Raw genomic sequence first — 70,313 nt, forward strand, 5'->3', positions numbered from 1 at the left:
TCAGGGTCCAGCACCCTCCCCTTGCGCCCACACAACCCGCCCCATGTTCCTCGCAAGGCGACACTGTCCACACTGGGGTGTGGGGAATATTGGGGGCTGTGTGGGTGAAAGAGAGCCAGTGAGGCGATGGGGTGGGAGGGGTATCCAGAGACAGCATAGCAGAGGTGGACATTGGTTTGGTGGGTCAAGGGAAGGGGGGATAAAGACACCGGATCTGACGGTCTCCAGTGTGGGATCTTGCTGTGCGAGGCTGAGGGCAATATTGACGTGGGGCGGTGGGGCTGGAGAATCACTCTCCACTTGGGAGAGGCGAGCTTTGATCAGGAATAGTCAGCGTGGCAGAGGGAGGCCGTGCTGAACCAATGGGACTGAATTATTGGAGGAGGTGACCAGATGAGGGTGGTGCAGTTGATGTAGTTTATCTGGGTTGCAGCCAAGCCTCTGACAAGGCCCCACATGGGAGACTGACAAAGAAGTCAAATGCACATGGGAGATGGGGTAACTTGGAAGCAGAACTGAGTTAGTGATAGGAGACAGAGGGCGGTGGGAGAAGCCTGTTTGTGCGACTGGAGGCCAGTCACAGAGTGAAAGATGTTTACAGCATGGAAACGGTCCCTTCGGCCCCAGCTTGTCCGTGCCGCCCAGTTTCTATCACTAAGCTAGTCCCACTTGCCCGCATTTGCCCCATATCCCTCTGTACCCACCCTGCCCACGGATACCACATTGCAGTGTGTGTGTGGGATCCTGCTGTGCGAGGATGAGGGACATATTGAAGTGGAGTAAGAGGGGGTAGTTTGTTTGGAGAGAGGTAAATGTTCTAGGGAGTTTGTGGATCGGACTGTGCGCTGCCACTGTACCATGGAACATACTGACTTCCGAGTGTTTGTGAGAGAGGGAGAGGTGACTGATGGAAGGGGAAGCGTCAGGATTAATACTGAATGAGGAAACAGCGGCAATCCTGGAGCCATTGGCTCGGGAGACATTATCTTTGACTTTAATGAGTTTTTGACAGTAAAATTCTCTCGTCCCACATTGTTGTAATGAAGTAAAGATGCTCCATCTGTGCTGTAATTGAGTAGCAGGAGCTAAATCGGTGTTGTAATTAATAATTGTGCTCCCTCAGTGTTGTAATTGGGTATCGGGTGCTCCGTCCATGTTGTAATTGGATATCGGGTGCTCCCTCAGTGTTGTAATTGGGTATCGGGTGCTCCCTCAGTGTTGTAATTGGGTATCGGGTGCTCAGTCAGTGTTGTAATTGGGTATCGGGTGCTCAGTCAGTGTTGTAATTGGGTATCGGGTGCTCCCTCAGTGTTGTAATCGGGTATCGGGTGCTCCGTCAGTGTTGTAATTGGGTATCGGGTGCTCAGTCAGTGTTTGTAATTGGGTATCGGGTGCTCCGTCAGTGTTGTAATTGGGTATCGGGTGCTCCGTCAGTGTTGTAATTGGGTATCGGGTGCTCCCTCAGTGTTGTAATTGGATATCGGGTGCTCCCTCAGTGTTGTAATTGGGTATCGGGTGCTCCCTCAGTGTTGTAATTGGGTATCGGGTGCTCCCTCAGTGTTGTAATTGGGTATCGGGTGCTCCCTCAGTGTTGTAATTGGGTATCGGGTGCTCAGTCAGTGTTGTAATTGGGTATCGGGTGCTCCCTCTGTGTTGCAATTGGGTATCGGGTGCTCAGTCAGTGTTGTAATTGGGTATCGGGTGCTCCCTCAGTGTTGTAATTGGGTATCGGGTGCTCCCTCAGTGTTGTAATTGGGTATCGGGTGCTCAGTCAGTGTTGTAATTGGGTATCGGGTGCTCCCTCAGTGTTGTAATTGGGTATCGGGTGCTCCCTCAGTGTTGTAATTGGGTATTGGGTGCTCCCTCAGTGTTGTAATTGGGTATCGGGTGCTCCGTCCATGTTGTAATTGGATATCGGGTGCTCCCTCAGTGTTGTAATTGGGTATCGGGTGCTCCGTCAGTGTTGTAATTGGGTATCAGGTGCTCCCTCAGTGTTGTAATTGGGTATTGGGTGCTCCCTCAGTGTTGTAATTGGGTATTGGGTGCTCAGTCAGTGTTGTAATTGGGTATCGGGTGCTCCCTCAGTGTTGTAATTGGGTATCGGGTGCTCCCTCAGTGTTGTAATTGGGTATTGGGTGCTCCCTCAGTGTTGTAATTGGGTATTGGGTGCTCCGTCAGTGTTGTAATTGGGTATCGGGTGCTCCCTCAGTGTTGTAATTGGGTATCGGGTGCTCCCTCAGTGTTGTAATTGGGTATCGGGTGCTCCCTCAGTGTTGTAATTGGGTATCGGGTGCTCCCTCAGTGTTGTAAGTGGGTATCGGGTGCTCCGTCAGTGTTGTAATTGGGTATCGAGTGCTGCCTCAGTGTTGTAATTGGGTATCGGGTGCTCCCTCAGTATTGTAATTGGGTATCGGGTGCTCCCTCAGTGTTGTAATTGGGTATTGAGTGCTCCCTCAGTGTTGTAATTGGGTATCGGGTGCTCCCTCAGTGTTGTAATTGGGAATCGGGTGCTCCGTCAGTTTTGTAATTAGGCTTCGGGTGCTCAGTCAGTGTTGTAATTGGGTATCGGGTGCTCAGTCAGTGTTGTAATTGGGTATCGGGTGCTCCCTCAGTGTTGTAATTGAGTATCGGGTGCTCAGTCAGTGTTGTAATTGGGTATCGGGTGCTCAGTCAGGTTTGTAATTGGGTATCGGGTGCTCAGTCAGTGTTGTAATCGGTATCGGGTGCTCCGTCAGTGTTGTAATTGGGTATCGGGTGCTCAGTCAGTGTTGTAATTGGGTATCGGGTGCTCCGTCAGTGTTGTAATTGGGTATCGGGTGCTCCGTCAGTGTTGTAATTGGGTATCGGGTGCTCCCTCAGTGTTGTAATTGGATATCGGGTGCTCCCTCAGTGTTGTAATTGGGTATCGGGTGCTCCCTCAGTGTTGTAATTGGGTATCGGGTGCTCCCTCAGTGTTGTAATTGGGTATCGGGTGCTCCTCAGTGTTGTAATTGGGTATCGGGTGCTCAGTCAGTGTTGTAATTGGGTATCGGGTGCTCCCTCTGTGTTGCAATTGGGTATCGGGTGCTCAGTCAGTGTTGTAATTGGGTATCGGGTGCTCCCTCAGTGTTGTAATTGGGTATCGGGTGCTCCCTCAGTGTTGTAATTGGGTATCGGGTGCTCAGTCAGTGTTGTAATTGGGTATCGGGTGCTCCCTCAGTGTTGTAATTGGGTATCGGGTGCTCCCTCAGTGTTGTAATTGGGTATTGGGTGCTCCCTCAGTGTTGTAATTGGGTATCGGGTGCTCCGTCCCATGTTGTAATTGGATATCGGGTGCTCCCTCAGTGTTGTAATTGGGTATCGGGTGCTCCGTCAGTGTTGTAATTGGGTATCAGGTGCTCCCTCAGTGTTGTAATTGGGTATTGGGTGCTCCCTCAGTGTTGTAATTGGGTATTGGGTGCTCAGTCAGTGTTGTAATTGGGTATCGGGTGCTCCCTCAGTGTTGTAATTGGGTATCGGGTGCTCCCTCAGTGTTGTAATTGGGTATTGGGTGCTCCCTCAGTGTTGTAATTGGGTATTGGGTGCTCCGTCAGTGTTGTAATTGGGTATCGGGTGCTCCCTCAGTGTTGTAATTGGGTATCGGGTGCTCCCTCAGTGTTGTAATTGGGTATCGGGTGCTCCCTCAGTGTTGTAATTGGGTATCGGGTGCTCCCTCAGTGTTGTAAGTGGGTATCGGGTGCTCCGTCAGTGTTGTAATTGGGTATCGAGTGCTGCCTCAGTGTTGTAATTGGGTATCGGGTGCTCCCTCAGTATTGTAATTGGGTATCGGGTGCTCCCTCAGTGTTGTAATTGGGTATTGAGTGCTCCCTCAGTGTTGTAATTGGGTATCGGGTGCTCCCTCAGTGTTGTAATTGGGAATCGGGTGCTCCGTCAGTTTTGTAATTAGGCTTCGGGTGCTCAGTCAGTGTTGTAATTGGGTATCGGGTGCTCAGTCAGTGTTGTAATTGGGTATCGGGTGCTCCCTCAGTGTTGTAATTGAGTATCGGGTGCTCAGTCAGTGTTGTAATTGGGTATCGGGTGCTCAGTCAGGTTTGTAATTGGTATCGGGTGCACCCTCAGTGTTGTAATTGGGTATCGGGTGCTCCCTCAGTGTTGTAATTGGGTATCGGGTGCTCCCTCTGTGTTGTAATTGGGTATCGGGTGCTCCCTCAGTGTTGTAATTGGGTATCGGGTGCTCCCTCAGTGTTGTAATTGTGTATCGGGTGCTCCCTCAGTGTTGTAATTGGGTATCGGGTGCTCCCTCAGTGTTGTAATTGGGTATCGGGTGCTCCCTCAGTGTTGTAATTGGGTATCGGGTGCTCAGTCAGTGTTGTAATTGGGTATCGGGTGCTCCCTCAGTGTTGTAATAGGGTATCGGGTGCTCCCTCAGTGTTGTAATTGGGTATCGGGTGCTCCCTCAGTGTTGTAATTGGGTATCGGGTGCTCCCTCAGTGTTGTAATTAGGCATCGCGTGCTCCCTCAGTGTTGTAATTGGGTATCGGGTGCTCCCTCAGCGTTGTAATTGGGTATCGGGTGCTCCCTCTGTGTTGTAATTGGGTATCGGGTGCTCCCTCAGTGTTGTAATTGGGCATCGGGTGCTCCCTCAGTGTTGTAATTGGGTATCGGGTGCTCCCTCTGTGTTGTAATTGGGTATCGGGTGCTCCCTCAGTGTTGTAATTGGGTATCGGGTGCTCCCTCAGTGTTGTAATTGTGTATCGGGTGCTCCCTCAGTGTTGTAATTGGGTATCGGGTGCTCCCTCAGTGTTGTAATTGGGTATCGGGTGCTCCCTCAGTGTTGTAATTGGGTATCGGGTGCTCAGTCAGTGTTGTAATTGGGTATCGGGTGCTCCCCCAGTGTTGTAATTGGGTATCGGGTGATCGCTCAGTGTTGTAATTGGGTATCGGGTGCTCCCTCAGTGTTGTAATTGGGTATCGGGTGCTCCCTCAGTGTTGTAATTGGGTATCGAGTGCTCCCTCAGTGTTGTAATTGGGTATCGGGTGCTCCCTCAGTGTTGTAATTGGGTATCGGGTGCTCCCTCAGTGTTGTAATTGGGTATCGGGTGCTCCCTCAGTGTTGTAATTGGGTATCGAGTGCTCCCTCAGTGTTGTAATTGGGTATCGGGTGCTCCCTCAGTGTTGTAATTGGGTATCGGGTGCTCCCTCAGTGTTGTAATTGGGTATCGGGTGCTCCCTCAGTGTTGTAATTGGTTATCGGGTGCTCCCTCAGTGTTGTAATTGGGTATCGGGTGCTCCCTCAGTGTTGTAATTGGGTATCGGGTGCTCCCTCAGTGTTGTAATTGGGTATCGGGTGCTCCCTCAGTGTTGTAATTGGGTATCGGGTGCTCCCTCAGTGTTGTAATTGGGTATCGGGTGCTCCCTCAGTGTTGTAATTGGGTATCGGGTGCTCCCTCAGTGTTGTAATTGGGTATCGGGTGCTCCCTCAGTGTTGTAATTGGGTATCGGGTGCTCCCTCAGTGTTGTAATTGGGTATCGGGTGCTCCCTCAGTGTTGTAATTGGGTATCGGGTGCTCCCTCAGTGTTGTAATTGGGTATCGGGTGCTCCCCTCAGTGTTGTGATTGGGTATCGGGTGCTCCGTCAGTGTTGTAATTGGGTCGGGTGCTCCCTCAGTGTTGTAATTGGGTATCGGGTGCTCCCTCAGTGTTGTAATTGGGTATTGAGTGCTCCCTCAGTGTTGTAATTGGTTGTCGGGTGCTCCCTCAGTGTTGTAATTGGGTATCGGGTGCTCCCTCAGTGTTGTAATTGGGTATCGGGTGCTCCCTCAGTGTTGTAATTGGGTATCGGGTGCTCCCTCAGTGTTGTAATTGGGTATCGGGTGCTCCGTCAGTGTTGTAATTGGGTATCGGGTGCTCCCTCAGTGTTGTAATTGGGTATCGGGTGCTCCCTCAGTGTTGTAATTGGGTATCGGGTGCTCCGTCAGTGTTGTAATTGGGTATCGGGTGCTCCCTCAGTGTTGTAATTGGGTATCGGGTGCTCCCTCAGTGTTGTAATTGGGTATCGGGTGCTCAGTCAGTGTTGTAATTGGGTATCGGGTGCTCCCTCAGTGTTGTAATTGGGTATCGGGTGCTCCCTCAGTGTTGTAATTGGGTATTGGGTGCTCCCTCAGTGATGTAATTGGGTATTGGGTGCTCCCTCAGTGTTGTAATTGGGTATCGGGTGCTCCCTCAGTGTTGTAATTGGGTATCGGGTGCTCCCTCAGTGTTGTAATTGGGTATCGGGTGCTCAGTCAGTGTTGTAATTGGGTATCGGGTGCTCCCTCAGTGTTGTAATTGGGTATCGGGTGCTCCCTCAGTGTTGTAATTGTAAAGCAGAGCGGCTGAAAGGGTCGCAGTCCTCAGCAATGGCAGAGAGCTGGATAGACACGATAGGTACAGGTGCTCCAGGAGGGACAGAGGTGCAGGAAAGGGGAGTTGCCTTTTTCAGTAAGGGGAGCGTCACGGCAGCAGTCAAAGATGAAATAACCGAGGAATCATCCAGCGATGTTTTGTGGGTGGAACCAAGGATGGGATGGTGACCTCATTGGGATTGTACCCAAACAGTCAACAGAATTAGAAGCTGAAATATGCAGGGAGATTGGGGAAACTTGCAGGGTAGGGGAGTCTGAGGGGGGGACAGAGGGGGAGATATTGGGGGGGAGACAGAGGGGGGAGAGGGATACAGAGGGGGTAGAGGGTGGGAGGGGGGAGACAGAGGGGGAAGAGGGTGGGGGGGGGGAAGACAGAGGGGGAGAGGGTAAACACCAGTCCTGGAGTGAGCAGGGAGAGTGGGGGAGGGGAAAGTGTCGGATATCTATCAGGATTTGTTGGAGGCGGAGGAGACCCCGGTGGAGGAACTGAAGGGCAAGTGGGAGGAGTTAGGTGGGGAGTTAGAGGCGGGTCTGTGGGCGGATGCCCGCAGGGTTAATTCCTCCTCATCATGTGCCAGGCTCAGCCTAGTACAGTTTAAGGTGGTACACCGGGCACACATGAAGGTGGCGAGGATGAGCAAGTTTTTCGGGGTAGACGATAGATGTGCGAGAAGCCCAGCAAACCACGTCCACATGTTTTGGGCATGCCCGAAGCTTAGAGGGTTTTGCTCGAGCAATGTCCAAGGTGCTCGACACCCGGGCGGTGCCGAGTCCGGAGGTGGCGATCTTTGGAGTGTCAGAAGAACCCGGAGTACAGGGAGTGAAATAGGCCGACGTTCTGGCCTTTGCCTCCCTGGTAGCCCGGAGACGGATCCTTTTAATGTGGAGGCACTCGGAGCCCCCGAGCGTGGAGACTTGGCTCAGTGACATGGCTGGGTTCCTCAAGCTGGAGAAAATAAAGTTTGCCTTGAGGGGGTCAATGCTGGGGTTCTCTCGGAGGACGCAGCCGTTCGTCGACTTTCTGGGGGCGAATTAAAGTGTCGGCAGAAGCAGCACTCTGAAGGGGGGGGGGGGAAAGTGCAATATGGTTAAGGGATGTACAGGAGGGGTTGGGTGGGAAATATCTCCTTTACTATGTTGATGGTTATGTTGTTATTGCTTTTGTTATTGTTATCAATAAAAATATATTTTTTTGAAACAACTAAACTGTTGCAGCGTTCGGCCGTGTTTATAAAATGGGTTTATAAAACAGATTGGGGGCAGTCCCAGGATGTTGCTGTGCCTTTATTATTTCAATAATGCTTTGCTGTAATCAATTTCCAGCTTTCTCTTCCCGAGGAGAGTTGATTTTGAAGCTTGGACGACGCAAAGAGAATCCTTCCTCGGCGAGGAATCCTCAGACAGGAGTTCGAACCTGAGAGAAACAGAATAAATGTCAATGTGTCTTTGTCCGTCATTATTGGGGTTTCATTATTCTGATGGCTACTCAAGTGTTGGGCTCTTTTGTTTTTTTGGAAGCGGGGGGGGGTGTGGGTGCAGGAGTCTCAGTGTCTCTGGGGGGGCGGGGGTGGGGGGGAGAGGCAGGAGTCTCAGTGTCTCTGGGGGGGCGGGGGTGGGGGGGAGAGGCAGGAGTCAGTGTCTCTGGGGGGAGTGGGAGACCGGTGACATTTTCACACTGAGGGTTGGGTGAGTTATTCCAGTGAACAAGATGGAGTGTGGGAGCAGGAGGGAGCGCAGCCTCAGGTGATTAAGGAGGTGGAGTGTGGGAGCAGGAGGGAACGCAGCCTCAGGTGATTAAGGAGGTGGAGTGTGGGAGCAGGAGGGAGCGCAGCCTCAGGTGATTAAGGAGGTGGAGTGTGGGAGCAGGAGGGAACGCAGCCTCAGGTGATTAAGGAGGTGGAGTGTGGGAGCAGGAGGGAGCGCAGCCTCAGGTGATTAAGGAGGTGGAGTGTGGGAACAGGAGGGAGCGCAGCCTCAGGTGATTAAGGAGGTGGAGTGTGGGAACAGGAGGGAGCGCAGCCTCAGGTGATTAAGGAGGTGGAGTGTGGGAGCAGGAGGGAGCGCAGCCTCAGGTGATTAAGGAGGTGGAGTGTGGGAACAGGAGGGAGCGCAGCCTCAGGTGATTAAGGAGGTGGAGTGTGGGAGCAGGAGGGAGCGCAGCCTCAGGTGATTAAGGAGGTGGAGTGTGGGAGCAGGAGGGAGCGCAGCCTCAGGTGATTAAGGAGGTGGAGTGTGGGAGCAGGAGGGAGCGCAGCCTCAGGTGATTAAGGAGGTGGAGTGTGGGAACAGGAGGGAGCGCAGCCTCAGGTGATTAAGGAGGTGGAGTGTGTGGAGCAGGAGGGAGCGCAGCCTCAGGTGATTAAGGAGGTGGAGTGTGGGAGCAGGAGGGAGCGCAGCCTCAGGTGATTAAGGAGGTGGAGTGTGGGAGCAGGAGGGAACGCAGCCTCAGGTGATTAAGGAGGTGGAGTGTGGGAGCAGGAGGGAACGCAGCCTCAGGTGATTAAGGAGGTGGAGTGTGGGAGCAGGAGGGAGCGCAGCCTCAGGTGATTAAGGAGGTGGAGTGTGGGAACAGGAGGGAGCGCAGCCTCAGGTGATTAAGGAGGTGGAGTGTGGGAACAGGAGGGAGCGCAGCCTCAGGTGATTAAGGAGGTGGAGTGTGGGAGCAGGAGGGAGCGCAGCCTCAGGTGATTAAGGAGGTGGAGTGTGGGAACAGGAGGGAGCGCAGCCTCAGGTGATTAAGGAGGTGGAGTGTGGGAGCAGGAGGGAGCGCAGCCTCAGGTGATTAAGGAGGTGGAGTGTGGGAGCAGGAGGGAGCGCAGCCTCAGGTGATTAAGGAGGTGGAGTGTGGGAGCAGGAGGGAGCGCAGCCTCAGGTGATTAAGGAGGTGGAGTGTGGGAGCAGGAGGGAGCGCAGCCTCAGGTGATTAAGGAGGTGGAGTGTGGGAGCAGGAGGGAGCGCAGCCTCAGGTGATTAAGGAGGTGGAGTGTGGGAGCAGGAGGGAGCGCAGCCTCAGGTGATTAAGGAGGTGGAGTGTGGGAACAGGAGGGAGCGCAGCCTCAGGTGATTAAGGAGGTGGAGTGTGGGAGCAGGAGGGAGCGCAGCCTCAGGTGATTAAGGAGGTGGAGTGTGGGAACAGGAGGGAGCGCAGCCTCAGGTGATTAAGGAGGTGGAGTGTGGGAACAGGAGGGAACGCAGCCTCAGGTGATTAAGGAGGTGGAGTGTGGGAGCAGGAGGGAGCGCAGCCTCAGGTGATTAAGGAGGTGGAGTGTGGGAGCAGGAGGGAGCGCAGCTCAGGTGATTAAGGAGGTGGAGTGTGGGAGCAGGAGGGAACGCAGCCTCAGGTGATTAAGGAGGTGGAGTGTGGGAGCAGGAGGGAGCGCAGCCTCAGGTGATTAAGGAGGTGGAGTGTGGGAGCAGGAGGGAACGCAGCCTCAGGTGATTAAGGAGGTGGAGTGTGGGAGCAGGAGGGGAGCGCAGCCTCAGGTGATTAAGGAGGTGGAGTGTGGGAACAGGAGGGAGCGCAGCCTCAGGTGATTAAGGAGGTGGAGTGTGGGAACAGGAGGGAGCGCAGCCTCAGGTGATTAAGGAGGTGGAGTGTGGGAGCAGGAGGGAGCGCAGCCTCAGGTGATTAAGGAGGTGGAGTGTGGGAACAGGAGGGAGCGCAGCCTCAGGTGATTAAGGAGGTGGAGTGTGGGAGCAGGAGGGAGCGCAGCCTCAGGTGATTAAGGAGGTGGAGTGTGGGAGCAGGAGGGAGCGCAGCCTCAGGTGATTAAGGAGGTGGAGTGTGGGAGCAGGAGGGAGCGCAGCCTCAGGTGATTAAGGAGGTGGAGTGTGGGAACAGGAGGGAGCGCAGCCTCAGGTGATTAAGGAGGTGGAGTGTGGGAGCAGGAGGGAGCGCAGCCTCAGGTGATTAAGGAGGTGGAGTGTGGGAGCAGGAGGGGAGCGCAGCCTCAGGTGATTAAGGAGGTGGAGTGTGGGAGCAGGAGGGAACGCAGCCTCAGGTGATTAAGGAGGTGGAGTGTGGGAGCAGGAGGGAACGCAGCCTCAGGTGATTAAGGAGGTGGAGTGTGGGAGCAGGAGGGAGCGCAGCCTCAGGTGATTAAGGAGGTGGAGTGTGGGAACAGGAGGGAGCGCAGCCTCAGGTGATTAAGGAGGTGGAGTGTGGGAACAGGAGGGAGCGCAGCCTCAGGTGATTAAGGAGGTGGAGTGTGGGAGCAGGAGGGAGCGCAGCCTCAGGTGATTAAGGAGGTGGAGTGTGGGAACAGGAGGGAGCGCAGCCTCAGGTGATTAAGGAGGTGGAGTGTGGGAGCAGGAGGGAGCGCAGCCTCAGGTGATTAAGGAGGTGGAGTGTGGGAGCAGGAGGGAGCGCAGCCTCAGGTGATTAAGGAGGTGGAGTGTGGGAGCAGGAGGGAGCGCAGCCTCAGGTGATTAAGGAGGTGGAGTGTGGGAGCAGGAGGGAGCGCAGCCTCAGGTGATTAAGGAGGTGGAGTGTGGGAGCAGGAGGGAGCGCAGCCTCAGGTGATTAAGGAGGTGGAGTGTGGGAGCAGGAGGGAGCGCAGCCTCAGGTGATTAAGGAGGTGGAGTGTGGGAACAGGAGGGAGCGCAGCCTCAGGTGATTAAGGAGGTGGAGTGTGGGAGCAGGAGGGAGCGCAGCCTCAGGTGATTAAGGAGGTGGAGTGTGGGAGCAGGAGGGAGCGCAGCCTCAGGTGGTTAAGGAGGTGGAGTGTGGGAACAGGAGGGAGCGCAGCCTCAGGTGATTAAGGAGGTGGAGTGTGGGAACAGGAGGGAGCGCAGCCTCAGGTGATTAAGGAGGTGGAGTGTGGGAACAGGAGGGAGCGCAGCCTCAGGTGATTAAGGAGGTGGAGTGTGGGAACAGGAGGGAGCGCAGCCTCAGGTGATTAAGGAGGTTGGAGTGTGGGAGCAGGAGGGAGCGCAGCCTCAGGTGATTAAGGAGGTGGAGTGTGGGAGCAGGAGGGAGCGCAGCCTCAGGTGATTAAGGAGGTGGAGTGTGGGAGCAGGAGGGAGCGCAGCCTCAGGTGATTAAGGAGGTGGAGTGTGGGAGCAGGAGGGAGCGCAGCCTCAGGTGGTTAAGGAGGTGGAGTGTGGGAGCAGGAGGGAGCGCAGCCTCAGGTGATTAGGAGGTGGAGTGTGGGAACAGGAGGGAGCGCAGCCTCAGGTGATTAAGGAGGTGGAGTGTGGGAGCAGGAGGGAGCGCAGCCTCAGGTGATTAAGGAGGTGGAGTGTGGGAACAGGAGGGAGCGCAGCCTCAGGTGGTTAAGGAGGTGGAGTGTGGGAGCAGGAGGGAGCGCAGCCTCAGGTGATTAAGGAGGTGGAGTGTGGGAGCAGGAGGGAGCGCAGCCTCAGGTGATTAAGGAGGTGGAGTGTGGGAGCAGGAGGGAGCGCAGCCTCAGGTGATTAAGGAGGTGGAGTGTGGGAGCAGGAGGGAGCGCAGCCTCAGGTGATTAAGGAGGTGGGGAGCAGGAGGGAACACCCCCTCAGGAAGGGATTAAGGAGGTGGGGCAGGAGGGGAACGTAGCCTCAGGTGATTAAGGGGCAGGAGGAGAACGCAGCCTCAGGAAGGGATTAAGGAGAAGTGGGGAGCAGGAGGGGTCTGGTGTGTTTAATAAATTAAATAGTGGATTTGCACCTTCATTTCATTTAAACTCTCCCCATGTGGGTCAGGGTTTTGTAAGGGGGCGAACGGAACCCCCCCCCCCCCAGCTCTATCTATATTGGCAATAAAATGTGTAAACAACCAACCTGACCCGAGGATTATGTATTTTATCCAGGGGGGATATTTTTGGGGAAGAATGTGTGGGGGGAGGGGAGTATAATAGGGTTGAAAATATTTGGGGGGGAATATTTGTAGAAAAAAAAAATAACGGGGGGGGGCAATTTGAGGGGTGTATAAAATTGGGGGGGGGGAAATAATTTTTGCCGGGGGGCAAATTTGAGGGGGGTAATTTGAAGGGGGGGCAATTTGAGGGGGGCAAATTTGAGGTGGCATAAAATTGGCGGGGAAATAATTTTGGCTGGGGGGCAATTTGAGGGGGCATAAAATTGGGGGGGAAATAATTTTGGCCGGGGGGCAAATTTGAGGGGGGGGGCAATTTGAGGGGGGCAAATTTGAGGGGGGCAAATTTGAGGGGGGCAAATTTGAGGGGGGCAAATTTGAGGGGGGCAAATTTGAGGGGGGGCAAATTTGAGGGGGGGCAAATTTGAGGGGGGGGCAATTTGAGGGGGGGGGCAATTTGAGGGGGGCAAATTTGAGGGGGGCAAATTTGAGGGGGGCAAATTTGAGGGGGGGGCAATTTGAGGGGGGCAAATTTGAGGGGGGGCAATTTGAGGGGGGCAAATTTGAGGGGGGCAAATTTGAGGGGGGCAAATTTGAGGGGGGGGCAAATTTGAGGGGGGGGGCAATTTGAGGGGGCATAAAATTGGGGGGGAAATAATTTTGGCCGGGGGGCAAATTTGAGGGGGGGATAAAATTGGCGGGAGGGGGGGATAAAATTGGCGGGGGGGGGAACAGAACCCAGCAGGAGGGGCAGAATCCAGCAAGGGGGCGGGGGGGGCCGAACCCAGCCGGGGGGGGGGGGGGCAGAGAAAGACAGAGAGAGAGAAAGGACAGAGAGAGAAAGAAAGACAGAGAGAGAGAGAAAGAAAGACAGAGAGAGAGAGAGAGAAAGAAAGACAGAGAGAGAGAGAGAAAGAGAAAGAAAGACAGAGAGAGAGAAAGAGAAAGAAAGACAGAGAGAGAGAGAGAGAGAAAGAAAGACAGAGAGAGAGAGAGAGAGAAAGACAGAGAGAGAGAGAGAGAGAAAGAAAGACAGAGAGAGAGAGAAAGAAAGACAGAGAGAGAGAGAGAAGAAAGACAGAGAGTGAGAGAGAGAAAAAGAAAGACAGAGAGAGAGAGAGAGAAGGAAAGACAGAGAGAGAGAGAGAGAGAAAGACAGAGAGAGAGAGAGAGAAAGAAAGACAGAGAGAGAGAGAAAGAAAGACAGAGAGAGAGAGAGAAAGAAAGACAGAGAGAGAGAGAGAGAAAAAGAAAGACAGAGAGAGAGAGAGAGAAGGAAAGACAGAGAGAGAGAGAGAAGGAAAGACAGAGAGAGAGAGAAAGAAAGACAGAGAGAGAGAGAGAAAGAAAGACAGAGAGAGAGAGAGAGAAAAAGAAAGACAGAGAGAGAGAGAGAGAGAAGGAAAGACAGAGAGAGAGAGAGAAGGAAAGACAGAGAGAGAGAGAAGGAAAGACAGAGAGAGAGAGAAAGAAAGACAGAGAGAGAGAGAGAGAAAGAAAGACAGAGGGAGAGAGAGAGAAAGAAAGACAGAGAGAGAGAGAGAGAGAAAGACAGAGAGAGAGAGAGAGAGAGAAAGAAAGACAGAGAGAGAGAGAGAAAGAAAGACAGAGAGAGAGAGAGAGAAAGACAGAGAGAGAGAGAGAGAGAGAAAGAAAGACAGAGAGAGAGAGAGAGAGAGAAAGAAAGACAGAGAGAGAGAGAGAGAGAGAAAGAAAGACAGAGAGAGAGAGAGAGAAAGAAAGACAGAGAGAGAGAGAGAGAGAAAGAAAGACAGAGAGAGAGAGAGAGAAAGAAAGACAGAGAGAGAGAGAGAGAAAGAAAGACAGAGAGAGAGAGAGAAAGAAAGACAGAGAGAGAGAGAGAGAAAAAGAAAGACAGAGAGAGAGAGAGAGAGAAGGAAAGACAGAGAGAGAGAGAGAGAAGGAAAGACAGAGAGAGAGAGAAAGAAAGACAGAGAGAGAGAGAGAAAGAAAGACAGAGAGAGAGAGAGAGAAAAAGAAAGACAGAGAGAGAGAGAGAGAGAAGGAAAGACAGAGAGAGAGAGAGAAGGAAAGACAGAGAGAGAGAGAAGGAAAGACAGAGAGAGAGAGAAAGAAAGACAGAGAGAGAGAGAGAGAAAGACAGAGGGAGAGAGAGAGAAAGAAAGACAGAGAGAGAGAGAGAGAGAAAGACAGAGAGAGAGAGAGAGAGAGAAAGAAAGACAGAGAGAGAGAGAGAGAAAGAAAGACAGAGAGAGAGAGAGAGAAAGACAGAGAGAGAGAGAGAGAGAGAAAGAAAGACAGAGAGAGAGAGAGAGAGAGAAAGAAAGACAGAGAGAGAGAGAGAGAGAGAAAGAAAGACAGAGAGAGAGAGAGAGAAAGAAAGACAGAGAGAGAGAGAGAGAGAAAGAAAGACAGAGAGAGAGAGAGAGAAAGAAAGACAGAGAGAGAGAGAGAGAAAGAAAGACAGAGAGAGAGAGAGAAAGAAAGACAGAGAGAGAGAGAAGGAAAGACAGAGAGAGAGAGAAGGAAAGACAGAGAGAGAGAGAAGGAAAGACAGAGAGAGAAGGAAAGACAGAGAGAGAAGGAAAGACAGAGAGAGAAGGAAAGACAGAGAGAGAAGGACAGAGAGAGAGAAAGGCAGAGAGAGAAAGACAGAGAGAGAAAGACAGAGAGAGAGAAAGGCAGAGAGAGAGAAAGGCAGAGAGAGAGAAAGGCAGAGAGAGAGAAAGACAGAGAGAGAGAAAGGCAGAGAGAGAAAGACAGAGAGAGAAAGACAGAGAGAGAAAGACAGAGAGAGAAAGACAGAGAGAGAGAAAGAAGGACAGAGAGAAAGACAGAGAGAGAGAAAGAAGGACAGAGAGAGAGAAAGACAGAGAGAAAGGACAGAGAGAGAGAAAGGACAGAGAGAGAGAAAGGACAGAGAGAGAGAAAGAAGGACAGAGAGAGACAGAGAGAAAAAGGAGAGAGAGAGAGAGAGAGAAAGACAGAGAGAGAAAGACAGAGAGAGAAAGAAGGACAGAGAGAGAAAGAAGGACAGAGAGAGAGAAAGGAGGACAGAGAGAGAGAAAGAAGGACAGAGAGAGAGAAAGAAGGACAGAGAGAGAGAAAGAAGGACAGAGAGAGAGAAAGAAGGACAGAGAGAGAGAAAGAAGGACAGAGAGAGAGAAAGGACAGAGAGAGAGAAAGAAGGATAGAGAGAGAGAAAGAAGGACAGAGAGAGAGAAAGGACAGAGAGAGAGAAAGAAGGACAGAGAGAGAGACAGAGACAAAGACACAGAGAGAGAGACAGAGACAAAGACAGAGAGAGAGAGAGAGACAGAGACGGTGAGAAAGTCAGCGTGGAGAAAAGCTGGATCGTACATCATAATGCAATTAAAGACAGAGATTGAAACAGGAAAAAGTCAGGGAGAGAGAGAGATTGGGTGGAATGCAGTGAGAGAGAGAGAGTGGATTGAAAAGAGACAGAGTCAATAGCAGAATGAGGCAGGAATCAAAGAGACAGAAATTGGAGTTTCATACTCACCTTTCCACGTGATCTCCATGGCTTGATTCACCCTCAGCTCAGCCTCGGTGGTGGGGAGAGAGATCTCAGTCAGGAGTGTACTGTGGGGTGTAAAATATCAGAGCTGGGACTCCATGCTCACACACACATTCACACACACAGAGCGAAGACACCTATACTTACCAAGTCCACATGGTGAAGAGAGAGAAAATGGATCCCTACTCTTTAAATACCCCAAATGAGTCACAAAAAGAATCCCCACCTCCCCACTAATGATACCCAACCAGCTCACGGTTACCCTCACCTGAACACACCTCCTCCAGCTCTGGGCCAGACCAAGAGAAACCTCAGAGATTGGGAGGGTGTGTTGTCAACCCCTGCTCAATGGATTATCCCAGGGCTGTCTCTCTCTCTCTCTTGCCCCTCACCTCAGCACCTCAGCCACAATGCAGATTCCAATGAACACCATCTACAACTGGCCATTGCAGCTTGATCATCTTCGACTACAGAAGGTACAGCCAATCCTGATTTGCTGCTTTATGTTAAGTTTCCACAGACATCCATTTCTTCCAAACACTCTTGCTGCTTTTACAGCGGGAGCTCACGTGTGTCTGTGTGTGTGTGTCCCCGTGTGTGTGTCCCTGTGTGTGTGCATTTAGGCAATCGCTACAGTTTAGAGCTGGAAAATGTTACACATTTCAGAATCTCAGCACTCGCTGAGCAACAGGGAGAGATCTGATGCTTAAACAAGTAGCCTCAGAGAGAGACAGGAGGCTCAGCTCTCTGTAAACTGTACCTCACACACACAGCTCCTGTGTCACAGGCAATCCAGGCTCAGCTCTCTGTAAACTGTACCCCCCACACACTCAGCTCCTGTGTCACAAGCAATCCAGGCTCAGCTCTCTGTAAACTGTATCCCGCACTCACACTCAGCTACACAACAACTCCTGTCACAGGCAATCCAGGCCCAGCTCTCTGTAAACTGTACCCCACACACACACAGCTCCTGTGTCACAGGCAATCCAGGCCCAGCTCTCTGTAAACTGTAAACTGTACCCCACACACACTCAGCTCCTGTGTCACAGGCAATCCAGGCTCAGCTCTCTGTAAACTGTACCTCACACACACAGCTCCTGTGTCACAGGCAATCCAGGCTCAGCTCTCTGTAAACTGTACCCCACACACACTCAGCTCCTGTGTCACAAGCAATCCAGGCTCAGCTCTCTGTAAACTGTATCCCGCACTCACACTCAGCTACACAACAACTCCTGTCACAGGCAATCCAGGCCCAGCTCTCTGTAAACTGTACCCCACACACACACAGCTCCTGTGTCACAGGCAATCCAGGCCCAGCTCTCTGTAAACTGTAAACTGTACCCCACACACACTCAGCTCCTGTGTCACAGGCAATCCAGGCTCAGCTCTCTGTAAACTGTACCTCACACACACAGCTCCTGTGTCACAGGCAATCCAGGCTCAGCTCTCTGTAAACTGTACCCCACACACACTCAGCTCCTGTGTCACAAGCAATCCAGGCTCAGCTCTCTGTAAACTGTATCCCACACTCACACTCAGCTACACAACAACTCCTGTCACAGGCAATCCAGGCCCAGCTCTCTGTAAACTGTACCCCACACACACACAGCTCCTGTGTCACAGGCAATCCAGGCCCAGCTCTCTGTAAACTGTAAACTGTACCCCACACACACTCAGCTCCTGTGTCACAGGCAATCCAGGCTCAGCTCTCTGTAAACTGTACCTCACACACACAGCTCCTGTGTCACAGGCAATCCAGGCTCAGCTCTCTGTAAACTGTACCCCACACACACTCAGCTCCTGTGTCACAAGCAATCCAGGCTCAGCTCTCTGTAAACTGTATCCCGCACTCACACTCAGCTACACAACAACTCCTGTGTCACAGGCAATCCAGGCTCAGCTCTCTATAAACTGTACCCCCCACACACACTCAGCTACACAACAGCTCCTGTGTCACAGGCAATCCAGGCTCAGCTCTCTGTAAACTGTACCCCACACTCACACTCAGCTACACAACAACTCCTGTGTCACAGGCAATCCAGGCTCAGCTCTCTGTAAACTGTATCCCACACACACACTCAGCTACACAACAACTCCTGTGTCACAGGCAATCCAGGCCCAGCTCTCTATAAACTGTAACCCACTCACACTCAGCTCCTGTGTCACAGGCAATCCAGGCCCAGCTCTCTGTAAACTGTACCCCCCACACACACTCAGCTACACAACAACTCCTGTGTCCATCGCAATCCAGGCGCAGCTCTCTGTAAACTGTACCCCACTCACACTCAGCTCCTGTGTCACAGGCAATCCAGGCCCAGCTCTCTGTAAACTGTACCCCACACACACTCAGCTACACAACAACTCCTGTGTCACAGGCAATCCAGGCCCAGCTCTCTGTAAACTGTACCCCACACACACTCAGCTACACAACACCTCCTGTGTCACAGGCAATCCAGGCCCAGCTCTCTATAAACTGTACCCCACACACACTCAGCTACACAACAACTCCTGTGTCACAGGCAATCCAGGCCCAGCTCTCTGTAAACTACCCCACACGCACACTCAGCTACACAACAGCTCCTGTGTGACTCGCAATCCAGGCGACTCATTTGAAAAGTAAAAATGAAAATCGCTTACTGAAACAAGTAGGCTTCAATGTCCTGTTTGGGGAGGCTGGTACGGGAATTGAACCGTGCTGCTGGCCTGCCTTGGTCTGCATTCTAAGCCAGCGATTTAGCCCTGAAATCTGTGAGGCTTTATTCCATGACGATCACATTGCCCCGAAAGTTCGCTCCATGTGAATATACTGTGTGCGGCACTGCAAGGGACTCCAATACACTGACCCATTGGTTCGGTTAACAACCTTCATTTACTACCCAACATTCTCCCATGTGTGCTGTGTGACACACAGACTGACAGCTCTCCGTCCACAGCAACTTGCAGCCACCTCCCGGAGACTTTGGCAGCGAGTGAACGAGTGTCAGCTCCACTCAGCTTCTGGTGTCTTTGGAGTTTGATTTGAAAATGTTATATCCCTCACTTCCCTGCCTCCCAGACTGTGTGCTGACAGCTCGGATATGTGTGGACCCCTGTCACTGTGGCAAAGTCACTCTGCTGGACTCTCCCTGTGGGAGAGTCATCCTCACTCATTTCCATTTAAACATGCTGCTGCGAACATAACTCAGTAGAAACAGAGTCTTCAGCCCTCTGCTCAGGAGCTGGGCTGGTCACACACACCCTCAATATACTCAACAGACACCGCAGCAGGAGACAGGACTCTAACCTGCCTTTTATTGGAAGAAGTCTTACAACACCTCTTCATCCACCTGAGGAAGGAGCAGCGCTCCGAAAGCTAGTGAATCAAAACAAACCTGTTGGACTTTAACCTGGTGTTGTTAGACTTCTCACTGAGCCCAGGACAGTCCCAAACCGGCATCTCCACATCAGGGCTGCTTTCTATTATTCATTGTTCCACAGGTTGCAGTCCCCTCTGTTTGGGACAGGGACAGCATTTTATAATCCATCCCGACTTGCTGCTGGCTATGGTTAGAATATCACACTCACAGATCTTCATCGACACCCAGTCACACAAACATATTCACACACAGACACACACACAGCCACACACAAGCACTCACACACACATACATACGCTCACGTGCACTGCTCACGTGCTGGCCAGGCACATACATTTTCACACACACATGCAGTCATATCCTCGCATACGCAGATGGACACAAGCTCTCGCACACTCACTTACACACACTCACATCAATCTTCACACACAAGCGCTCACACACAGACTTACACACTCGCACATTCTCACGTACCTTACCCACATTTGCTGATTACTATTACATTAAAGCTGACTTTCACTTGAATCAATTTCTTCCAAAAGTTCTGATTGCTTTTACAAATGGAGCTAACATTTGCAAGCCGACCTATTTGTTGTGTGTGGGGGCGAGTGTGTGTGTCTGGGTTACATGTTTAGTCCGTCCACAGACATTACCGGCAGAAACCTTTACACATTTCACAATCATAAACAACTCGGTGGCAAGAGATTCCGAAGATCAAATGCTGCATTTTTCTGCCTCTGACAAGCAGCTCTGCAGAGGCACAGAGAGAGAGAGAGAGAGAGACCGTCTGGTGGGGAATGTCTGAATCACACACACACCTTTACCAAACTCCACCTAGTGGGGAATGTCTGAATCACACACACCTTTACCAATCTCCACCTAGTGGGGAATGTCTGAATCACACACACACCTTTACCAATCTCCACCTAGTGGGGAATGTCTGAAGCACACACACACCTTTACCAATCTCCACCTAGTGGGGAATGTCTGAATCACACACACACCTTTACCAATCTCCACCTAGTGGGGAATGTCTGAATCACACACACACCTTTACCAATCTCCACCTAGTGGGGAATGTCTGAATCACACACACACCTTTACCAATCTCCACCTAGTGGGGAATGTCTGAATCACACACACACCTTTACCAATCTCCACCTAGTGGGGAATGTCTGAATCACACACACACCTTTACCAAACTCCACCTAGTGGGGAATATCTGAATCACACACACACCTTTACCAAACTCCACCTAGTGGGGAATGTCTGAATCACACACACACCTTTACCAATCTCCACCTAGTGGGGAATGTCTGAATCACACACACACCTTTACCAATCTCCACCTAGTGGGGAATGTCTGAATCACACACACACCTTTACCAAACTCCACCTAGTGGGGAATGTCTGAATCACACACACACCTTTACCAATCTCCACCTAGTGGGGAATGTCTGAATCACACACACACCTTTACCAAACTCCACCTAGTGGGGAATGTCTGAATCACACACACACCTTTACCAATCTCCACCTAGTGGGGAATGTCTGAATCACACACACACCTTTACCAATCTCCACCTAGTGGGGAATGTCTGAATCACACACACACCTTTACCAAACTCCACCTAGTGGGGAATGTCTGAATCACACACACACCTTTACCAATCTCCACCTAGTGGGGAATGTCTGAATCACACACACCTTTACCAATCTCCACCTAGTGGGGAAATGTCTGAATCACACACACACACCTTTACCAATCTCCACCTAGTGGGGAATGTCTGAATCACACACACACCTTTACCAAACTCCACCTAGTGGGGAATGTCTGAATCACACACACACCTTTACCAAACTCCACCTAGTGGGGAATGTCTGAATCACACACACACCTTTACCAATCTCCACCTAGTGGGGAATGTCTGAATCACACACACCTTTACCAATCTCCACCTAGTGGGGAATGTCTGAATCACACACACACCTTTACCAAACTCCACCTAGTGGGGAATGTCTGAATCACACACACACACCTTTACAAAACTCCCCCTAGTGGGGAATGTCTGAATCACACACACACCTTTACCAATCTCCACCTAGTGGGGAATGTCTGAATCACACACACACCTTTACCAATCTCCACCTAGTGGGGAAATGTCTGAATCACACACACACACCTTTACCAATCTCCACCTAGTGGGGAAATGTCTGAATCACACACACACACCTTTACCAATCTCCACCTAGTGGGGAAATGTCTGAATCACACACACACACCTTTACCAATCTCCACCTAGTGGGAAATGTCTGAATCACACACACCTTTACCAAACTCCACCTAGTGGGGAATGTCTGAATCACACACACACACCTTTACCAATCTCCACCTAGTGGGGAATGTCTGAATCACACACACACCTTTACCAAACTCCACCTAGTGGGGAATGTCTGAATCACACACACACACCTTTACCAAACTCCACCTAGTGGGGAATGTCTGAATCACCTGCTGCCCAAGAAGGGGGATCTCCAACCCCTCTGCCTGAGGTGGGAGTGGGACCATCCAGGTCTGCAGGCCCGGCCTCCTGCCCTCCGACCCCTCTGCCTGAGGTGGGAGTGGGACCATCGACGGCTGCAGGCCCTGCCTCCTGTCCTCCCACCCCTCTGCCTGAGGTTGGACTGGGACCATCCAGGGCTGCAGGCCCAGCCTCCTGTCCTCCCACCCCTCTTCCAGTGGTGGGAGTGGGACAATCCAGGGCTGCAGGCCCAGCCACCTGTCCTCCCACCCCACTGCCTGAGGTGGGAGTGGGACCATCCAGGGCTGCAGGCCTAGCCTCCTGTCCTCCCACCCCTCTGCCTGAGGTGGGACCATCCAGGGATGCAGGCCCAGTCTCCTGTCCTCCCACCCCTCTGCCTGAGGTGGGAGTGGGACCATCCAGGGGTGCAGGCCAAGTCTCCTGTCCTCCCACCCCTCTGCCTGAGGTGGGACCATCCAGGGCTGCAGGCCCGGCCTCCTGTCCTCCCACCCCTCTGCCTGAGGTGGGAGTGTGACCATCCAGGGCTGCAGGCCCGCCCTCCTGCCCTCCCACCCCTCTGCCTGAGGTGGGAGTGGGACCATCCCGGGCTGCAGGACCAGTCTCCTGTCCTCCCACCCTTCTTCCTGAGGTGGGAGTGGGACAATCCAGGGCTGCAGGCCCAGCCTCCTGTCCTCCCACCCCACTGCCTGAGGTGGGAGTGGGACCATCCAGGGCTGCAGGCCCAGCCTCCTGTCCTCCCACCCCTCTGCCTGAGGTGGGACCATCCAGGGATGCAGGCCCAGTCTCCTGTCCTCCCACCCCTCTGCCTGAGGTGGGAGTGGGACCACCCAGGGGTGCAGGCCAAGTCTCCTGTCCTCCCACCCCTCTGCCTGAGGTGGGACCATCCAGGGCTGCAGGCCCGGCCTCCTGTCCTCCCACCCCTCTGCCTGAGGTGGGAGTGTGACCATCCAGGGCTGCAGGCCCGGCCTCCTGCCCTCCCACCCCTCTGCCTGAGGTGGGAGTGGGACCATCCCCGGCTGCAGGACCAGTCTCCTGTCCTCCCACCCCTCTGCCTGAGGTGGGAGTGGGACCACCCAGGCTGCAGGCCAGGCCTCCTGGCCTCCCACCCCTCTGCCTGAGGTGGGACTGGGACCATCCAGGGCTGCAGGCCCAGCCTCCTGTCCTCCCACCCCTCTGCCTGAGGTGGGAGTGGGACCATCCAGGGCTGCAGGCCCAGCCTCCTGTCCTCCCACCCCTCTGCCTGAGGTGGGAGTGTGACCATCCAGGGCTGCAGGCCCGGCCTCCTGTCCTCCCACCCCTCTGCCTGAGGTGGGAGTGGGACCTTCCAGGGCTGCAGTCCCGGCCTCCTGCCCTCCCACCCCTCTGCCTGAGTGGGAGTGGGACCATCGAGGGCTGCAGGACCAGCCTCCTGTCCTCCCACCCCTCTGCCTGAGGTGGGAGTGGGGCCATCCAGGGCTGCAGGCCCAGCCTCCTGTCCTCCCACCCCTCTGCCTGAGGTGGGACTGGGACCATCCAGGGCTGCAGGCCCAGCCTCCTGTCCTCCCACCCCTCTGCCTGAGGTGGGAGTGGGACCATCCAGGGCTGCAGGCCCAGCCTCCTGTCTTCCCACCCCTCTGCCTGAGGTGGGACCATCCACGGCTGCCGGCCCAGTCTCCTGTCCTCCCACCCCTCTGCCTGAGGTGGGAGTGGGACCATCCAGGGGTGCAGGCCCAGTCTCCTGTCCTCCCACCCCTCTGCCTGAGGTGGGACCATCCAGGGCTGCAGGCCCGGCCTCCTGACCTCCCACGCCTCTGCCTGAGGTGGGAGTGTGACCATCCAGGGTTGCAGGCCTGGCCTCCTGTCCTCCCACCCCTCTGCCTGAGGTGGGACTGGGGCCATCCAGGACTGCGGACCCTGTCCTCTCACCCCACTGCCTGAGGTGGGATTGGGACCATGCAGGGCTGGAGGCACGGCTTCCTGTCCTCCCACCCCTCTGCCTGAGGTGGGAGTGTGACCATCCAGGGCTGCAGGCCCGGCCTCCTGTCCTCCAACCCCTCTGCCTGAGGTGGGAGTGGGACCATCCAGGTCTGCAGGCCCGGCCTCCTGCCCTCCGACCCCTCTGCCTGAGGTGGGAGTGGGACCATCGACGGCTGCAGGCCCTGCCTCCTGTCCTCCCACCCCTCTGCCTGAGGTTGGACTGGGACCATCCAGGGCTGCAGGCCCAGCCTCCTGTCCTCCCACCCCTCTTCCTGAGGTGGGAGTGGGACAATCCAGGGCTGCAGGCCCAGCCTCCTGTCCTCCCACCCCACTGCCTGAGGTGGGAGTGGGACCATCCAGGGCTGCAGGCCCAGCCTCCTGTCCTCCCACCCCTCTGCCTGAGGTGGGACCATCCAGGGATGCAGGCCCAGTCTCCTGTCCTCCCACCCCTCTGCCTGAGGTGGGAGTGGGACCATCCAGGGGTGCAGGCCAAGTCTCCTGTCCTCCCACCCCTCTGCCTGAGGTGGGACCATCCAGGGCTGCAGGCCCGGCCTCCTGTCCTCCCACCCCTCTGCCTGAGGTGGGAGTGTGACCATCCAGGGCGGCAGGCCCGGCCTCCTGCCCTCCCACCCCTCTGCCTGAGGTGGGAGTGGGACCATCCCGGGCTGCAGGACCAGTCTCCTGTCCTCCCACCCCTCTGCCTGAGGTGGGAGTGGGACCACCCAGGCTGCAGGCCCGGCCTCCTGTCCTCCCACCCCTCTGCCTGAGGTGGGAGTGTGACCATCCAGGGCTGCAGGCCCGGCCTCCTGCCCTCCCACCCCTCTGCCTGAGGTGGGAGTGGGACCATCCCGGGCTGCAGGACCAGTCTCCTGTCCTCCCACCCCTCTTCCTGAGGTGGGAGTGGGACAATCCAGGGCTGCAGGCCCAGCCTCCTGTCCTCCCACCCCACTGCCTGAGGTGGGAGTGGGACCATCCAGGGCTGCAGGCCCAGCCTCATGTCCTCCCACCCCTCTGCCTGAGGTGGGACCATCCAGGGATGCAGGCCCAGTCTCCTGTCCTCCCACCCCTCTGCCTGAGGTGGGAGTGGGACCATCCAGGGGTGCAGGCCAAGTCTCCTGTCCTCCCACCCCTCTGCCTGAGGTGGGACCATCCAGGGCTGCAGGCCCGGCCTCCTGTCCTCCCACCCCTCTGCCTGAGGTGGGAGTGTGACCATCCAGGGCTGCAGGCCCGGCCTCCTGCCCTCCCACCCCTCTGCCTGAGGTGGGAGTGGGACCATCCCGGGCTGCAGGACCAGTCTCCTGTCCTCCCACCCCTCTGCCTGAGGTGGGAGTGGGACCACCCAGGCTGCAGGCCAGGCCTCCTGGCCTCCCACCCCTCTGCCTGAGGTGGGACTGGGACCATCCAGGGCTGCAGGCCCAGCCTCCTGTCCTCCCACCCCTCTGCCTGAGGTGGGAGTGGGACCATCCAGGGCTGCAGGCCCAGCCTCCTGTCCTCCCACCCCTCTGCCTGAGGTGGGAGTGTGACCATCCAGGGCTGCAGGCCCGGCCTCCTGTCCTCCCACCCCTCTGCCTGAGGTGGGAGTGGGACCTTCCAGGGCTGCAGTCCCGGCCTCCTGCCCTCCCACCCCTCTGCCTGAGGTGGGAGTGGGACCATCGAGGGCTGCAGGACCAGCCTCCTGTCCTCCCACCCCTCTGCCTGAGGTGGGAGTGGGACCATCCAGGGCTGCAGGCCCAGCCTCCTGTCTTCCCACCCCTCTGCCTGAGGTGGGACCATCCACGGCTGCCGGCCCAGTCTCCTGTCCTCCCACCCCTCTGCCTGAGGTGGGAGTGGGACCATCCAGGGGTGCAGGCCCAGTCTCCTGTCCTCCCACCCCTCTGCCTGAGGTGGGACCATCCAGGGCTGCAGGCCCGGCCTCCTGACCTCCCACGCCTCTGCCTGAGGTGGGAGTGTGACCATCCAGGGTTGCAGGCCTGGCCTCCTGTCCTCCCACCCCTCTGCCTGAGGTGGGACTGGGGCCATCCAGGACTGCGGACCCTGTCCTCTCACCCCACTGCCTGAGGTGGGATTGGGACCATGCAGGGCTGGAGGCACGGCTTCCTGTCCTCCCACCCCTCTGCCTGAGGTGGGAGTGTGACCATCCAGGGCTGCAGGCCCGGCCTCCTGTCCTCCAACCCCTCTGCCTGAGGTGGGAGTGGGACCATCCAGGTCTGCAGGCCCGGCCTCCTGCCCTCCGACCCCTCTGCCTGAGGTGGGAGTGGGTCCATCGACGGCTGCAGGCCCTGCCTCCTGTCCTCCCACCCCTCTGCCTGAGGTTGGACTGGGACCATCCAGGGCTGCAGGCCCAGCCTCCTGTCCTCCCACCCCTCTTCCTGAGGTGGGAGTGGGACAATCCAGGGCTGCAGGCCCAGCCTCCTGTCCTCCCACCCCACTGCCTGAGGTGGGAGTGGGACCATCCAGGGCTGCAGGCCCAGCCTCCTGTCCTCCCACCCCTCTGCCTGAGGTGGGACCATCCAGGGATGCAGGCCCAGTCTCCTGTCCTCCCACCCCTCTGCCTGAGGTGGGAGTGGGACCATCCAGGGGTGCAGGCCAAGTCTCCTGTCCTCCCACCCCTCTGCCTGAGGTGGGACCATCCAGGGCTGCAGGCCCGGCCTCCTGTCCTCCCACCCCTCTGCCTGAGGTGGGAGTGTGACCATCCAGGGCTGCAGGCCCGGCCTCCTGCCCTCCCACCCCTCTGCCTGAGGTGGGAGTGGGACCATCCCGGGCTGCAGGACCAGTCTCCTGTCCTACCACCCCTCTGCCTGAGGTGGGAGTGGGACCACCCAGGCTGCAGGCCCGGCCTCCTGTCCTCCCACCCCTCTGCCTGAGGTGGGACTGGGACCATCCAGGGCTGCAGGCCCAGCCTCCTGTCCTCCCACCCCTCTGCCTGAGGTGGGAGTGGGACCATCCAGGGATGCAGGCCCAGCCTCCTGTCCTCCCACCCCTCTGCCTGAGGTGGGAGTGTGACCATCCAGGGCTGCAGGCCCGGCCTCCTGTCCTCCCACCCCTGTGCCTGAGGTGGGAGTGGGACCTTCCAGGGCTGCAGTCCCGGCCTCCTGCCCTCCCACCCCTCTGCCTGAGGTGGGAGTGGGACCATCGAGGGCTGCAGGACCAGCCTCCTGTCCTCCCACCCCTCTGCCTGAGGTGGGAGTGGGACCATCCAGGGCTGCAGGCCCAGCCTCCTGTCCTCCCACCCCTCTGCATGAGGTGGGAGTGGGACCATCCAGGGGTGCAGGCCCAGTCTCCTGTCCTCCCACCCCTCTGCCTGAGGTGGGATCATCCAGGGCTGCAGGCCCGGCCTCCTGACCTCCCATCCCTCTGCCTGAGGTGGGAGTGTGACCATCCAGGGCTGCAGCCCCGGCCTCCTGCCCTCCCACCCCTCTGTCTGAGGTGGGAGTTGGACCATCCAGGGCTGCAGGCCCAGTCTCCTGTCCTCCCACCCCTCTGCCTGAGGTGGGAGTGGGACCAGCCAGGCTGCAGGCCCGGCCTCCTGTCCTCCCAACCCTCTGCCTGAGGTGGGAGTGGGACCATCCAGGGCTGCAGTCCCAGTCTCCTGTCCTCCCACCCCTCTGCCTGAGGTGGGAGTGGGACCACCCAGGCTGCAGGCCCGGCCTCCTGTCCTCCCACCCCTCTGCCTGAGGAGGGACTGGGACCATCCAGGGCTGCAGGCCCAGCCTCCTGTCCTCCCACCCCTCTGCCTGAGGTGGGAGTGGGACCATCCAGGGCTGCAGGCCCAGTCTCCTGTCCTCCCACCCCTCTGCCTGAGGTGGGAGTGGGACCACCCAGGGCTGCAGGCCCAGCCTCCTGTCCTCCCACCCCTCTGCCTGAGGTGGGAGTGGGACCATCCAGGACTGCAGGCCCGGCCTCCTGTCCCCCACCCCTCTGCCTGAGGTGGGACTGGGACCATCCAGGGCTGCAGTCCCGGCCTCCTGCCCTCCCACCCCTCTGCCTGAGGTGGGAGTGGGACCATTCAGGGCTGCAGGCCCAGTCTCCTGTCCTCCCACCCCTCTGCCTGAGGTGGGACTGGGACTATCCAGGGCTGCAGGCCCAGCCTCCTGCCCTCCCACCCTCTGACCAGCACCTCGGGGGCATCGTCCACTGCCGGGGGCAGGGCGGACAAGACATTATGTGGGGGCGGCAGCCTCCCGTCGCTCCGCTGCCCCCGCGGTGCCCTCGCCCTCCCGCCTGCTCACGCGGCAGCTGGGGGTGAAGTGCTATGCCCACCCTACCATGACCATTGAGGCGGGCACCAGTGCGATGGGCGGGGCTGTCGGCCCCTCGGCCATCGTAGCCGCCTCGCGGATGTACGGCAAGGCCGGGTTCTTCCTGCGGGCCGAGCAGGCGGCCCACCGGGCCCTGGAAAGGGGGCTCACGGTGGGCGGGACACACGTGGCGGTGGAGACGCTGGAGGCCACCGCAGAACGTGTTGTTCTATCAAACGTCCCGCCCTCCCTCCCCACCGAGCTCCTCCTGCCCCATCCCAACCTACTGGGGGAGGTCAGGTCCGGGGCGGCGCCGCTGACGCTCGGCCTGCGGGACCCCTCCCTCCGCCATGTCTACTCCTTCCGCCGCCAGCTTTGTGTCCACCTGAGCCTGGAGGGGGAGGGGGATGCTGCCGGGGCCTCTCCCGCCATGGAGGCCGTGCAGCAGGGCGATCCCGAGCCGCCCCCTCCCCGCAAGCGCCGCCTGCCCGGGCAAGGGGGGGGGTTTGCTGCCCCCTCCCCGGGCGAGGAGGGGTGGGGGTCTCCCGTGTTGGTGCCCATCCCCCCCGACGCCTGGCCCGGGGCACACAATGAAGAGAAGCAAGGCCGGGGTGGCCTGCGAGGCCCCCGAGCCACTCGAGCTGCTGTCGCCCCCCGAGCAGGAGGACCCGGGGTCGAGCGGAGTCGAAGCCCCTGGGGTCCCGGCCCGCCCGGTGCAAGTTTCCTCCCCGGACGCCTCCTCTTCACCATCGCCGGGGGCCGGCAGCAGCAGCGACCGCTCATCGTGCCGCTGTGGGCCGTGGACGGGGGAGGACGGGGAAGGCTCCCCGCCCTCTACACCCGGGCGGGCGACGCCGGAGAGCCCTGTTTTCAAGCCGGACATGTTTCCGGGGGGCCTCTCCGAGGTCCCGGAGTCGCCGGCGTGGGTGGATGAGCCGTTCACGGGCTCTGAGCCGCGGGAGGAGCCTGCGAGGGACCTGCCTGAGGACGACCCTGGGGGGTGGGGTCGACTCGGGCCAAGGGTTAGCCGGTGGGCCCGTGCCGCCCGCCATACTCCATGTGGCGGGGGACTCGAGCTCGGGAGGTGACCGTTCGGAGGAGGAAGGCTGCTCGGTGGCGGGTGAGGAGGAGGATTTAGACGCGCTCTGCAGCGAGGCAGAATGCACCCTCACACCCAGCTCCGAGTCTCCACTCGTCCCCCCTGGGGAACTCCGGACATTTCTGGGAACGCTCCATGGTCACCCGGACTGTGTGCGGCTGGCCCTGGGCAGCTGGGGAAACCTGGGGCTGCTCCTTGGCTCCGCCCGGGCCTATGTCAGAGAGGCCCGGGAGTTCGATCAAGACCAGGAGGAGCAGCGCCAAGCTGTTCCGTTCCTTGTGGGACTCCTGAGGGAGTGGAGGGGGTGGTACCCCCACTCTGAGCACTGAAGGTGATGGATAACTATTGCTGCTGACATGGAGGTAACCATGGCCAGCCTCAACATCAACGGCAGCAGCCACGCGCACCACCGGTTCCAGTTCTTCTCTATCCTCCGGGTCGGAAAGTACGGGGTGTGCTTCCTGCAGGAAACCCAGGCCATCCGGGTGACGAAGCTCAGTGGACGCTGGAGGGGCAAGGAGGAGTCTTCATGAGTCACCTGGCCCCACGTTCGGGCGGGGTGGCTATCTTGTTGGCTCCACATTTTCAGCCGGGGATCTTGGGGGGGGGGGGGGGGGTCAAGGAGCCGGTGCCAGTCCGTCTGCTGCACCTAAAGGCCCGTTTCGGGGCAGCGGTGATTCACTTTGTCAATGTATCCGCTCCCGTGGCCGGACCGCAGCAGGCGACTTCCTTCCAAAAGGTGTCCACTCTTCCAGGCACCATCCCGGTGGGAGAGTTGTTATTGAAAATATGGAAAGATGTGTCATTTGAAACATGGAAGTCTGGCAATATCTGGTCTGAAAGAAACAAGAGAGGATACAGGGAAAGATCCCACAAAGGGTTAACAGCAGCTGCCAGAAGAGGATTGTAAAATGCAGATAGCCTTGCTCAAGCAGGCTTAGCAAACAAGACAAACAGGATTTTGAATGAAGCCAAAAACAATGGCTCACACCTTCATTGAAAGTAACTGTCTTAGTTCGCAGCTGGAAAAAAGGATGAGGTTCAGTTGAATTTGGTGATAATTCTAGGTGTGAAAATTTGCTAAACTAGGAAAATTAAAGAAAACTGGAGACTATCAGTCTACGAGAAACATAATTCAAAGCCAAAATCAAAGTCAAAATTACGAGCTGAGGACACAATTGGAAAATAAAACTACAGAATGACAGGAATTAAAAGTAACACCTCTTGAAACCAAAGCATTTTGATCATCACACAGGAAACACTGTAATCAGATCTCTGATATGCAGTTATTTCAAAATGTATACTTAGTTGGATTAGAAAGTTTAGATCAAAGATACTTTTTACAATCAAAGTGAAATAAGTTACTTTATGATATAGTCATAAAAACTAGATATCTGTTAGAAAAATATGTAAAACCAGAGACCAGGGCAGGAACTACCAGAACCAGAACCAGAACTCAGAGGGAGGGAGAGAGAGAAGCAGAGAAGAAACAAGCAGCTCAGAGTCAGATTACAGTCAGCTCGGCCATGGGAAAGACAAGGCATAGCAGCCGAGCTAAAACAGCTAATACATCTCAGGAAGACTAGAATTTAAAGAGTCAGCTCTATGTCAGCTCAGAGATAGCCAGCAGAGCCAGCTCTCACAGCTCGGTACATGGGAAAGACAGGACACAGCAACCGAGCTCATCAGCGATTACATCTAAAGAAGACCAGACTTTATAAAGAAGAATGATTGTCAAGGTGGGCCTGAAGGTCCCTTCAACCACTCAGAAGGACCCAGAAGCAAGGTCTTTTTCCTTTCTGTAAAGAAAGTATTTGCAGCTTTTAAAAGAAAAAATATAATCATAAAATAACTTAATTTAACCTGAAATAGTGGTTATTCCAAAGTCTACTTTACTTACTTAGCAATGCGGGACCCAGGATCAATGCTACTAAGTGGGCAGTAGGTGAAATCTTCGGTGAATGTATGGGCTATACCGGGGGATAACTTGAAAATATAGTTTGACCTGAATAGCACCCACTGAAGCCTGCATCGGAGTCGGGAGTGAGAATCCCTGATCACCATTTAGAATCTCGGCCCTTTTTGGTAGAGGGGGAATTCTAAGAATAGTGGTGAGTTTTCAAAAACAGAGTGCATCGTCCTAGGAGGGGATTTTAATTGCACCCTCAAGGACAAGGACCGTGGTGAAGTCCAGCACAGCTCGGCGGCGGTGGTGAAGTTGAGGGACCTGGTTAGGTCCTTTGACTTGGTGGATGTCTGGCGGACTCTCCATCCTGAATTGCGGGTGTACACCTCTGTGCGGCCCCAGTTCAGAGCGTCCAGCATCGACCGTCTTTACATTTCCAAGACGTACTTGCCCAGCGTTCCGACGGCCTCCATGGAGCAGGTGCCGAGCTCGGATCACCACCTGGTGTGGGCGGGTCTCGCCCCGTCCCGCGCTCAGACACGGTCCGCGTACTGGCACTTTAACAACCTGCTGCTGGAGGACGAGCGGTTCCTGGACTCGTTCCGCCGTTTCTGGGCCGGCTGGAGAAGGAAGCGGGGTGGCTTCCCCTCCTTGAGGCTGCGGTGGGATGTGGGCAAGGCCCAGATCCGTGCCTTCTGTCAGGGGTACACGAAGGGGTCTTCGGCGGGGCGGAACTCCACGATCGCCAACCTGGCTGAGGAACTCCTCGATCTGGAGTCACGTCTCGCTCAGCCCGATGAGGCCCGGCCCTGGGGCTGGTGTACAGGGAGAAGAGGGGCGCACTGCGGGGCCTGCAACTGGCCGGGTCCCGCGGCGAGGACGTGAGGTCGCGGATCCGTCTCCTAACGGACATGGACCGCGGCTCCCGCTTCTTCTACTCGCTGGAAAGAGGACGCGGGGCCCGTCGGCAGATTTCTACGCTGTTGGCCGACGACCGGCCCCTCGTCTCGGATCTGGAGGGGGTCAGGGCCCTGATCAGGGATTTTTACTCCGACCTCTTCTCTCCGGATCTGTCCAGCGAGGACGCTTGCAGAGTTCTGTGGGAGGACCTGCCGCAGGTGGGCCCGGAGGGCGCCGGGAAGCTCGATAATGCCATCAACCTCCAAGAGCTGACCGGCGCCCTGGACAGCCTCTCACGGGGCAAATCCCCAGGGCTGGACGGGCTGACCGTGGAGTTCTTCAGGGCGTGCTGGGACGTCCTGGGGAGCGACTATGCGGGGGTCCTGGGGGAATGTACCGCGACCGGGGAGATGCCCCTTTCGGGGCGCAGGGCCGTCATTGCCCTGCTGCCCAAGAAGGGGGATCTCCGCCGACTTAAGAACTGGCGACCGGTCTCCCTCCTCAGCACGGACTATAAAATCTCCGCCAAGGTGCTGTGTTTACGCCTTGGCCCCGAGCTGGACCACATGATCCACCCTGACCAGTCCTACACAGTCCCGGACCGCACAATCTACAACAATATCCACCTGGCCCGGGACATTATTCACTTTACCCAGGGGACTGGTATGTCGAGCGCCTCCCTGTCTCTTGACCAGGAGAAGGCGTTCGACAGGGTGGGGCCCGGGGATTTGCTCGGGACTCTGCGAGCTGTCGGGTTCGGGTGGTATTTTGTCCCCCGGATCCGGTTACTGTCCGCCGCCTCGGAGAGTCTGATTAAGGTTAACGGGTCCCTGACGGCGCCCCTTCGCTTTGGGAGAGGAGTGCGTCAGGGCTGCCCCCTGTCCGGCCAACATTATTCCCTCTGCGTGGGGCCTTTCCTGTGCCTCCTGCGGAGGAGGTTCACGGGGCTGGTTCTGCGGGAACCGGACGGGGGGGGTGGTCCTCTCGGCGGACGCTGATGCCGTGTTCCTCATGGTCACTGACCCCGGGGACCTGCGGAGGATGCGAGAGAGCCAAGCTGTCTACTCCGCCGCGTCCTCCCCACGGATCAACTGGGCTCAATGTTCCGGACTCCTGGTCGGTCCGTGGCAGGTGGACCCCCTCCCGGAGGAGCTCGGGCCCTTCAGCTGGAGTCGGACCAACAGCCTGTACCTGGGAGTCCATCTTTGCCCGGCAGAGGGAGCCTGGCCGGCGAACGGGCAGGAGCTGGAGACCAAGGTCACCGCTGGCCTGGGACGCTGGACAGGACGGCTCCGAGTGTCCCACAGGGGCCGAGTTCTCGTCATAAACCAGCTGATCGCCTCCATGCTGTGGTCCCGGCTGGTCACTGACTCCCCCCCCCCCTGGCTTTGTCCCACCATCCAGAGAGCCCGGCTTCGGTTCCTCCGGGACAATCGACTGCACGGGGTCGCTGCGGAGGTCTGGAGTCTCCTGATGGCGGAGGGCGGTCAGGCGCTGGTGTGCCTCCGCACCCAGACTGCCACTTTCCACCCTCAGACTCTGCAGCGTTACCTGGACGCTGAGCCTCCTCCACGGCGGGGCCCTGGCGACGGATTTCTCCCCCCAGGGGCTCGGCCTGAACTACGACGTGCAGCTCCTGTCTGTGGACCAGCAGGGTCTTCGGAACTCTCTGTTGGCGCTGCCCGTCTTGTACCAGGACCTCCTCAAAGTCTGGAACACGGTCTCCAGGCGCCTCAGCTCTCCCCCGTCAGGAGTGGCGGCTGTCGTAAGGGAGGCGCTGCTCAGGAATCCGCACCTCCGCCAATCTCCATTCGGGTGGCTGGCGGAGCGGAGGGCGGTGGGTGCCGGGGGCAGGGCTGGGTGGGGGAGGGCTGTGGGTGCCGTGGGAAGGGCTGGGTGGCGGAGGGCTGTGGGTGCCGTGGGCAAGGCTGGGTGGCGGAGGGCTGTGGGTGCCGTGGGAAAGGCTGGGTGGCGGAGGGCCGGGCTGTGGGTGCCGTGGGAAAGGCTGGGTGGCGGAGGGCTGTGGGTGCCGTGGGAAGGGCTGGGTGGCGGAGGGCTGTGGGTGCCGTGGGAAGGGCTGGGTGGCGGAGGGCCGGGCTGTGGGTGCCGTGGGAAGGGCTGGGTGGCGGAGGGCCGGGCTGTGGGTGCCGTGGGCAGGGCTGGGTGGCGGAGGGCTGTGGGTGCCGTGGGCAAGGCTGGGTGGCGGAGGGCTGTGGGTGCCGTGGGAAAGGCTGGGTGGCGGAGGGCCGGGCTGTGGGTGCCGTGGGAAAGGCTGGGTGGCGGAGGGCTGTGGGTGCCGTGGGAAGGGCTGGGTGGCGGAGGGCTGTGGGTGCCGTGGGAAGGGCTGGGTGGCGGAGGGCTGTGGGTGCCGTGGGAAAGGCTGGGTGGCGGAGGGCCGGGCTGTGGGTGCCGTTGGCAGGGCTGGGTGGCGGAGGGCTGTGGGTGCCGTGGGAAGGGCTGTGGGTGCCGTGGGAAGGGCTGGGTGGGGAGGGCTGTGGGTGCCGTGGGCAGGGCTGGGTGGGGGAGGGCTGTGGGTGCCGTGGGAAGGGCTGGGTGGGGGAGGGCCGGGCTGTGGGTGCCGTGGGCAGGGCTGGGTGGGGGAGGGCTGTGGGTGCCGTGGGCAGGGCTGGGAGGCGGAGGGCCGGGCTGTGCGTGCCGTGGGCAGGGCTGGGTGGGGGAGGGCTGTGGGTGCCGTGGGAAGGGCTGGGTGGGTGAGGGCTGTGGGTGCCGTGGGAAGGGCTGGGTGGCGGAGGGCCGGGCTGTGGGTGCCGTGGGCAGGGCTGGGTGGGGGAGGGCTGTGCGTGCCGTGGGCAGGGCTGGGTGGCGGAGGGCTGTGGGTGCCGTGGGCAGGGCTGGGTGGCGGAGGGCCGGGCTGTGGGTGCCGTGGGAAGTGCTGGGTGCGGGAGGGCTGTGGGTGCCGTGGGAAGGGCTGGGTGGGTGAGGGCTGTGGGTGCCGTGGGAAGGGCTGGGTGGCGGAGGGCTGTGGGTGCCGTGGGAAGGGCTGGGTGGGGGAGGGCTGTGGGTGCCGTGGGCAGGGCTGGGTGGCGGAGGGCTGTGGGTGCCGTGGGAAGGGCTGGGTGGCGGAGGGCTGTGGGTGCCGTGGGAAGGGCTGGGTGGCGGAGGGCCGGGCTGTGGGTGCCGTGGGAAGGGCTGGGTGGGGAGGGCTGTGGGTGCCGTGGGCAGGGCTGGGTGGCGGAGGGCTGTGGGTGCCGTGGGCAGGGCTGGGTGGCGGAGGGCTGTGGGTGCCATGGGAAGGGCTGGGTGGGGGAGGGCTGTGGGTGCCGTGGGAAGGGCTGGGTGGGGGAGGGCCGGGCTGTGGGTGCCGTGGGCAGGGCTGGGTGGGGGAGGGCTGTGGGTGCCGTGGGCAGGGCTAGGTGGCGGAGGGCCGGGCTGTGGGTGCCGTGGGAAGGGCTGGCTGGCGGAGGGCTGTGGGTGCCGTGGGAAGGGCTGGGTGGCGGAGGGCTGGGCTGTGAGTGCCGTGGGAAAGGCTGGGTGGCGGAGGGTCGGGCTGTGGGTGCCGTGGGAAGGGCTGGGTGGCGTAGGGCTGTGGGTGCCGTGGGAAGGGCTGGGTGGCGTAGGGCTGTGGGTGCCGTGGGAAGGGCTGGGTGGGGGAGGGACGGGAATGGGTGCCGTGGGAAGGGCTGGGTGGCGGAGGGCTGTGGATGCCGTGGGAAGGGCTGGGTGGCGTAGGGCTGTGGGTGCCGTGGGAAGGGCTGGGTGGGGGAGGGCCGGGCTGTGGGTGCCGTGGGAAGGGCTGGGTGGCGGAGGGCCGGGCTGTGGGTGCCTTGGGAAGGGCTGGGTGGCGGAGGGCGGTGGGTGCCGTGGGAAGGGCTGGGTGGCGGAGGGCAGTGGGTGCCGTGGGAAGGGCTGGGTGGCGGAGGGCTGTGAGTGCCGTGGGAAGGGCTGGGTGGCGGAGGGCTGTGGGTGCCGTGGGAAGGGCTGGGTGGCGGAGGGCTGTGGGTGCCGTGGGCAGGGCTGGGTGGGGAGGGCTGTGGGTGCCGTGGGAAGGGCTGGGTGGCGGAGGGCCGGGCTGTGGGTGCCGTGGGAAGGGCTGGGTGGGGAGGGCTGTGGGTGCCGTGGGCAGTGCTGGGTGGCGGAGGGCTGTGGGTGCCGTGGGAAGGGCTGGGTGGCGGAGGGCCGGGCTGTGGGTGCCGTGGGAAGGGCTGGGTGGGGAGGGCTGTGGGTGCCGTGGGCAGGGCTGGGTGGCGGAGGGCTGTGGGTGCCGTGGGCAGGGCTGGCTGGCGGAGGGCTGTGGGTGCCATGGGAAGGGCTGGGTGGGGGAGGGCTGTGGGTGCCTTGGGAAGGGCTGGGTGGGGGAGGGCCGGGCTGTGGGTGCCGTGGGCAGGGCTGGGTGGGGGAGGGCTGTGGGTGCCGTGGGCAGGGCTGGGTGGCGGAGGGCTGTGGGTGCCGTGGGCAGGGCTGGGTGGCGGAGGGCTGTGGGTGCCGTGGGAAGGGCTGGGTGGGGAGGGCTGTGGGTGCCGTGGGAAGGGCTGGGTGGCGGAGGGCTTTGGGTGCCGTGGGAAGGGCTGGGTGGGGGAGGGCTGTGGGTGCCGTGGGAAGGGCTGGGTGAGTGAGGGCTGTGGGTGCCGTGGGAAGGGCCGGGTGGCGGAGGGCTGTGGGTGCCGTGGGAAGGGCTGGGTGGGGGAGGGCTGTGGGTGCCGTGGGAAGGGCGGGGTGGCGGAGGGCTGTGGGTGCCGTGGGAAGGGCTGGGTGGCGGAGGGCTGGGCTGTGGGTGCCGTGGGAAGGGCTGGGTGGCGGAGGGCTGTGGGTGCCGTGGGATGGGCTGGGTGGCGTAGGGCTGTGGGTGCCGTGGGAAGGGCTGGGTGGCGGAGGGCTGTGGGTGCCGTGGGAAGGGCTGGGTGGCGGAGGGCTGTGGGTGCCGTGGGAAGGGCTGGGTGGCGGAGGGCTGTGGATGCCGTGGGAAGGGCTGGGTGGCGGAGGGCTGTGGGTGCCGTGGGAAGGGCTGGGTGGCGTAGGGCTGTGGGTGCCGTGGGAAGGGCTGGGTGGCGTAGGGCTGTGGGTGCCGTGGGAAGGGCTGGGTGGGGGAGGGCCGGGCTGTGGGTGCCGTGGGAAGGGCTGGGTGGCGGAGTGCCGGGCTGTGGGTGCCGTGGGAAGGGCTGGGTGGCGGAGGGCTGTGGGTGCCGTGGGAAGGGCTGGGTGGCGGAGGGCCGGGCTGTGGGTGCCGTGGGAAGGGCTGGGTGGCGGAGGGCTGTGAGTGCCGTGGGAAGGGCTGGGTGGCGGAGGGCTGTGGGTGCCGTGGGAAGGGATGGGTCGCGGAGGGCTGTGGGTGCCGTGGGAAGGGCTGGGTGGCGGAGGGCCGGGCTGTGGGTGCCGTGGGAAGGGCTGGGTGGCGGAGGGCTGTGGGTGCCGTGGGAAGGGATGGGTCGCGGAGGGCTGTGGGTGCCGTGGGAAGGGCTGGGTGGCGGAGGGCCGGGCTGTGGGTGCCGTGGGCAGGGCTGGGTGGCCGGGCTGTGGGTGCCGTGGGAAGGGCTTGGTGGCGTAGGGCTGTGGGTGCCGTGGGAAGGGCTGGGTGGCGGAGGGCTGTGGGTGCCGTGGGAAGGGCTGGGTGGCGGAAGGCTGTGGGTGCCGTGGGAAGGGCTGGGTGGCGGAGGGCTGGGCTGTGGGTGCCGTGGGAAGGGCTGGGTGGCGGAGGGCTGTGGGTGCCGTGGGAAGGGCTGGGTGGCGTCGGGCTGTGGGTGCCGTGGGAAGGGCTGGGTGGCGGAGGGCTGTGGGTGCCGTGGGAAGGGCTGGGTGGCGGAGCGGAGGGCTGTGGGTGCCGTGGGAAGGGCTGGGTGGTGGAGGGCTGTGGGTGCCGTGGGAAGGGCTGGGTCGCGGAGGGCTGTGGGTGCCGTGGGAAGGGCTGGGTGGCGGAGGGCTGTGAGTGCCGTGGGAAGGGCTGGGTGGCGGAGGGCTGTGGGTGCCGTGGGAAGGGCTGGGTGGCGGAGGGCTGTGGGTGCCGTGGGCAGGGCTGGGTGGGGAGGGCTGTGGGTAACGTGGGAAGGGCTGGGTGGCGGAGGGCCGGGCTGTGGGTGCCGTGGGAAGGGCTGGGTGGGGAGGGCTGTGGGTGCCGTGGGCAGGGCTGGGTGGCGGAGGGCTGTGGGTGCCGTGGGAAGGGCTGGGTGGCGGAGGGCCGGGCTGTGGGTGCCGTGGGAAGGGCTGGGTGGGGAGGGCTGTGGGTGCCGCGGGCAGGGCTGGGTGGCGGAGGGCTGTGGGTGCCGTCGGCAGGGCTGGGTGGCGGAGGGCTGTGGGTGCCATGGGAAGGGCTGGGTGGGGGAGGGCTGTGGGTGCCGTGGGAAGGGCTGGGTGGGGGAGGGCCGGGCTGTGGGTGCCGTGGGCAGGGCTGGGTGGGGGAGGGCTGGGGGTGCCGTGGGCAGGGCTGGGTGGCGGAGGGCTGTGGGTGCCGTGGGCAGGGCTGCGTGGCGGAGGGCTGTGGGTGCCGCGGGAAGGGCTGGGTGGGGGAGGGCTGTGGGTGCCGTGGGAAGGGCTGGGTGGCGGAGGGCTTTGGGTGCCGTGGGAAGGGCTGGGTGGGGGAGGGCTGTGGGTGCCGTGGGAAGGGCTGGGTGGGTGAGGGCTGTGGGTGCCGTGGGAAGGGCTGGGTGGCGGAGGGCTGTGGGTGCCGTGGGAAGGGCTGGGTGGGGAGGGCTGTGGATGCCGTGGGAAGGGCTGGGTGGCGGAGGGCTGTGGGTGCCGTGGGAAGGGCTGGGTGGCGGAGGGCTGTGGGTGCCGTGGGAAGGGCTGGGTGGGGGAGGGCTGTGGGTGCCGTGGGAAGGGCTGGGTGGCGGAGGGCCGGGCTGTAGATGCCGTGGGAAGGGCTGGGTGGCGTAGGGCTGTGGGTGCCGTGGGAAGGGCTGGGTGGCGGAGGGCTGGGCTGTGGGTGCCGTAGGAAGGGCTGGGTGGCGGAGGGCTGTGGGTGCCGTGGGAAGGGCTGGGTGGGGGAGGGCCGGGCTGTGGGTGCCGTGGGCAGGGCTGGGTGGCGGAGGGCTGTGGGTGCCGTGGGCAGGGCTGGGTGGCGGAGGGCCGGGCTGTGGGTGCCGTGGGAAGGGCTGGGTGGGGGAGGACTGTGGGTGCCGTGGGAAGGGCTGGGTGGGTGAGGGCTGTGGGTGCCGTGGGAAGGGCTGGGTGGCGGAGGGCTGTGGGTGCCGTGGGAAGGGCTGGGTGGGGGAGGGCTGTGGGTGCCGTGGGCAGGGCTGGGTGGCGGAGGGCTGTGGGTGCCGTGGGAAGGGCTGGGTGGCGGAGGGCTGTGGGTGCCGTGGGAAGGGCTGGGTGGCGGAGGGCCGGGCTGTGGGTGCCGTGGGAAGGGCTGAGTGGGGAGGGCTGTGGGTGCCGTGGGCAGGGCTGGGTGGCGGAGGGCTGTGGGTGCCGTGGGCAGGGCTGGGTGGAGGAGGGCTGTGGGTGCCATGGGAAGGGCTGGGTGGGGGAGGGCTGTGGGTGCCGTGGGAAGGGCTGGGTGGGGGAGGGCCGGGCTGTGGGTGCCGTGGGCAGGGCTGGGTGGGGGAGGGCTGTGGGTGCCGTGGGCAGGGCTAGGTGGCGGAGGGCTGTGGGTGCCGTGGGCAGGGCTGGCTGGCGGAGGGCTGTGGGTGCCGTGGGAAGGGCTGGGTGGCGGAGGGCTGGGCTGTGAGTGCCGTGGGAAGGGCTGGGTGGCGGAGGGCTGTGGGTGCCGTGGGAAGGGCTGGGTGGCGTAGGGCTGTGGGTGCCGTGGGAAGGGCTGGGTGGCGTAGGGCTGTGGGTGCCGTGGGAAGGGCTGGGTGGGGGAGGGCCGGGCTGTGGGTGCCGTGGGAAGGGCTGGGTGGCGGAGGGCTGTGGATGCCGTGGGAAGGGCTGGGTGGCGTAGGGCTGTGGGTGCCGTGGGAAGGGCTGGGTGGGGGAGGGCCGGGCTGTGGGTGCCGTGGGAAGGGCTGGGTGGCGGAGGGCCGGGCTGTGGGTGCCGTGGGAAGGGCTGGGTGGCGGAGGGCGGTGGGTGCCGTGGGAAGGGCTGGGTGGCGGAGGGCAGTGGGTGCCGTGGGAAGGGCTGGGTGGCGGAGGGCTGTGAGTGCCGTGGGAAGGGCTGGGTGGCGGAGGGCTGTGGGTGCCGTGGGAAGGGCTGGGTGGCGGAGGGCTGTGGGTGCCGTGGGCAGGGCTGGGTGGGGAGGGCTGTGGGTGCCGTGGGAAGGGCTGGGTGGCGGAGGGCCGGGCTGTGGGTGCCGTGGGAAGGGCTGGGTGGGGAAGGCTGTGGGTGCCGTGGGCAGTGCTGGGTGGCGGAGGGCTGTGGGTGCCGTGGGAAGGGCTGGGTGGCGGAGGGCCGGGCTGTGGGTGCCGTGGGAAGGGCTGGGTGGGGAGGGCTGTGGGTGCCGTGGGCAGGGCTGGGTGGCGGAGGGCTGTGGGTGCCGTGGGCAGGGCTGGGTGGCGGAGGGCTGTGGGTGCCATGGGAAGGGCTGGGTGGGGGAGGGCTGTGGGTGCCGTGGGAAGGGCTGGGTGGGGGAGGGCCGGGCTGTGGGTGCCGTGGGCAGGGCTGGGTGGGGGAGGGCTGTGGGTGCCGTGGGAAGGGCTGGGTGGGTGAGGGCTGTGGGTGCCGTGGGAAGGGCCGGGTGGCGGAGGGCTGTGGGTGCCGTGGGAAGGGCTGGGTGGGGGAGGGCTGTGGGTGCCGTGGGAAGGGCGGGGTGGCGGAGGGCTGTGCGTGCCGTGGGAAGGGCTGGGTGGCGGAGGGCTGGGCTGTGGGTGCCGTGGGAAGGGCTGGGTGGCGGAGGGCTGTGGGTGCCGTGGGAAGGGCTGGGTGGCGGAGGGCTGTGGGTGCCGTGGGAAGGGCTGGGTGGCGGAGGGCTGTGGGTGCCGTGGGAAGGGCTGGGTGGCGGAGGGCTGTGGGTGCCGTGGGAAGGGCTGGGTGGCGGAGGGCTGTGGGTGCCGTGGGAAGGGCTGGGTGGCGTAGGGCTGTGGGTGCCGTGGGAAGGGCTGGGTGGCGTCGGGCTGTGGGTGCCGTGGGAAGGGTTGGGTGGGGGAGGGCCGGGCTGTGGGTGCCGTGGGAAGGGCTGGGTGGCGGAGTGCCGGGCTGTGGGTGACGTGGGAAGGGCTGGGTGGTGGAGGGCTGTGGGTGCCGTGGGAAGGGCTGGGTGGCGGAGGGCCGGGCTGTGGGTGCCGTGGGAAGGGCTGGTTGGCGGAGGGCCGGGCTGTGGGTGCCGTGGGAAGGGCTGGGTGGCGGAGGGCTGTGGCTGCCGTGGGAAGGGATGGGTCGCGGAGGGCTGTGGGTGCCGTGGGAAGGGCTGGGTGGCGGAGGGCCGGGCTGTGGGTGCCGTGGGCAGGGCTGGGTGGCCGGGCTGTGGGTGCCGTGGGAAGGGCTTGGTGGCGTAGGGCTGTGGGTGCCGTGGGAAGGGCTGGGTGGCGGAGGGCTGTGGGTGCCGTGGGAAGGGCTGGGTGGCGGAAGGCTGTGGGTGCCGTGGGAAGGGCTGGGTGGCGGAGGGCTGGGCTGTGGGTGCCGTGGGAACGGCTGGGTGGCGGAGGGCTGTGGGTGCCGTGGGAAGGGCTGGGTGGCGTAGGGTTGTGGGTGCCGTGGGAAGGGCTGGGTGGCGTCGGGCTGTGGGTGCCGTGGGAAGGGCTGGGTGGCGGAGGGCTGTGGGTGCCGTGGGAAGGGCTGGGTGGCGGAGCGGAGGGCTGTGGGTGCCGTGGGAAGGGCTGGGTGGTGGAGGGCTGTGGGTGCCGTGGGAAGGGCTGGGTCGCGGAGGGCTGTGGGTGCCGTGGGAAGGGCTTGGTGGCGTAGGGCTGTGGGTGCCGTGGGAAGGGCTGGGTGGCGGAGGGCGGTGGGTGCCGTGGGAAGGGCTGGGTGGGGAGGGCTGTGGGTGCCGTGGGAAGGGCTGGGTGGCGGAGGGCAGTGGGTGCCGTGGGAAGGGCTGGGTGGCGGAGGGCTGTGAGTGCCGTGGGAAGGGCTGGGTGGCGGAGGGCTGTGGGTGCCGTGGGAAGGGCTGGGTGGCGGAGGGCTGTGGGTGCCGTGGGCAGGGCTGGGTGGGGAGGGCTGTGGGTAACGTGGGAAGGGCTGGGTGGCGGAGGGCCGGGCTGTGGGTGCCGTGGGAAGGGCTGGGTGGGGAGGGCTGTGGGTGCCGAGGGCAGGGCTGGGTGGCGGAGGGCTGTGGGTGCCGTGGGAAGGGCTGGGTGGCGGAGGGCTGGGCTGTGGGTGCCGTGGGAAGGGCTGGGTGGGGAGGGCTGTGGGTGCCGTGGGCAGGGCTGGGTGGCGGAGGGCTGTGGGTGCCGTCGGCAGGGCTGGGTGGCGGAGGGCTGTGGGTGCCATGGGAAGGGCTGGGTGGGGGAGGGCTGTGGGTGCCGTGGGAAGGGCTGGGTGGGGGAGGGCCGGGCTGTGGGTGCCGTGGGCAGGGCTGGGTGGGGGAGGGCTGGGGGTGCCGTGGGCAGGGCTGGGTGGCGGAGGGCTGTGGGTGCCGTGGGCAGGGCTGGGTGGCGGAGGGCTGTGGGTGCCGTGGGAAGGGCTGGGTGGGGGAGGGCTGTGGGTGCCGTGGGAAGGGCTGGGTGGCGGAGGTCTTTGGGTGCCGTGGGAAGGGCTGGGTGGGGGAGGGCTGTGGGTGCCGTGGGAAGGGCTGGGTGGGTGAGGGCTGTGGGTGCCGTGGGAAGGGCTGAGTGGCGGAGGGCTGTGGGTGCCGTGGGAAGGGCTGGGTGGGGAGGGCTGTGGATGCCGTGGGAAGGGCTGGGTGGCGGAGGGCTGTGGGTGCCGTGGGAAGGGCTGGGTGGCGGAGGGCTGTGGGTGCCGTGGGAATGGCTGGGTGGCGGAGGGCTGTGGGTGCCGTGGGAAGGGCTGGGTGGGGAGGGCTGTGGGTGCCGTGGGAAGGGCTGGGTGGCGGAGGGCCGGGCTGTAGATGCCGTGGGAAGGGCTGGGTGGCGGAGGGCTGTGGGTGCCGTGGGAAGGGCTGGGTGGGGAGGGCTGTGGGTGCCGTGGGAAGGGCTGGGTGGCGGAGGGCTTTGGGTGCCGTGGGAAGGGCTGGGTGGGGGAGGGCTGTGGGTGCCGTGGGAAGGGCTGGGTGGGTGAGGGCTGTGGGTGCCGTGGGAAGGGCCGGGTGGCGGAGGGCTGTGGGTGCCGTGGGAAGGGCGGGGTGGCGGAGGGCTGTGCGTGCCGTGGGAAGGGCTGGGTGGCGGAGGGCTGGGCTGTGGGTGCCGTGGGAAGGGCTGGGTGGCGGAGGGCTGTGGGTGCCGTGGGAAGGGCTGGGTGGCGTAGGGCTGTGGGTGCCGTGGGAAGGGCTGGGTGGCGGAGGGCTGTGGGTGCCGTGGGAAGGGCTGGGTGGCGGAGGGCTGTGGGTGCCGTGGGAAGGGCTGGGTGGCGGAGGGCTGTGGGTGCCGTGGGAAGGGCTGGGTGGCGGAGGGCTGTGGGTGCCGTGGGAAGGGCTGGGTGGCGTAGGGCTGTGGGTGCCGTGGGAAGGGCTGGGTGGCGTAGGGCTGTGGGTGCCGTGGGAAGGGCTGGGTGGGGGAGGGCCGGGCTGTGGGTGCCGTGGGAAGGGCTGGGTGGCGGAGTGCCGGGCTGTGGGTGCCGTGGGAAGGGCCGGGTGGCGGAGGGCTGTGGGTGCCGTGGGAAGGGCGGGGTGGCGGAGGGCTGTGCGTGCCGTGGGAAGGGCTGGGTGGCGGAGGGCTGGGCTGTGGGTGCCGTGGGAAGGGCTGGGTGGCGGAGGGCTGTGGGTGCCGTGGGAAGGGCTGGGTGGCGTAGGGCTGTGGGTGCCGTGGGAAGGGCTGGGTGGCGGAGGGCTGTGGGTGCCGTGGGAAGGGCTGGGTGGCGGAGGGCTGTGGGTGCCGTGGGAAGGGCTGGGTGGCGGAGGGCTGTGGGTGGCGTGGGAAGGGCTGGGTGGCGGAGGTCTGTGGGTGCCGTGGGAAGGGCTGGGTGGCGTAGGGCTGTGGGTGCCGTGGGAAGGGCTGGGTGGCGTAGGGCTGTGGGTGCCGTGGGAAGGGCTGGGTGGGGGAGGGCCGGGCTGTGGGTGCCGTGGGAAGGGCTGGGTGGCGGAGTGCCGGGCTGTGGGTGCCGTGGGAAGGGCTGGGTGGCGGAGGGCTGTGGGTGCCGTGGGAAGGGCTGGGTGGCGGAGGGCCGGGCTGTGGGTGCCGTGGGAAGGGCTGGGTGGCGGAGGGCCGGGCTGTGGGTGCCGTGGGAAGGGCTGGGTGGCGGAGGGCTGTGGCTGCCGTGGGAAGGGATGGGTCGCGGAGGGCTGTGGGTGCCGTGGGAAGGGCTGGGTGGCGGAGGGCCGGGCTGTGGGTGCCGTGGGCAGGGCTGGGTGGCCGGGCTGTGGGTGCCGTGGGAAGGGCTTGGTGGCGTAGGGCTGTGGGTGCCGTGGGAAGGGCTGGGTGGCGGAGGGCTGTGGGTGCCGTGGGAAGGGCTGGGTGGCGGAAGGCTGTGGGTGCCGTGGGAAGGGCTGGGTGGCGGAGGGCTGGGCTGTGGGTGCCGTGGGAACGGCTGGGTGGCGGAGTGCTGTGGGTGCCGTGGGAAGGGCTGGGTGGCGTCGGGCTGTGGGTGCCGTGGGAAGGGCTGGGTGGCGGAGGGCTTTGGGTGCCGTGGGAAGGGCTGGGTGGCGGAGCGGAGGGCTGTGGGTGCCGTGGGAAGGGCTGGGTGGTGGAGGGCTGTGGGTGCCGTGGGAAGGGCTGGGTCGCGGAGGGCTGTGGGTGCCGTGGGAAGGGCTTGGTGGCGTAGGGCTGTGGGTGCCGTGGGAAGGGCTGGGTGGCGGAGGGCGGTGGGTGCCGTGGGAAGGGCTGGGTGGGGGAGGGCTGTGGGTGCCGTGGGAAGGGCTGGGTGGCGGAGGGCAGTGGGTGCCGTGGGAAGGGCTGGGTGGCGGAGGGCTGTGAGTGCCGTGGGAAGGGCTGGGTGGCGGAGGGCTGTGGGTGCCGTGGGAAGGGCTGGGTGGCGGAGGGCTGTGGGTGCCGTGGGCAGGGCTGGGTGGGGAGGGCTGTGGGTAACGTGGGAAGGGCTGGGTGGCGGAGGGCCGGGCTGTGGGTGCCGTGGGAAGGGCTGGGTGGGGAGGGCTGTGGGTGCCGAGGGCAGGGCTGGGTGGCGGAGGGCTGTGGGTGCCGTGGGAAGGGCTGGGTGGCGGAGGGCAGGGCTGTGGGTGCCGTGGGAAGGGCTGGGTGGGGAGGGCTGTGGGTGCCGTGGGCAGGACTGGGTGGCGGAGGGCTGTGGGTGCCGTCGGCAGGGCTGGGTGGCGGAAGGCTGTGGGTGCCATGGGAAGGGCTGGGTGGGGGAGGGCTGTGGATGCCGTGGGAAGGGCTGGGTGGGGGAGGGCCGGGCTGTGGGTGCCGTGGGCAGGGCTGGGTGGGGAGGGCTGGGGGTGCCGTGGGCAGGGCTGGGTGGCGGAGGGCTGTGGGTGCCGTGGGCAGGGCTGGGTGGCGGAGGGCTGTGGGTGCCGTGGGAAGGGCTGGGTGGGGGAGGGCTGTGCGTGCCGTGGGAAGGGCTGGGTGGCGGAGGGCTTTGGGTGCCGTGGGAAGGGCTGGGTGGGGGAGGGCTGTGGGTGCCGTGGGAAGGGCTGGGTGGGTGAGGGCTGTGGGTGCCGTGGGAAGGGCTGGGTGGCGGAGCGCTGTGGGTGCCGTGGGAAGGGCTGGGTGGGGAGGGCTGTGGATGCCGTGGGAAGGGCAGGGTGGCGGAGGGCTGTGGGTGCCGTGGGAAGGGCTGGGTGGCGGAGGGCTGTGGGTGCCGTGGGAAGGGCTGGGTGGCGGAGGGCTGTGGGTGCCGTGGGAAGGGCTTGGTGGCGTAGGGCTGTGGGTGCCGTGGGAAGGGCTGGGTGGCGGAGGGCGGTGGGTGCCGTGGGAAGGGCTGGGTGGGGGAGGGCTGTGGGTGCCGTGGGAAGGGCTGGGTGGCGGAGGGCAGTGGGTGCCGTGGGAAGGGCTGGGTGGCGGAGGGCTGTGAGTGCCGTGGGAAGGGCTGGGTGGCGGAGGGCTGTGGGTGCCGTGGGAAGGGCTGGGTGGCGGAGGGCTGTGGGTGCCGTGGGCAGGGCTGGGTGGGGAGGGCTGTGGGTAACGTGGGAAGGGCTGGGTGGCGGAGGGCCGGGCTGTGGGTGCCGTGGGAAGGGCTGGGTGGGGAGGGCTGTGGGTGCCGAGGGCAGGGCTGGGTGGCGGAGGGCTGTGGGTGCCGTGGGAAGGGCTGGGTGGCGGAGGGCAGGGCTGTGGGTGCCGTGGGAAGGGCTGGGTGGGGAGGGCTGTGGGTGCCGTGGGCAGGACTGGGTGGCGGAGGGCTGTGGGTGCCGTCGGCAGGGCTGGGTGGCGGAAGGCTGTGGGTGCCATGGGAAGGGCTGGGTGGGGGAGGGCTGTGGATGCCGTGGGAAGGGCTGGGTGGGGGAGGGCCGGGCTGTGGGTGCCGTGGGCAGGGCTGGGTGGGGAGGGCTGGGGGTGCCGTGGGCAGGGCTGGGTGGCGGAGGGCTGTGGGTGCCGTGGGCAGGGCTGGGTGGCGGAGGGCTGTGGGTGCCGTGGGAAGGGCTGGGTGGGGGAGGGCTGTGGGTGCCGTGGGAAGGGCTGGGTGGCGGAGGGCTTTGGGTGCCGTGGGAAGGGCTGGGTGGGGGAGGGCTGTGGGTGCCGTGGGAAGGGCTGGGTGGGTGAGGGCTGTGGGTGCCGTGGGAAGGGCTGGGTGGCGGAGCGCTGTGGGTGCCGTGGGAAGGGCTAGGTGGGGAGGGCTGTGGATGCCGTGGGAAGGGCAGGGTGGCGGAGGGCTGTGGGTGCCGTGGGAAGGGCTGGGTGGCGGAGGGCTGTGGGTGCCGTGGGAAGGGCTGGGTGGCGGAGGGCTGTGGGTGCCGTGGGAAGGGCTGGGTGGGGGATGGCTGTGGGTGCCGTGGGAAGGGCTGGGTGGCGGAGGGCCGGGCTGTAGATGCCGTGGGAAGGGCTGGGTGGCGTAGGGCTGTGGGTGCCGTGGGAAGGGCTGGGTGGCGGAGGGCTGGGCTGTGGGTGCCGTAGGAAGGGCTGGGTGGCGGAGGGCTGTGGGTGCCGTGGGAAGGGCTGGGTGGCGTAGGGCTGTGGGTGCCGTGGGAAGGGCTGGGTGGCGTAGGGCTGTGGGTGCCGTGGGAAGGGCTGGGTGGGGGAGGGCCGGGCTGTGGGTGCCGTGGGAAGGGCTGGGTGGCGGAGGGCCGGGCTGTGGGTGCCGTGGGAAGGGCTGGGTGGCGGAGGGCTGTGGATGCCTTAGGAAAGGCTGGGTGGCGTAGGGCTGTGGGTGCCGTGGGAAGGGCTGGGTGGGAGAGGGCCGGGCTGTGGGTGCCGTGGGAAGGGCTGGGTGGCGGAGGGCCGGGCTGTGGGTGCCGTGGGAAGGGCTGGGTGGCGGAGGGCGGTGGGTGCCGTGGGAAGGGCTGGGTGGCGGAGGGCAGTGGGTGCCGTGGGAAGGGCTGGGTGGCGGAGGGCTGTGGGTGCCGTGGGCAGGGCTGGGTGGCGGAGGGCTGTGGGTGCCGTGGGAAGGGCTGGGTGGGGAGGGCTGTGGGTGCCGTGGGAAGGGCTGGGTGGCGGAGGGCTTTGGGTGCCGTGGGAAGGGCTGGGTGGCGGAGGGCTGTGGGTGCCGTGGGAAGGGCTGGGTGGCGTAGGGCTGTGGGTGCCGTGGGAAGGTCTGGGTGGCGTAGGGCTGTGGGTGCCGTGGGAAGGGCTGGGTGGGGGAGGGCCGGGCTGTGGGTGCCGTGGGAAGGGCTGGGTGGCGGAGGGCCGGGCTGTGGGTGCCGTGGGAAGGGCTGGGTGGCGGAGGGCTGTGGATGCCGTGGGAAGGGCTGGGTGGCGTAGGGCTGTGGGTGCCGTGGGAAGGGCTGGGTGGGGGAGGGCCGGGCTGTGGGTGCCGTGGGAAGGGCTGGGTGGCGGAGGGCCGGGCTGTGGGTGCCGTGGGAAGGGCTGGGTGGCGGAGGGCTGTGGGTGCCGTGGGAAGGGCTGGGTGGCGGAGGGCCGGGCTGTGGGTGCCGTGGGAAGGGCTGGGTGGTGGAGGGCTGTGGGTGCCGTGGGAAGGGCTGGGTGGCGGAGGGCTGTGGGTGCCGTGGGAAGGGCTGGGTGGCGGAGGGCTGTGGGTGCCGTGGGAAGGGCTGGGTGGGGAGGGCTGTGGGTGCCGTGGGAAGGGCTGGGTGGCGGAGGGCCGGGCTGTCGATGCCCTGGGAAGGGCTGGGTGGCGTAGGGCTGTGGGTGCCGTGGGAAGGGCTGGGTGGCGGAGGGCTGGGCTGTGGGTGCCGTGGGAAGGGCTGCGTGGCGGAGGGCTGTGGGTGCCGTGGGAAGGGCTGGGTGGCGTAGGGCTGTGGGTGCCATGGGAAGGGCTGGGTGGCGTAGGGCTGTGGGTGCCGTGGGAAGGGCTGGGTGGGGGAGGGCCGGGCTGTGGGTGCCGTAGGAAGGGCTGGGTGGCGGAGGGCCGGGCTGTGGGTGCCGTGGGAAGGGCTGGGTGGTGGAGGGCGGTGGGTGCCGTGGGAAGGGCTGGGTGGCGTAGGGCTGTGGGTGCCGTGGGAAGGGCTGGGTGGGGGAGGGCCGGGCTGTGGGTGCCGTGGGAAGGGCTGGGTGGCGGAGGGCCGGGCTGTGGGTGCCGTGGGAAGGGCTGGGTGGCGGAGGGCTGTGGGTGCCGTGGGAAGGGCTGGGTGGCGGAGGGCCGGGCTGTGGGTGCCGTGGGAAGGGCTGGGTGGCGGAGGGCCGGGCTGTGGGTGCCGTGGGAAGGGCTGGGTGGCAGAGGGCTGTGGGTGCCGTGGGAAGGGCTGGGTCGCGGAGGGCTGTGGGTGCCGTGGGAAGGGCTTGGTGGCGTAGGGCTGTGGGTGCCGTGGGAAGGGCTGGGTGGCGGAGGGCTGTGGGTGCCGTGGGAAGGGCTGGGTGGCGGAGGGCTGTGGGTGCCGTGGGAAGGGCTGGGTGGCGGAGGGCCGGGCTGTGGGTGCCGTGGGCAGGGCTGGGTGGCCGGGCTGTGGGTGCCGTGGGAAGGGCTGGGTGTCGGAGGGCTGGGCTGTGGGTGCCGTGGGAAGGGCTGGGTGGCGGAGGGCTGTGGGTGCCGTGGGAAGGGCTGGGTGGCGTAGGGCTGTGGGTGCCGTGGGAAGGGCTGGGTGGCGGAGGGCTGTGGGTGCCGTGGGAAGGGCTGGGTGGCGGAGCGGAGGGCTGTGGGTGCCGTGGGAAGGGCTGGGTGGTGGAGGGCTGTGGGTGCCGTGGGAAGGGCTGGGTCGCGGAGGGCTGTGGGTGCCGTGGGAAGGGCTGGGTGGCGGAGGGCTGTGGGTGCCGTGGGAAGGGCTGGGTGGCGTAGGGCTGTGGGTGCCGTGGGAAGGGCTGGGTGGCGGAGGGCTGTGGGTGCCGTGGGAAGGGCTGGGTGGCGGAGGGCCGGGCTGTGGGTGCCGTGGGTAGGGCTGGGTGGCCGGGCTGTGGGTGCCGTGGGAAGGGCTGGGTGGCGGAGGGCTGGGCTGTGGGTGCCGTGGGAAGTGATGGGTGGCGGAGGGCTGTGGGTGCCGTGGGAAGGGCTGGGTGGCGTAGGGCTGTGGGTGCCGTGGGAAGGGCTGGGTGGCGGAGGGCCGGGCTGTGGGTGCCAGGGAAGGGCTGGGTGGCGGAGGGCCGGACTGTGGGTGCCGTGGGAAAGGCTGGGTGCGGAGGGCTGTGGGTGCCGTGGGAAGGGCTGAGTGGCGGAGGGACGGGCTGTGGGTGCCGTGGGAAGGGCTGACTGGCGGAGGGCCGGGCTGTGGGTGCCGTGGGAAGGGCTGGGTGGGGGAGGGCCGGGCTGTGGGTGCCGTGGGAAGGGCTGGGTGGCGGAGGGCTGTGGGTGCCGTGGGCAGGGCTGGGTGGCGGAGGGCCGGGCTGTGGGTGCCGTGGGAAGGGCTGGGTGGGGAAGGGCCGGGCTGTGGGTGCCGTGGGCAGGGCTGGGTGGCGGAGGGCCGGGCTGTGGGTGCCGTGCGAAGGGCTGGGTGGCGGAGGGCCGGGCTGTGGGTGCCGTGGGAAGGGCTGGGTGGCGGAGGGCCGGGCTGTGGGTGCCGTGGGCAGGGCTGGGTGGCGGAGGGCTGTGGGTGCCGTGGGAAGGGCTGGGTGGCGGAGGGCCGGGCTGTGGGTGCCGTGGGAAGGGCTGAGTGGCGGAGGACTGTGGGTGCCGTGGGAAGGGCTGGGTGGCGGAGGGCCGGGCTGTGGGTGCCGTGGGAAGGGCTGGGTGGCGGAGGGCCGGGCTGTGGGTGCCGTGCGAAGGGCTGGGTGGCGGAGGGCTGTGGGTGCCGTGGGAAGGGCTGGGTGGCGGAGGGCCGGGCTGTGGGTGCCGTGGGAAGGGCTGGGTGGCGGAGGGCTGTGGGTGCCGTGGGAAGGGCTGGGTGTCGGAGGGCCGGGCTGTGGGTGCCGTGGGAAGGGCTGGGTGGCGGAGGGCCGGGCTGTGGGTGTCGTGGGAAGGGCTGGGTGGCGGAGGGCCGGGATGTGGGTGCCGTGGGAAGGGCTGGGTGGCTGCCGGGGGTCCCTGGAGCGGGGGCAGGCGCTGCCCACGGGCACACTCGAAGCTTTCCGGGCTGGCTAGGCCCCGCAGGGGGTGGGCTGCCGGACCGACCCCCATTCTCACACTTTCATTGGGCGGGTATTGGATGAGGTTTGGTCTCTTTTCCTGTTCCGTTGGGGCTGTGCTCCACCCGCGGTTTGGGGCACTCCCCACATTTTGTTTTGTCCATCAGTTACTTCTGGTCTGTTTTGCTTTGTTGTGTCCCAGCTCCAGGCCGATGCCAGCGGCAGGCGCTGCCTCACCCTGCCCGCGGGAAGAGCGGGCAGGACAGGCAATCTCAGGGAAAACATACCCAAATAAACATTATATACACATCAAATAAACAGCACCATCAAACTGTCCGACCCGAGACAATGCTGCTGGGGGAGGGGGACCGCGGCTGCTGGGGGAGGGGGACCGCGGCTGCTGGGGGAGGGGAGGGGGACCGCGGCTGCTGGGGGAGGGGAGGTGGGCCGCGGCTGCTGGGGGAGGGGGACCGCGGCTGCTGGGGAGGGGGACCGCGGCTGCTGGGGGAGGGGGACCGAGGCTGCTGTGGTGGGGGACCGCGGCTGCTGGGGGAGGGGGACCGCGGCTGCTGGGGGAGGGGGACCGCAGCTGCTGGGGGAGGGCGACCGCGGCTGCTGGGGAGGGGGACCGCGGCTGCTGCGGGAGGGGGACCGCGGCTGCTGGGGGAGGGGGACCGCGGCTGCTGGGGGAGGGGGCCCGCGGCTGCTGGGGGAGGGGGACCGCGGCTGCTGGGGGAGGGGGAGGGAGACCGCGGCTGCTGGGGAGGGGGAGGGGGACCGCGGCTGCTGGGGGAGTGTGAGGGGGACCGTGGCTGCTGGGGGAGGGGGACCGCGGCTGCTGGGGGAGGGGGACCGCGGCTGCTGGGGGAGGGGGACCGTGGCTGCTGGGGGAGGGGGACCGCGGCTGCTGGGGGAGGGGGACCGCGGCTGCTGGGGGAGGGGGACCGCGGCTGCTGGGGGAGGGCGACCGCGGCTGCTGGGGAGGGGGACCGCGGCTGCTGGGGGAGGGGGACCGCGGCTGCTGGGGGAGGGGGACCGCGGCTGCTGGGGGAGGGGGACCGCGGATGCTGAGGGAGGGGGACCGCGGCTGCTGAGGGAGGGGGAGGGAGACGGCGGCTGCTGGGGGAGGGGGAGGGGGACCGCGGCTGCTGGGGGAGGGGAGGTGGGCCGCGGCTGCTGGGGGAGGGGGAGGGGGATCGCGGCTGCTGAGGGAGTGTGAGGGGGACCGTGGCTGCTGGGGGAGGGGGACCGCGGCTGCTGGGGGAGGGGGACCGCGGCTGCTGGGGGAGGGGGACCGTGGCTGCTGGGGGAGGGGGACCGCGGCTGCTGGGGGAGGGGGACCGCGGCTGCTGGGGAGGGGGACCGTGGCTGCTGGGGGAGGGGGACCGCGGCTGCTGGGGGAGGGGGACCGCGGCTGCTGGGGAGGGGGACCGCGGCTGCTGGGGGAGGGCGACCGCGGCTGCTGGGGAGGGGGACCGCGGCTGCTGGGGGAGGGGGACCGCGGCTGCTGGGGGAGGGGGTCCGCGGCGGCTGGGGGAGGGGGACCGCGGCTGCAGGGGGAGGGGGACCGCGGCTGCTGGGGGAGGGGGAGGGAGACCGCGGCTGCTGGGGGAGGGGGAGGGGGACCGCGGCTGCTGGGGGAGTGTGAGGGGGACCGCGGCTGCTGGGGGAGGGGAGGTGGGCAGCGGCTGCTGGGGGAGGGGGACCGCGGCTGCTGGGGAGGGGGACCGCGGCTGCTGGGGGAGGGGGACCGCGGCTGCTGGGGGAGCGGGACCGTGGCTGCTGGGGGAGGGGGACCGCGGCTGCTGGGTGAGGGGGAGGGGGACCTTGGCTACTGGGGGAGGAAGAGGGGACCGTGGCTGCTGGGGGAGAGGGGGAGGGGGACCGCGGCTGCTGGGGAGGGGGACCGCGGTTGCTGGGGGAGAGGGAGGGGGTCTGCAGGTGCTGGGTGAGGGCGACAGCGGCTGCTGGGGGAGGGGAGGGGGACTGCGCTGCTGGGGGAGGGGAGGGGACCCGCGGCTGCTGGGGGAGGGGGAGGGATCGCGTCTACTGGGGAGGGGGGAGGGATCGCGGCTGCTGGGGGAGGGGAGGGGGAACCACGGCTGCTGGGGGAGGGAGGAGGGACCGTGGCTGCTGGGGAAGGGGAGGGGGAACGCGGCTGCTGGTGGGGAGGGGGACAGCGGCTGCTGGGGGAGGGTGGAGGGATCGTGGCTGCTGGGGGAGGGGAGGGCGACCGCGGCTGCTGGGGAGGGGGACCGTGGCTGCTGGGGGAGGGGGACCGCGGCTGCTGGGGGAGGGGGACCGCGGCTGCTGGTGTAGGGGAGGGGGAACGCGGCTGCTGGGGGAGAGGGAGGGGGACCGCGGCTGCTGGGGAGGGGGAGGGCGACCGCGGCTGCTGGGGGAGGGGAGGAGGACCGCGGCTGCTGGGGGAGGGGTAGGGGGACCGTGGCTGCTGGGGGATGAAGAGGGGACCGTGGCTGCTGGGGGAGAGGGGGAGGGGGACCGCGGCTGCTGGGGAGGGGACCACGGTTGCTGGGGGAGAGGGAGGGGGACTGCGGGTGCTGGGTGAGGGGGACCGCGGCTGCTGGGGGCGGGGGAGGGGGACTGCGCTGCTGGGGGAGGGGAGGGGGACCGCGGCTGCTGGGGGAGGGGAGGGGGACCGCGGCTGCTGGGGGTTAGGAGGGGGACCGCGGCTGCTGGGGGAGGGGGGAGGGATCGCGGCTGCTGGGGGAGGGGGGAGGGATCGCGGCTGCTGGGGGAGGGAAGCTGGAACCGCGGCTGCTGGGGGAGGGGGGAGGGTTCGGGGCTGCTGGGGAAGGGGAGGGGGTACGCGGCTGCTGGGGGGGAGGGGGACAGCGGCTGCTGGGGGAGGGTGGAGGGATCGTGGCTGCTGGGGCAGGGGGGACGGCGGCTGCTGGGGAGGGGGACCGCGGCTGCTGGGGGAGGGGGAGGGGGACCGTGGCTGCTGGGGCAGGGGGACCGCGGCTGCTGGGGGAGGGGGACCGCGGCTGCTGGGGGAGGGGGAGGGGGACCGCGGCTGCTGGGGGACGGGGAGGGGGACTGCGGCTGCTGGGGAGGGGGACCGCGGGTGCTGGGGGAGGGGGAGGGAGACCGCGGCTGATGGAGGAGGGGTAGGGGGACCGTGGCTGCTGGGGGAAGGGGACCGCGGCTGCTGGGGGAGGGGGACCGCGGCTGCTGGGGGAGGGGGACCGTGGCTGCTGGGGGAGGGGGACCGCGGCTGCTGGGGGAGGGGGACCGCGGCTGCTGGGGTAGGGGAGGGGGACCGCGGCTGCTGGGGGAGGGGAGGGGGACCGCGGCGGCTGGGGAGGGGGAGGGGGATGGCGGCTGCTGGGGGAAGGGGAGGGCGACCGTGGTTGCTGGGGGAGGAAGAGGGGACCGTGGCTGCTGGGGGAGAGGGGGAGGGGGACCGCGGCTGCTGGGGAGGGGGACCGCGGTTGCTGGGGGAGAGGGAGGGGGACTGCGGGTGCTGGATGAGGGGGACCGCGGCTGCTGGGGGACGGGGGAGGGGGTCTGCGCTGCTGGGGGAGGGGAGGGGGACCGCGTCTGCTGGGGGAGGGGAGGGGGACCGCGGCTGCTGGGGGTTAGGAGGGGGACCGCGGCTGCTGGGGGAGGGGGGAGGGATCGCGGCTGCTGGGGGAGGTGAGGGGGAACCGCGGCTGCTAGGGGAGGGGGGAGGGATCGTGGCTGCTGGGGAAGGGGAGGGGGAACGCGGCTGCTGGGGGGGAGGGGGACAGCGGCTGCTGGGGGAGGGTGGAGGGATCGTGGCTGCTGGGGGAGGGGAGGGCGACCGCGGCTGCTGGGGGAGGGGAGGGATCGTGGCTGCTGGGAGAGGGGGGACGGCGGCTGCTGGGGAGGGGGACCGCGGCTGCTGGGGAATGGGGAGGGATCGCGGCTGCTGGCGGAGGGGGACCACAGTTGCTGGGGAGGTGGATGGGGACTGCGGCTGCTGGGAGAGGGGGTGAGGGGGTGAGGGGGGCGCGGCTGCTGGGGGAGGGGGAGGGTGACCGCGGCTGCTAGGGGAGGGGGTGAGGGGGTGAGGGTGAGGGGGGCCGCGGCTGCTGGGGGAGGGGGAGCGGGGCTGCTGGGGGAGGGGGTGAGGGGGTGAAGGGGGGGCGCGGCTGCTGGGGGAGGGGGGTGAGGGGGTGAGGGTGAGGGGGGCCGCGGCTGCTGGGGGAGGGGGAGCGGGGCCGCGGCTGCTGGTGGAGTGTGGTACATTGGCGAGACCATGCAGACGCTGCGACAACGAATGAACGGACATCGCGCGACAATCACCAGGCAGGAATGTTCCCTTCCAGTCGGGGAACACTTCAGCAGTCAAGGGCATTCAGCCTCTGATCTCCGGGTAAGCGTTCTCCAAGGCGGCCTTCAGGACCCGCAACAACGCAGAATCGCCGAGCAGAAGCTTATAGCCAAGTTCCGCACACATGAGTGCGGCCTCAACCGGGACCTGTGATTCATGTCGCATTACATTCATCCCCCACCATCTGGCCTGCAAAGTCCTACCAACTGTCCTGGCTTGACACAATTCACACCTCTTTAACCTGGGGTTACCCCATCTCTGGATCTGTAAAGATTTAATCACCTGCTAATGGTCGCATTCCAAGCATTGGCTGGCAGCTTTGAATCTGTCTATATATATGTTTCTGGAACAGACCTCTTCATTCACCTGAGGAAGGAGCAGCGCTCCGAAAGCTAGTGACATTGAAACAAACCTGTTGGACTTTAACCTGGTGTTGTAAGACTTATTACTGCGCTCACCCCAGTTCAACGCCGGCATCTCCACATCATCTGTAAATACAGATATACTGCCCAGGGACCACTGCAAATAGTGATATACTACCCAGGGTTCACTGTAAATAATGATATACTACCCAGTGACCACTGTAAATAATGATATACTGCACAGAGCCACTGTAAATAATGATAGACTACCCAGGGACTACTGTAAATATTGATATTCCACCCAGTGACCACTGTAAATAATGATATTCTACACAGGGACCACAGTAAATAATGATATTCTACCCAGGGACCACTGTAAATAATGATATTGAATGCCGGGGCCTCTGTTAATATTTATAAATAACCCAGGGACCACTGTAAATAAAGCAATACCACCCAGGGACCACTGTAAATAAAGGTACACCACCCAGGGACCATTGTAAATAATAATGACCTACCCAGGAACCACTGTAAATAAGATATACTGCACAGGGACCACTGTCAATAATGATATACCAGCCAGTGACCACTGTAAATAAAGAAATACCACCCAGGGACCACTGTAAATAAAATTATACCACCCAGGGACTATTGTAAATAATGATATACTACACAGTGGCCACTGTAAATAATGATATACAACCCAGTGGCCACTGTAAATAAAGGTATCACGCCCTGGAACCACTGTAATTAAAGACTTTCTATACAAGGACCACTGTAAATAATGATATACTACCCAGGGACAACTGCATATAATGATATACTATCCAGTGATCATTGTAAATAATGATATACTACCCAGGGACCACTGCAGATAATGATATACTGCACACAGCCACTGTAAATAATGGCATACTACCCAGGGACCACAGTAAATAATGATGTACTACCCAGGGACCACTGTAAAGAATGATATACTACCAGGGACCACTGTAAATAAAGATATTCTACACAGGGACAACTGTAAATAGTGATATAATACTGAGGGACAACTGTAAATAATGATATTCTACCCAGGGGCTACTGTAAATAATGAGGTACTACACAGGGGTCACTGTAAATAATGATGTACTACACAGGGGTCACTGTAAATACTGATATTCTACCCAGGGGCCACTGTAACTAATGATACACTACCCAGCGACAACTGTAAATAATGATGTACTACACAGGGGTCACTGTAAATACTGATTTACTACCCAGTGACCGCTGTAGATAAAGATATACTGCCCAGGGACGACTGTAAATAATGATATACTACCCAGGGACCACAGTAAGTAATGATATTCTACACAGGGACCACTGCGAATAATGATATACTACCCAGGGACCACTGTAAAGAATGATACACTACCAGGGACCACTGTAAATAATGATATTCTACCCATGGAGCACTGTAAATAATTATATACTACGCATGGACCACGGCAAATTAAGATATGCTATCCAGGGACAACTGTAGATAATGACATTCTACGCAGGGACCACTGTAAATAATGACATAGTACCTAGGTACCACTGTAAATAAAGATATACTGCCGGGGGACCACTGTAAATAATGATATACCACCGAGTGAACACTGGAAATCATGATACTCTACCCAGGGACCACAGTAAATCATAGATCATAGAATTTACAGTGCAGAAGGAGGCCATTCGGCCCATCGAGTCTGCCCGGCTCTTGAAAAGAGCACCCTATCCAAGTCCACATCTCCACCCTATCCCCATAAGCAGGTAACCCCACCCAACATTAAGGGCAATTTTGGACACTAAGGCAATTTATGATGGCCAATCCACCTAACCTGCACATCTTTGGACTGTGGGAGGAAACCGGAGCACCCGGAGGAAACCCACGCACACACGGGGAGGATGTGCAGACTCCGCACAGACAGCGACCCAAGCCGGGAATCGAACCTGGGACCCTGGAGCTGTGAAACAATTGTGCTATCCACTATGCTACCGTGCTGCACACTAAATGATATAGTGGTGCTAAATGATATAATAATATACCGTGCTGCCCACTAAATGATACAGTATAATGATATACTTCCCAGGGACAACTGTAAATAAAGATAAACCACCCAGAGACCACTGTAAATAAAGATAAACCACCCTGGGACAACTGTAAATAAAGATAGTCCACCCAGAGACCACTGCAAATAAAGATATACCACCCAGGGACCACTGTAAATAAAGATAAACCACCCAGGGACCACTGCAAATAAGATACACCACCCAGGGACCACTGTAAATAAAGATAAACCACCCAGGGACCACTGCAAATAAAGATAAACCTCCCGGGGACCACTGTAAATAAAGATAAACTACCCAAGGACCACTGTAAATAAAGATAAACCACCCGGGGACCACTGTAAATAAAGATATACCACCCAGGGACCACTGTAAATAAAGATAAACCACCCAGGGACCACTGCAAATAAGATACACCACCCAGGGACCACTGTAAATAAAGATAAACCACCCAGGGACCACTGCAAATAAAGATAAACCTCCCGGGGACCACTGTAAATAAAGATAAACTACCCAAGGACCACTGTAAATAAAGATAAACCACCCAGGAACCACTGTAAATAAAGATAAACCACATGGGGACCACTGTAAATACAGATAAACCACTCAGGGACCACTGTAAATAAAGATAAACCACACAGAGACCACTGTAAATAAAGATAAACCACCCAGGGACCACTGTAAATAAAGATATACCTCCCAGGGACCACTGTAAATAAAGATAAACCACCCAGGGACCACTGTAAATAAAGATAAACAACCCAGGGACCACTGTAAATAAAGATAAACCACCCAGGGACCACTGTAAATAAAGATAAACCACCCAGGGACCACTGTAAATAAAGATAAACCACCCAGGGTCCACTGTAAATAAAGATAAACCACCCGGGGACCACTGTAAATAAAGATAAAGCACCCAGGGACCACTGTAAATAAAGATAAACCACACAGGGACCACTGTAAATAAAGATTAACCAACCAGGGACCACTGTAAATAAAGAGAAACCACCCGGGGACCACTGTAAATAAAGATAAACCACCCAGGGACCACTGTAAATAAAGATAAACCACCCGGGGACCACTGTAAATAAAGATAAACCACCCAGGGACCACTGTAAATAAAGATAAACCACCCAGGGACCACTGTAAATAAAGATAAACCACCCAGGGACCACTGTAAATAAAGATAAACCACCCAGGGACCACTGTAAATAAAGATAAACCACCCAGGGACCACTGTAAATAAAGATAAACCACCCAGGGACCACTGTAAATAAAGATAAACCACACAGGGACCACTGTAAATAAAGATAAACCACCCAGGGACCACTGTAAATAAAGATAAACCACCCGGGGACCACTGTAAATAAAGATAAACCACCCAGGGACCACTGTAAATAAAGATAAACCACCCGGGGACCACTGTAAATAAAGATAAACCACACAGAGACCACTGTAAATGAAGATAAACCACCCAGAGACCAATGTAAATAAAGATAAACCACCCAGGGACCACTGTAAATAAAGATAAACCACCCGGGAACCACTGTAAATATAGATAAACCACCCAGGAACCACTGTAAATAAAGATAAACCACCCATGGACCACTGTAAATAAAGATAAATCACCCGGGGACCACTGTAAATAAAGAGAAACCACCCAGGGACCACTGTAAATAAAGATAAACAACCCGGGACCACTGTAAATAAAGATAAACCACCCAGGTACCACTGTAAATAAAGATAAACCACCCAGGGACCACTGTAAATGAAGATAAACTACCCAGAGACCACTGTAAATAAAGATAAACCACCCAGAGACCACTGTAAATAAAGATAAACCACTGTAAATAAAGATAAACCACCCAGGGACCGCTGTAAATAAAGATAAACCACACAGGGACCACTGTAAATAAAGATAAACCACCCAGGTACCACTGTAAATAAAGATAAACCACCCAGGGACCACTGTAAATGAAGATAAACTACCCAGAGACCACTGTAAATAAAGATAAACCACCCAGAGACCACTGTAAATAAAGATAAACCACCCAGGGACCACTGTAAATAAAGATAAACCACCCAGGGACCACTGTAAATAAAGATAAACCACCCAGGGACCACTGTAAATAAAGATAAACCACACAGGGACCACTGTAAATAAAGATAAACCACCCAGGGACCACTGTAAATAAAGATAAACCACCCGGGGACCACTGTAAATAAAGATAAACCACCCAGAGACCACTGTAAATGAAGATAAACCACCCAGAGACCAATGTAAATAAAGATAAACCACCCAGGGACCACTGTAAATAAAGATAAACCACCCGGGAACCACTGTAAATAAAGATAAACCACCCAGGAACCACTGTAAATAAAGATAAACCACCCATGGACCACTGTAAATAAAGATAAATCACCCGGGGACAACTGTAAATAAAGAGAAACCACCCAGGGACCACTGTAAATAAAGATAAACAACCCGGGACCACTGTAAATAAAGATAAACCACCCAGGTACCACTGTAAATAAAGATAAACCACCCAGGGACCACTGTAAATGAAGATAAACTACCCAGACACCACTGTAAATAAAGATAAACCACCCAGAGACCACTGTAAATAAAGATAAACCACTGTAAATAAAGATAAACCACCCAGGAACCACTGTAAATAAAGATAAACCACACATGGACCACTGTAAATAAAGATAAACCAGCCGGGGACTGCTGTAAATAAAGATAAACCACCCAGAGACCACTGTAAATAAAGATAAACCACCCAGGGACCACTGTAAATAAAGATAAACCACCCAGGGACCACTGTAAATAAAGATAAACGACCCAGGGACCACTGTAAATAAAGATAAACCACCCAGGGACCACTGTAAATAAAGATAAACCACCCAGAGACCACTGTAAATGAAGATAAACCACCCAGAGACCAATGTAAATAAAGATAAACCACCCAGGGACCACTGTAAATAAAGATAAACCACCCGGGAACCACTATAAATAAAGATAAACCACCCAGGAACCACTGTAAATAAAGATAAACCACCCAGGGACCACTGTAAATAAAGATAAATCACCCGGGGACCACTGTTAATAAAGAGAAACCACCCGGGGACCACTGTAAATAAAGATAAACCACCCGGGGACCACTGTAAATAAAGATAAACCACCCAGAGACCACTGTAAATAAAGATAAACAAGCCGGGACCACTGTAAATAAAGATAAACCACCCAGAGACCACTGTAAATAAAGATAAACCACACAGGTACCACTGTAAATAAAGATATACCACCCAGAGACCACTGTAAATAAAGATAAACCACCCAGGGACCACTGTAAATGAAGATAAACTACCCAGAGACCACTGTAAATAAAGATAAACCACCCAGAGACCACTGTAAATAAAGATAAACCACTGTAAATAAAGATAAACCACCCAGGAACCACTGTAAATAAAGATAAACCACCCAGGAACCTCTGTATATAAAGACAAACCACACAGGGACCACTGTAAATAAAGATAAACCACCCGGGGACTGCTGTAAATAAAGATAAACCACCCAGAGACCACTGTAAATAAAGATAAACCACCCAGGGACCACTGTAAATAAAGATAAACCACCCGGGGACCACTGTAAATAAAGATAAACCACCCAGGGACCACTGTAAATAAAGATAAACCACCCAGAGACCACTGTAAATAAAGATAAACCACCCAGGGACCACTGTAAATAAAGATAAACCACCCAGGGACCACTGTAAATAAAGATAAACCACACAGGGACCACTGTAAATAAAGATAAACCACCCAGGGACCACTGTAAATAAAGATAAACCACCCGGGGACCACTGTAAATAAAGATAAACCACCCAGAGACCACTGTAAATGAAGATAAACCACCCAGAGACCAATGTAAATAAAGATAAACCACCCAGGGACCACTGTAAATAAAGATAAACCACCCGGGAACCACTGTAAATAAAGATAAACCACCCAGGAACCACTGTAAATAAAGATAAACCACCCAGGGACCACTGTAAATAAAGATAAACCACACGGGGACCACTGTAAATAAAGAGAAACCACCCAGGGACCACTGTAAATAAAGATAAACAACCCGGGACCACTGTAAATAAAGATAAACCACCCAGGTACCACTGTAAATAAAGATAAACCACCCAGGTACCACTGTAAATAAAGATAAACCACCCAGGGACCACTGTAAATAAAGATAAACCACCCAGAGACCACTGTAAATGAAGATAAACCACCCAGAGACCAATGTAAATAAAGATAAACCACCCAGGGACCACTGTAAATAAAGATAAACCACCCGGGAACCACTATAAATAAAGATAAACCACCCAGGAACCACTGTAAATAAAGATAAACCACCCAGGGACCACTGTAAATAAAGATAAATCACCCGGGGACCACTGTTAATAAAGAGAAACCACCCGGGGACCACTGTAAATAAAGATAAACCACCCGGGGACCACTGTAAATAAAGATAAACCACCCAGAGACCACTGTAAATAAAGATAAACAAGCCGGGACCACTGTAAATAAAGATAAACCACCCAGAGACCACTGTAAATAAAGATAAACCACACAGGTACCACTGTAAATAAAGATATACCACCCAGAGACCACTGTAAATAAAGATAAACCACCCAGGGACCACTGTAAATGAAGATAAACTACCCAGAGACCACTGTAAATAAAGATAAACCACCCAGAGACCACTGTAAATAAAGATAAACCACTGTAAATAAAGATAAACCACCCAAGAACCACTGTAAATAAAGATAAACCACCCAGGAACCTCTGTATATAAAGACAAACCACACAGGGACCACTGTAAATAAAGATAAACCACCCGGGGACTGCTGTAAATAAAGATAAACCACCCAGAGACCACTGTAAATAAAGATAAACCACCCAGGGACCACTGTAAATAAAGATAAACCACCCGGGGACCACTGTAAATAAAGATAAACCACCCAGGGACCACTGTAAATAAAGATAAACCACCCAGAGACCACTGTAAATAAAGATAAACCACCCAGGGACCACTGTAAATAAAGATAAACCACCCAGGGACCACTGTAAATAAAGATAAACCACACAGGGACCACTGTAAATAAAGATAAACCACCCAGGGACCACTGTAAATAAAGATAAACCACCCGGGGACCACTGTAAATAAAGATAAACCACCCAGAGACCACTGTAAATGAAGATAAACCACCCAGAGACCAATGTAAATAAAGATAAACCACCCAGGGACCACTGTAAATAAAGATAAACCACCCGGGAACCACTGTAAATAAAGATAAACCACCCAGGAACCACTGTAAATAAAGATAAACCACCCAGGGACCACTGTAAATAAAGATAAACCACACGGGGACCACTGTAAATAAAGAGAAACCACCCAGGGACCACTGTAAATAAAGATAAACAACCCGGGACCACTGTAAATAAAGATAAACCACCCAGGTACCACTGTAAATAAAGATAAACCACCCAGGTACCACTGTAAATAAAGATAAACCACCCAGGGACCACTGTAAATGAAGATAAACCACCCAGACACCACTGTAAATAAAGATAAACCACCCAGAGACCACTGTAAATGAAGATAAACCACCCAGAGACCACTGTAAATAAAGATAAACCACTGTAAATAAAGATAAACCACCCAGGAACCACTGTAAATAAAGATAAACCACACATGGACCACTGTAAATAAAGATAAACCACCCGGGGACTGCTGTAAATAAAGATAAACCACCCAGAGACCACTGTAAATAAAGATAAACCACCCAGGGACCACTGTAAATAAAGATAAACCACCCAGGGACCACTGTAAATAAAGATAAACCACCCAGGGACCACTGTAAATAAAGATAAACCACCCAGAGACCACTGTAAATAAAGATAAACCACCCAGAGACCACTGTAAATGAAGATAAACCACCCAGAGACCAATGTAAATAAAGATAAACCACCCAGGGACCACTGTAAATAAAGATAAACCACCCGGGAACCACTATAAATAAAGATAAACCACCCAGGAACCACTGTAAATAAAGATAAACCACCCAGGGACCACTGTAAATAAAGATAAACCACCCAGGGACCACTGTAAATAAAGATAAATCACCCGGGGACCACTGTTAATAAAGATAAACCACCCAGGGTCCACTGTAAATAAAGATAAATCACCCGGGGACCACTGTTAATAAAGAAAAACCACCCAGGGTCCACTGTAAATAAAGATAAACCACCCAGGGACCACTGTAAATAAAGATAAACCACCCAGGGACCACTGTAAATAAAGATAAACCACCCAGGGTCCACTGTAAATAAAGATAAATCACCCGGGGACCACTGTTAATAAAGAGAAACCACCCGGGGACCACTGTAAATAAAGATAAACCACCCAGGGTCCACTGTAAATAAAGATAAATCACCCGGGGACCACTGTTAATAAAGAGAAACCACCCAGGGACCACTGTAAATAAAGATAAACAAGCCGGGACCACTGTAAATAAAGATAAACCACCCAGAGACCACTGTAAATAAAGATAAACCACACAGGTACCACTGTAAATAAAGATAAACCACCCAGGGACCACTGTAAATAAAGATATACCACCCAGAGACCACTGTAAATAAAGATAAACCACCCAGGGACCATTGTAAATGAAGATAAACTACCCAGAGACCACTGTAAATAAAGATAAACCACACAGGGACCACTGTAAATAAAGATAAACCACCCGGGGACTGCTGTAAATAAAGATAAACCACCCAGAGACCACTGTAAATAAAGATAAACCACCCAGGGACCACTGTAAATAAAGATAAACCACCCGGGGACCACTGTAAATAAAGATAAACCACCCAGGGACCACTGTAAATAAAGATAAACCACACAGGGACCACTGTAAATAAAGATAAACCACCCAGGGACCACTGTAAATAAAGATAAACCACACAGGGACCACTGTAAATAAAGATAAACCACCCAGGAACCACTGTAAATAAAGACAAACCACACAGGGACGACTGTAAATAAAGATAAACCACCCAGGGACCACTGTAAATAAAGATAAACCACCCAGGGACCACTGTAAATAAAGATAAACCACCCAGAGACCACTGTAAATAAAGATAAACCACCCAGGGACCACTGTAAATAAAGATAAACCACCCAGAAACCACTGTAAATAAAGATAAACCACCCAGGGACCACTGTAAATAAAGATAAACCACCCAGAGACCACTGTAAATAAAGATAAACCACCCAGGGACCACTGTAAATAAAGATAAACCACCCAGGGACCACTGTAAATAAAGATAAACCACCCAGAAACCACTGTAAATAAAGATAAACCACCCAGGAACCACTGTAAATAAAGATAAACCACCCAGGGACCACTGTAAATAAAGATAATCCACCCAGAGACTACTGTAAATAAAGATACACCACCCAGGGACCACTGTAAATAAAGATAAACCACCCAGGGACCACTGTAAATAAAGATAAATCACCCGGGGACCACTGTAAATAAAGAGAAACCACCCAGGGACCACTGTAAATAAAGACAAACAACCCGGGACCACTTTAAATAAAGATAAACCACCCGGGGACCACTGTAAATAAAGATAAACCACCCAGAGACCACTGTAAATAAAGATAAACCACCCAGGGACCACTGTAAATAAAGATAAACCACCCAGGGACCACTGTAAATAAAGATAAACCACCCAGGGACCACTGTAAATAAAGATAAACCACCCAGGGACCACTGTTAATAAAGATAAACCACCCAGGGACCACTGTAAATAAAGATAAACCACCCAGGGACCACAGTAAATAAAGATAAACCACCCGGGGACCACTGTAAATAAAGATAAACCACCCAGGGACCACTGTAAATAAAGATAAATCACCCGGGGACCACTGTTAATAAAGAGAAACCACCCGGGGACCGCTGTAAATAAAGATAAACCACCCAGAGACCACTGTAAATAAAGATAAACCACACAGGTACCACTGTAAATAAAGATAAACCACCCAGGGACCACTGTAAATAAAGATATACCACCCAGAGACCAATGTAAATAAAGATAAACCACCCAGGGACCACTGTAAATGAAGATAAACTACCCAGAGACCACTGTAAATAAAGATAATCCACCCAGAAACCACTGTAAATAAAGATAAACCACTGTAAATAAAGATAAACCACCCAGGAACCACTGTAAATAAAGATAAACCACCCAGGAACCACTGTAAATAAAGACAAACCACACAGGGACCACTGTAAATAAAGATAAACCACCCGGGGACTGCTGTAAATAAAGATAAACCACCCAGAGACCACTGTAAATAAAGATAAACCACCCAGGGACCACTGTAAATAAAGATAAACCACCCGGGGACCACTGTAAATAAAGATAAACCACCCAGGGACCACTGTAAATAAAGATAAACCACACAGGGACCACTGTAAATAAAGATAAACCACCCAGGGACCACTGTAAATAAAGATAAACCACACAGGGACCACTGTAAATAAAGATAAACCACCCAGGAACCACTGTAAATAAAGACAAACCACACAGGGACGACTGTAAATAAAGATAAACCACCCAGGGACCACTGTAAATAAAGATAAACCACCCAGGGACCACTGTAAATAAAGATAAACCACCCAGAGACCACTGTAAATAAAGATAAACCACCCAGGGACCACTGTAAATAAAGATAAACCACCCAGAAACCACTGTAAATAAAGATAAACCACCCAGGGACCACTGTAAATAAAGATAAACCACCCAGAGACCACTGTAAATAAAGATAAACCACCCAGGGACCACTGTAAATAAAGATAAACCACCCAGGGACCACTGTAAATAAAGATAAACCACACAGGGACCACTGTAAATAAAGATAAACCACCCAGGGACCACTGTAAATAAAGATAAACCACCCGGGGACCACTGTAAATAAAGATAAACCACCCAGAGACCACTGTAAATGAAGATAAACCACCCAGAGACCAATGTAAATAAAGATAAACCACCCAGGGACCACTGTAAATAAAGATAAACCACCCGGGAACCACTGTAAATAAAGATAAACCACCCAGGAACCACTGTAAATAAAGATAAACCACCCATGGACCACTGTAAATAAAGATAAATCACCCGGGGACCACTGTAAATAAAGAGAAACCACCCAGGGACCACTGTAAATAAAGATAAACAACCCGGGACCACTGTAAATAAAGATAAACCACCCAGGTACCACTGTAAATAAAGATAAACCACCCAGGGACCACTGTAAATGAAGATAAACTACCCAGAGACCACTGTAAATAAAGATAAACCACCCAGAGACCACTGTAAATAAAGATAAACCACTGTAAATAAAGATAAACCACCCAGGAACCACTGTAAATAAAGATAAACCACACATAGACCACTGTAAATAAAGATAAACCACCCGGGGACTGCTGTAAATAAAGATAAACCACCCAGAGACCACTGTAAATAAAGATAAACCACCCAGGGACCACTGTAAATAAAGATAAACCACCCAGGGACCACTGTAAATAAAGATAAACCACGCAGGGACCACTGTAAATAAAGATAAACCACCCAGAGACCACTGTAAATAAAGATAAACCACCCAGAGACCACTGTAAATGAAGATAAACCACCCAGAGACCAATGTAAGTAAAGATAAACCACCCAGGGACCACTGTAAATAAAGATAAACCACCCGGGAACCACTATAAATAAAGATAAACCACCCAGGAACCACTGTAAATAAAGATAAACCACCCAGGGACCACTGTAAATAAAGATAAACCACCCAGGGACCTCTGTTAATAAAGAGAAACCACCCGTGGACCGCTGTAAATAAAGATAAACAAGCCGGGACCACTGTAAATAAAGATAAACCACCCAGAGACCACTGTAAATAAAGATAAACCACACAGGTACCACTGTAAATAAAGATAAACCACCCAGGGACCACTGTAAATAAAGATATACCACCCAGAGACCACTGTAAATAAAGATAAACCACCCAGGGACCACTGTAAATGAAGATAAACTACCCAGAGACCACTGTAAATAAAGATAAACCACCCAGAGACCACTGTAAATAAAGATAAACCACTGTAAATAAAGATAAACCACCCAGGAACCACTGTAAATAAAGATAAACCACCCAGGAACCACTGTAAATAAAGACAAACCACACAGGGACCACTGTAAATAAAGATAAACCACACGGGGACTGCTGTAAATAAAGATAAACCACCCAGAGACCACTGTAAATAAAGATAAACCACCCAGGGACCACTGTAAATAAAGATAAACCACCCGGGGACCACTGTAAATAAAGATAAACCACCCAGGGACCACTGTAAATAAAGATAAACCACACAGGGACCACTGTAAATAAAGATAAACCACACAGGGACCACTGTAAATAAAGATAAACCACACAGGGACCACTGTAAATAAAGATAAACCACCCAGGAACCACTGTAAATAAAGACAAACCACCCAGGGACCACTGTAAATAAAGATAAACCACCCGGGGCCCACTGTAAATAAAGATAAACCACCCGGGGACCACTGTAAATAAAGATAAACCACACAGGGACCACTGTAAATAAAGATAAACCACCCAGGGACCACTGTAAATAAAGATAAACCACACAGGGACGACTGTAAATAAAGATAAACCACCCAGGGACCACTGTAAATAAAGATATACCACCCAGAGACCACTGTAAATAAAGATAAACCACCCAGGGACCACTGTAAATGAAGATAAACTACCCAGAGACCACTGTAAATAAAGATAAACCACCCAGAGACCACTGTAAATAAAGATAAACCACTGTAAATAAAGATAAACCACCCAGGAACCACTGTAAATAAAGATAAACCACCCAGGAACCACTGTAAATAAAGACAAACCACACAGGGACCACTGTAAATAAAGATAAACCACCCGGGGACTGCTGTAAATAAAGATAAACCACCCAGAGACCACTGTAAATAAAGATAAACCACCCAGGGACCACTGTAAATAAAGATAAACCACCCGGGGACCACTGTAAATAAAGATAAACCACCCAGGGACCACTGTAAATAAAGATAAACCACACAGGGACCACTGTAAATAAAGATAAACCACACAGGGACCACTGTAAATAAAGATAAACCACACAGGGACCACTGTAAATAAAGATAAACCACCCAGGAACCACTGTAAATAAAGACAAACCACCCAGGGACCACTGTAAATAAAGATAAATCACCCGGGGCCCACTGTAAATAAAGATAAACCACCCGGGGACCACTGTAAATAAAGATAAACCACACAGGGACCACTGTAAATAAAGATAAACCACCCAGGGACCACTGTAAATAAAGATAAACCACACAGGGACGACTGTAAATAAAGATAAACCACCCAGGGACCACTGAAAATAAAGATAAACCACCCAGGGACCACTGTAAATAAAGATAAACCACCCAGAGACCACTGTAAATAAAGATAAACCACCCAGGGACCACTGTAAATAAAGATAAACCACACAGAAACCACTGTAAATAAAGATAAACCACCCAGGGACCACTGTAAATAAAGATAAACGACCCAGAGACCACTGTAAATAAAGATAAACCACCCAGGGACCACTGTAAATAAAGAAAAACCACCCAGGGACCACTGTAAATAAAGATAAACCACCCAGAAACCACTGTAAATAAAGATAAACCACCCAGGAACCACTGTAAATAAAGATAAACCACCCAGGGACCACTGTAAATAAAGATAATCCACCCAGAGACTACTGTAAATAAAGATACACCACCCAGGGACCACTGTAAATAAAGATAAACCACCCAGGGACCACTGTAAATAAAGATAAATCACCCGGGGACCACTGTAAATAAAGAGAAACCACCCAGGGACCACTGTAAATAAAGACAAACAACCCGGGACCACTTTAAATAAAGATAAACAACCCGGGGACCACTGTAAATAAAGATAAACCACCCAGAGACCACTGTAAATAAAGATAAACCACCCAGGGACCACTGTAAATAAAGATAAACCACCCAGGGACCACTGTAAATAAAGATAAACCACCCAGGGACCACTGTAAATAAAGATAAACCACCCAGGGACCACTGTTAATAAAGATAAACCACCCAGGGACCACTGTAAATAAAGATAAACCACCCAGGGACCACAGTAAATAAAGATAAACCACCCGGGGACCACTGTAAATAAAGATAAACCACCCAGGGACCACTGTAAATAAAGATAAATCACCCGGGGACCACTGTTAATAAAGAGAAACCACCCGGGGACCGCTGTAAATAAAGATAAACCACCCAGAGACCACTGTAAATAAAGATAAACCACACAGGTACCACTGTAAATAAAGATAAACCACCCAGGGACCACTGTAAATAAAGATATACCACCCAGAGACCAATGTAAATAAAGATAAACCACCCAGGGACCACTGTAAATGAAGATAAACTACCCAGAGACCACTGTAAATAAAGATAAACCACCCAGAAACCACTGTAAATAAAGATAAACCACTGTAAATAAAGATAAACCACCCAGGAACCACTGTAAATAAAGATAAACCACCCAGGAACCACTGTAAATAAAGACAAACCACACAGGGACCACTGTAAATAAAGATAAACCACCCGGGGACTGCTGTAAATAAAGATAAACCACCCAGAGACCACTGTAAATAAAGATAAACCACCCAGGGACCACTGTAAATAAAGATAAACCACCCGGGGACCACTGTAAATAAAGATAAACCACCCAGGGACCACTGTAAATAAAGATAAACCACACAGGGACCACTGTAAATAAAGATAAACCACCCAGGGACCACTGTAAATAAAGATAAACCACACAGGGACCACTGTAAATAAAGATAAACCACCCAGGAACCACTGTAAATAAAGACAAACCACACAGGGACGACTGTAAATAAAGATAAACCACCCAGGGACCACTGTAAATAAAGATAAACCACCCAGGGACCACTGTAAATAAAGATAAACCACCCAGAGACCACTGTAAATAAAGATAAACCACCCAGGGACCACTGTAAATAAAGATAAACCACCCAGAAACCACTGTAAATAAAGATAAACCACCCAGGGACCACTGTAAATAAAGATAAACCACCCAGAGACCACTGTAAATAAAGATAAACCACCCAGGGACCACTGTAAATAAAGATAAACCACCCAGGGACCACTGTAAATAAAGATAAACCACACAGGGACCACTGTAAATAAAGATAAACCACCCAGGGACCACTGTAAATAAAGATAAACCACCCGGGGACCACTGTAAATAAAGATAA

At 58.5% G+C, this 70,313-nt stretch overlaps 1 long non-coding RNA gene across 1 annotated transcript; it reads right to left on the reverse strand.

The window, feature by feature from the left end:
• Positions 1 to 7,649: 7,649 nt before the first annotated feature.
• LOC140406127 (uncharacterized) lies at positions 7,650 to 15,838 on the reverse strand. The gene is made up of 2 exons (XR_011939048.1): positions 15,683 to 15,838; positions 7,650 to 7,797 (listed from the first exon to the last, which is right to left on the reverse strand). It is a non-coding gene; the product is annotated as an uncharacterized lncRNA (long non-coding RNA).
• Between the last annotated feature and the right edge of the window lie 54,475 nt (positions 15,839 to 70,313).

Source organism: Scyliorhinus torazame, unplaced genomic scaffold, assembly GCF_047496885.1.
Source record: "Scyliorhinus torazame isolate Kashiwa2021f unplaced genomic scaffold, sScyTor2.1 scaffold_275, whole genome shotgun sequence".
NCBI lineage: Eukaryota > Metazoa > Chordata > Chondrichthyes > Carcharhiniformes > Scyliorhinidae > Scyliorhinus > Scyliorhinus torazame.